At 29.2% G+C, this 72,089-nt stretch overlaps 5 protein-coding genes across 6 annotated transcripts in view; 3 read left to right on the top strand and 2 right to left on the bottom strand.

Annotated features, from left to right (window-relative positions):
- The window catches only part of LOC110634079 (uncharacterized), a 5,115-nt gene extending 2,860 nt beyond the window's left edge, over positions 1–2,255 (top strand). Inside the window, exons 7-10 of the mRNA XM_021782974.2 lie at positions 1–2; positions 940–1,014; positions 1,115–1,207; positions 1,418–2,255. The exon at positions 1–2 is cut by the window's left edge and continues 99 nt beyond it. Of these exons, the coding sequence (XP_021638666.1) occupies positions 1–2; positions 940–1,014; positions 1,115–1,207; positions 1,418–1,732 (485 nt within the window). The 3' untranslated portion in view covers positions 1,733–2,255. The remainder of the gene's footprint in view (positions 3–939; positions 1,015–1,114; positions 1,208–1,417) is intronic.
- Positions 2,256–2,665: 410 nt separating this feature from the next.
- Positions 2,666–6,206, bottom strand: LOC110634077 (alpha-L-fucosidase 1). Its single transcript, XM_021782970.2, has 3 exons — positions 5,485–6,206; positions 4,558–4,794; positions 2,666–3,579 (listed from the first exon to the last, which is right to left on the bottom strand). The coding sequence occupies exons 1-3, from the start codon at positions 6,072–6,074 to the stop codon at positions 2,772–2,774; spliced, it is 1,635 nt and encodes a 544-aa protein (XP_021638662.2). The 5' UTR covers positions 6,075–6,206; the 3' UTR covers positions 2,666–2,771.
- An 11,567-nt stretch (positions 6,207–17,773) lies between these two features.
- Positions 17,774–19,970, top strand: LOC110634085 (transcription factor RAX2). Its single transcript, XM_021782981.2, has 3 exons — positions 17,774–18,353; positions 18,492–18,621; positions 18,983–19,970. The coding sequence occupies exons 1-3, from the start codon at positions 18,218–18,220 to the stop codon at positions 19,761–19,763; spliced, it is 1,047 nt and encodes a 348-aa protein (XP_021638673.2). The 5' UTR covers positions 17,774–18,217; the 3' UTR covers positions 19,764–19,970.
- Positions 19,971–25,328: 5,358 nt separating this feature from the next.
- LOC110634086 (lactoylglutathione lyase) lies at positions 25,329–31,937 on the bottom strand. The gene is made up of 9 exons (XM_021782982.2): positions 31,775–31,937; positions 31,570–31,689; positions 31,424–31,485; positions 29,821–29,881; positions 29,572–29,651; positions 29,393–29,463; positions 28,455–28,544; positions 27,174–27,295; positions 25,329–25,633 (listed from the first exon to the last, which is right to left on the bottom strand). The coding sequence occupies exons 2-8, from the start codon at positions 31,660–31,662 to the stop codon at positions 27,195–27,197; spliced, it is 558 nt and encodes a 185-aa protein (XP_021638674.2). The 5' UTR covers positions 31,663–31,689; positions 31,775–31,937; the 3' UTR covers positions 25,329–25,633; positions 27,174–27,194.
- A 15,102-nt stretch (positions 31,938–47,039) lies between these two features.
- On the top strand, positions 47,040–52,628 carry LOC110641120 (probable CoA ligase CCL7). Of its 2 annotated transcripts, none has more exons than XM_021792722.2 (6): positions 47,040–48,170; positions 48,988–49,177; positions 51,141–51,286; positions 51,429–51,496; positions 51,615–51,717; positions 52,366–52,628. In XM_021792722.2, the coding sequence occupies exons 1-6, from the start codon at positions 47,163–47,165 to the stop codon at positions 52,477–52,479; spliced, it is 1,629 nt and encodes a 542-aa protein (XP_021648414.2). In that variant the 5' UTR covers positions 47,040–47,162; the 3' UTR covers positions 52,480–52,628. The 2 variants fall into 2 exon arrangements, with proteins under 2 accessions (XP_021648414.2, XP_057994147.1); XM_058138164.1 differs by having other exon boundaries at positions 47,071–48,170; positions 51,615–51,774.
- The last annotated feature ends 19,461 nt before the right edge of the window (positions 52,629–72,089 follow it).

The following is a 72,089-nucleotide window of genomic DNA, read 5'->3' on the forward strand; positions in this document are numbered from 1 at the left end:
TTGTAAGTTTGATGATCAGATTTTATTGGATCCACAATGCAAAAAACATTGCATTTCATAGTGTTATTGCTTATAATTTTTGTCTTTGAGTTGATATCTCTTGATAAACTAATGTCACAATTTTTGCTGGATGCTTTTTATGAATAATATATATGCATTATTATATACATATAAATACTTGACCTTGGACATTGACTTGGAACCTCTTATTTTCCAATAGAAATTCTAGCATACTTACTCACTGGATATGTCATGTAGCCCTTTTAGAGTGTCTATGGAATTTGATAGAACATTCATATTGCTCTTCAAAAAAAATAAAATAAAATAAAAATAAAAAAGAAAAGTTCAAATTTGATTCAATTATTTTCACGTAAGATACCCAACTATTTTTATATTTTATACTTGTATACTTTTATATATCTATTTGACATTAGATATTAATATATCCTATTAATATTTAATTTTTTAATATTTTTACATATACCCTAAAACTAAATGTTAAATAACTACATCTACACCTATCTAAATATGTAATGCATCTAACTATGTAGATGATTTTATAAATTTTGTATTATATTATTTGCCAAAAATTGTGATATCAGGATAGGGTGAAAAAGCAAAAGAAACCGCAAATAAGTAAAAGCAAATGGGAAACTCAGAAGAGAAATTTATACAATTGTGATTGCATGTTAATTGGCATTACAGGCATCTTCAAGGATTTTCTGCAAACATCTCTAGGAATTTCAACAAGTTGTAGTAACCGCTAAATATTCATCACAAATGTAGAGCTGTTTATAATTGAGAAAAAAATGCCTAGGCATTTCCACAATAAAATCTTGAATTATTGTCTTTTGTATGGGATATTTTGATCTTGTGGATCTCTAAGGCCATTTTGAACCCACTTAATCAGGCCAGTGATTTTACTTCTTTGTCTTTAAGGTTTACGCAGAGCATCTCTTGGAACCACTGTTGCAGACAGTATTTGCTTTGTCTGGACCCAAAACCACAATTTTGGTGTGTTTTTGCAAATTTTTTTTTTCTCTTTCCTTTTCTCTTTCTGGTCCAAAAACTGGATTCATGATGCACTCGTTTGTTACTGAAAATTTCCATGTAGATGGGGTATGAGATCCGTTCTACAAGTGTTCATGAGCAGATGCTTGATATGTGGAAAAGAAACTTTGAAGTGAAAATCGTTCCAAAGGCTAAGGTACCTGCTTGATGCTAAGTCGTATCTTTTACAAATGCGTCAAATTGCTGACAATCTTAGAGACCAATTTTATGCCTACATTTCTCATTTCAAAAACCACTGCAGTATTGAGGCAAGATAAGAAATGATGCCTCTGTATAGTTTCAAACTTTCAATTAGTATGCAACCCTTTACTCTCTGGAATATTTCTAAGCACTTCATTCTACGCAGATGGACAGTAAGTACCAGCATCCAAGCATCCAACTTTACATCATGGGATTAAAGCCTCCATCTGGGAGTATAGAAAACATGACTCATAAGATTGATCAGCAAGCTGATGAAGTTGAAACTGGAAGTGAAATACCAAAAGATGACAATGGTGGGAATAGTAATAACATGAATAACACGGATTATTGCAATAATGAAAAAGCTCAAGAAGATTGTGAACTAGCGATAAAGTTTCCAAAAGCAAAACTTACTGACTGGGAAGCAAGAAGGCTTGGCTCAATGGCTGCTCGGCTTCTTCGAGATGTCAAGATAACATAAACTTTCAGCTCTGGCATTTGCGATTTATCATTTGTAATTAGCAGTTTGCATGGGATCTAAATGCTTTGCTTTCATTGAATTTATTATCAGTGTCTAAACGCCTGACTTCAAATTTTGTGGATGCATTGGAACAAGACCGGATATGAATGATACAGCATATGCTGCTTCCAATTTGAAGTAAATATTCAGGCCATTGGCACTGAAGAACTCCTTATTCTAGTTCTGTTTGGATCAAAACAAGCAAGGTGGGAGCCTGGAGGGTACCATCTGGTTTATGGAAACTTAGACCGATGAAATGGATCCTTGGGAAATAGATCTGAACAATGGACATTGAAATGGAGGGGGTGCCAGCAACTGAGCATGCTGAAAGTATCGTAGTCATTGCAATTGCATGATAAACACAAGTGAGTCCTGACAAGCGAAGCTGACTTTCAACAGTTGCAGCAGATATTTAAGAACTTTCAATTATGCATGTGAACAGCATATGAAAAGCTTATAATTTGTTTTCTGGCTGTATTGCTCCCTTTCTCTCTCTCTCTCAAGAAGCAATGAAGGCATCCCAAAATCGATGAATTGAAAATTGTTGAGTGGATGGATATACTAAACTAGTCGACACAGGGAGTTTGTTAGTTCTCTTCTCTTTTGGTGAATAAAGCAGGATATGATGAATCCTTGCAATTCAACTTTTGCTCTCAGCATACCAAGGGAACATTTCCAAAATCACGCTCGAAACACAATTTATTAAAGGACTGCTCTTACAGGACTAATGAGACTAAAGGCGTACATGGTCTTATATGCAAGTTTAATTACATTTTATGTGTTTAATGTATCAAGCCAAACTGTTTTAAAATACTAAACTACTTGAATTCTTGAATCAAAACCAAATTTATTTAATTCAGTTTGATCTAAAATAAGACTTGCAAAGCATGCATGTGAACCATCTGAATCAGTTGAATTTATAATATTTCGTGTAAGGAGTGTTTTAACAATGAATTGAAAGATTGAACCTGTGCAAACAGATAACGAAAATATACATGCATTACATTGCAGCAGATTGAGCATGATTCTGCGTGGTTTGCTGAAGGAGTTCACTGCTGTTCAAGAAATGGTTCCATCTAGCTTGCTGAAGAACTACGCTGCTGTTGAAGTGCAATTGTGAGCTATTATCAAATTTGTTATCCACAGAAGAAAATTTATCCATATGGATTCCTAAAAAGGAAATGAATGGGTCTGCCCGAGTCTTGTCTATAACAAACTTCAGATGCTGAGATTCTACAGTGGGAAATTGCAAAAACCTCTGATATCCAACTGTTGTCCCATTGATCACTTTTTTCCAATCTCCATCCTTTTTAATCTCAAGATGGAATTCAATAATCCGTTGTCCCATGTGAATTGGCTCTTGCACTCGCAAAACATTGAAAGATAGTGATTCCTGAAGATCTAAATGCAACTCCCAATCAGATTGATTCTCCTCAGGAGCCCAATAGGTGTAGATTCCTTCTTCAAGGACATTGAAGGGTTTAAACCGTGAATCGTTAGTGCCTTCTCGCGTACTGCTCGCGCTAAAAAGGGCATTCTTGGCTAGATTATTGGAGAATATCAATTTGCGGAGTTCAGCAAATTCTTGAAGGACTTGTGTGTCTTCAGCAGATAAAAGACCTGAAGAGTTGGGGGGCACATTCAATAACAAGAGGCAGTTTCTGCCAACAGAATTGTAATATATATCAAGAAGCCTCATTGCAGATTTTGGGATTTCTGATGCATGCCAAAACCAACCAGGTCTAATGGAGACATCACACTCAGCAGGCACCCAATCATGACCTGATGGGTCTCCTCCCTGTGAGTATCTGTTGGACGGACGAGAAGTGGATAAAAATCTGATATTTGATATGGTAATGACACTTCTGAAGAATGCAAGCAACAAAAGGAGAATTGTCAAGATAAAAATTGCATCCTTCCTATTAAAAGAGAAAAGAAGCCTATTCTTCCACCGTTCCTTTCTGGGAATGAGCAGACATTTGGTATATGTCAGAGGGCACAATGCATCTCATATGTTAAGAAATTATTCAGAAGTGGAGAGACCAGTTTGGTTAAATGAATACGATGATTAGTTGAGGATCACAATCTATGAGTATGGAAACCAAGGAATTTTTCTGAAGACATTAAAACACAAGATAGTCAGACCTTTGAAAAGCTCAGCAAAAGCATAAACAGTTCACTATTAACTGGTCACAGAGACATGGAACCCTGGATCATTTTTGCATTTTAATTGTAAATGCAACAAAACTTCAAAATGGGAAATCAAAAGGTTCACTTTTTAGAATAAGTTTCAAAGATCCCTTACCAAACAATAAATCCAACCATTGATTTACATTACATCATCCTTATTAATAACTGGAGGTTAAATTAGCAAGCTACATATTCAAAACACTAGATGCAGGGTATTGATATCCAAATTGGAGTTAGAGAAAACAGAATGAATTCACTCCACCTGGGAACTTAATCATGGGCAAACCCAATCAATCAAGCACACATTCTCCGCAACAATCTCCCAGCATGCATAACCTGTCTCCTTTCATTGCCTTCAGTTGAATTGTTCTCATTAAGGTAAAATAGGGGATTTGTGGTAGCAATTAGCATGACAATTAAGTAGCACCTTTTATCCAAGTGAACAAGTTACCTTGAACCAGATATAGAATCTTTATCATGGATAACAAGAGAAACTCAAAATGTGTAAAGAACTTGCAGATAATTATCTATCAAATAACCAGGTTTTAAATGCCATAAATCATTAATAGTAGAGAAAGTAAGAAAGTCAAACTCACAGTGGATCAGTGCCTCCAATCTTTGCAGTACTTCGATTGAAAAGAGACCAGCATGTAGACCCGGCAACACCAGCCTCATCCCCAATCCACCTTGTGTCAGGACCAGCATCAGAAAATATTACAGCACCAGGCTGTAGTTGATGGATGAGACTAAACCAAGTATCAAAAAAATACTCCATGTCCTTCTCTCCCTCCCCTTTTGCACCATCCAACCATACCTCCTTGATCTCTCCATACCTGTCATAATTTTTTTAAAATGCATTACAAAGCTCTAGATTTCTTAAACGAAGTCACAGCAAAACAAAAACTTGCTAATCATGCAGCAATTTATTGAACTAGCTATTTCCCAAATAGCATAATTAAGGATGAACTGACCAAAAGAGATCACATCTTATATCTTGAAAAATAAAATCAACTCCCTCAGAGGAACATATGAAATACATAACTACATAGTACATAGAATATTAGTTCTTCAAAATTGTAATTCTTCAGAGGACAATATATAAGCGTATACACTGACCAGAATTAAAGAATATGATCAATAACATATCTACAACCTACTTGAAAAAGATGGAAAAGAAAAATCATACAACAGAACCAGCAAGCAATTCCAAGAAACTTAATGCAGAACAAGAATTTGACAAAAACTTGTTCAATTAGAGGCATTGACATCCCAAAACTGTAACAAATAAAACAAACCATAAAAAGAAAAACTCCAAACGCCAAACAAAAATAGAAACCAATTATCACGGTAAGCCTCGAAACTTCACATTGGACAACAGCTCAGTTAATCAAGTTAAATTGTCAAAATGCTCAACGATAAAACAATGTTAGTAACAAAAATAGCAGACAAATAGAGAGACCCAATGAAGAATAGTAGGGAATAAAGAAAAACCATGATTGATCAGACCAAAAAGAAAAAATCACCTAGTCAACAACTCGGTCATTTGGCCCATATAGAACTCATTATATTCCAGAGTCTTCCCATAAGACACCTCATGCCTATCCCATGGTGAAAGATAAAGCCCTAAATCCACACCAGCCTCTTTGGCAGACAAAGCCAGCTCTTTAACAACATCACCAGTCCCATTTCTCCAAGAACTTGACTTCACAGAATAATCTGTATATTCACTAGGCCATAAACAGAACCCATCATGGTGTTTTGCAGTGAGTATGACACGATTAAAGCCAGCATCTTTGGCCACTTGAACCCACTGGGTGGTGTTGAGTCGGGTCGGGTTGAATACAGAAGGTTCAGCTAGGCCAGTACCCCACTCAGAGTCTGTGAAGGTATTGGGACCAAAGTGAAAGAAGAGTGCCATGGATGTGAGTTGCCAGTGGAGCTGATTGGCAGAGGGGAGTGGTAAAATTGGAAGTGGGGGTGGCTTGTGGAGGGCAGAGTAGGAAAAGGGCAATAGAGAGAGTGAGAGAAAGAGGAGAATTGAATTTAAATGGATGTGAAATGAGATGGGTTTTGCATTAAAGATGCTGTTATGGATCGTCTTCTCCTCCTCCATGGTGGAACTGTGGCGGGGGGAGAGGGAGACACAGGAAAAGGTCTAGCTCGACGGTCACCAATGTGGAGACAACTTTCCAAATTCCAATGAACCAAGAAGAGCAGGAAAGAGCCAGCCTTTGGAGTAATTAACTGATTACAAGCATAACCGCGAGTTAACATAACATTTTTTAATTAATTATATATAGTATTTATATATTTATATCATAAAAATACGGTAATAAAATTGATAAAATATTTATTTTGTTATAATTTGTTTATTATGTATGTCTTAAAAATTCAAAACATATTATTATAATAAAAATATACCTTCCCTTTTAATTTAATAATAATGTATTTTTTATGGGATATTTGGGGTAGTATTATTGATATGGATTAAAGTTAAACACAGCTTTCCAACATAGTTTATGTGATATTATTCATCTCAATTTGTTTTAAAATTTATAGTTAATAATTATTTTTTATAAAAAAAATTAAAAAAAATTCTTTTGAAAATTTTAAAATAATTGTTGAAAGACGTAATGAACAAAATAAAAATAAAAATAAAAAAGTTACTTTCAGATTCTATCTTGCAGCCTATTTATGTGTGACCTTACGCAAATCCGAATATATACTAATATATAAATAACGAAGGAAAACAAGGATAAAATTATATTTTTACTATTATTTAAGAATAATAAAATTATTGTGTATTTTAGTAATATATAATAATAATAATAATAATAATATATCCAAGATGAAAGGAAAATTATTTTCACTTACAAAAAAAAAAATAATAATGTAACTCACTATAAAATTTTAATTAATATATTATTTATTTATTATATATATATATATAAATACAATCGCTCATGAATAAATTTTAAACAATAATATTAAAATTATTTTTATATGAATTTAAGCTTGTATTAAACATGCTCTTAAATTTTTATATAAAATTATGAAATTTCAAATTTTATTTTTAATCAAAGTAAATTATATCAAAGCAAAATGTCAATGAATGGGATATCAGGGGTAGAGATGGAAGAAAACTAGCTTTCATGCTTCAATAATTTTGGTTTGTTGTTTTGATTGGGAAGGGGCTGTCATTTTAGCTTTTGGTAGTATTCTCATTTTTGTTTTTTATTATTAGAATAATTAATATCATTAATATATTTTTGTGCATATGGCAAGTGGGGGAAGATGACTTCTAAGCAACCACCTTCAAACCCCACTTGTAATGCAAGTCAAAAATCAGAAAATTATCCCCTCCATCCAAATCATTTTTAAATAAAATATTTTAATTATTTATATATTTTTTTCTCTTATAAAAAATTATAATATGCTTATATTTTAATCTCATTAATAAATTTTAAAAATTTTAAAACATATATAGAGTTCGAAATCACCAAAACATATCAATAATTATAAGACAAAATACTTATCTACTTTTAAGGATTTGTTTAGTAGAAAATTAAAAAGTCAAAAGTTAAATATTTTTTTTTACAAGTTTTAATTTTTAAAGAGATAATTATTCTAATCTTTCAAATATTAATATTTAACCCTTAAAAATAGAGATGACAATCTGAATCCGTTCCAAAACCGATTAACATTTATTTTCAATTACCTGAAATTATTCCAAACCAGATTATTGTTACAAAAAAAAAACTCAAATTCTTTTTTTTATAATATTTTAATTAATATTTTACATAAAAAATTATTTTGATTAATAATTTATATTTTAAAATTTTAATAATTTCATAAAATATTTAAATTTCATTTTATATAAAATAATATATATAAAAATTTATAAATATTATTATAAAAAATATATATTTTATATTTAATTAAGTATTTATATAAACGGGTTCGAGTAACGAATACTCAATTTATAAAACTTGAACTCATCACGGATATTATTTTTCAAACTCGAATCCGTCCTAAACTCGATTATATAAAATTCAAACTCATCCTATTAGAGTTTGGTCGGATCGAGTATCCACAAAAACTCGATCCATTGCCATCCCTACTCAAAAAGGCATAAATATTAATAAGATATTAAAAATTATAAAAATAATAATTATCCCTTGTTAATTTCGTATCAAACACTTTTTCAACTTTTAAATTCAACAATTTTTAATTTAATAATTAATAAAATTTTTACATTAAAAATTTTAAAATTTAATGTTGTATTTATTTAGTAATTAAATATTTTAATATAATGTAAATCAAATTTATATTTATTCATATTTTAAATGCAGTAGACATTTATATATAAAAATATGTTAAATATATAAAACTATTGATGAGATTCTCACTATTTATAAACTCTTATTACATTGCAAATTTGAGCTTGTGATTTCTTTACAAATAATATGCAAACTGCAATGTAAATAGTACAAAAGCCTCCTCTGGATTACTTAAATCTTAATTTTCCTACTTGCCTCAAACTCTACACCATTTTTTCTTTTTCTTATTGGACTGCTCCAACCTTTCCTTTGCGTAAAAACAAATTTCGATATTATTTATTAAAAAAATCCTTGCCTCAAACTCTACACCATTTTTTCTTTTTCTTATTGGACTGCTCCAACCTTTCCTTTGCGTAAAAACAAATTTCGATATTATTTATTAAAAAAATTTATTAAATATATAAATTAATTCAAGTGCGTTAAAAAATATTTAAAGTATATCATTCTCTTATATTTGTGTAAATTTAGCTTACAAGTCACAAAATAATATATATATAGAAAATATTTTTTATTATTTATTATTTAATTATAATATTAAATTAATAAAAAATATTTATATCATGCACATATAAATATATTCATATTTTAATAAAATTATCAAAATAAAGGTGATCATGATTCGATTTTGAATCGAAACAGAATCAGAATTGACTCAATCAAAACTGGATCGAAACTAGTCAAACTTAGAACTAGCTTCGAATCAGATTAAAATCGCCCTCTGCGATTTAGTTCATGTTCATAATTTTTTAGGAACACTGAACTGACCATTCACCATCAATTTCGAACCGAATCAAACTAGTAATTTAAATAAAAAAGAACTCAATAAATACCATATCATATTCCTAATTCACTATACAAATATCAAATTATATACACAATTATTATTTATACTCTCTTTAATTTCTAATACTCTCTTTATTTTTCTACTTTATTATTTTTATAACTACTAAAACTTTTAATATTATCTTAATTATTTTATTATTATTTTATATTCTCAATAAAATTTATAATATCTTCTATTTTATATTTTTTTCTCTTCTTTTTTCAAATTATTAGATTTTATCATACGATTTTTATAAAAAAGGCAAATGACAGAACTAAGAACTTTAATTCCCCTGAATTCTAAGAGGATGGGTAAGTAAAATTAAGTTCATGCATTTTTTTAAATTTCTTTAAGAAAAAAATTAATTTCATTTCTAATTTTTCAATTAAGTCCAAGTATTTTTCTTATTAAATTTATCCTAAAAATAAATTAATTTCATTATCTTTTTCTTATTTTATTTTAATAAAAAAATTATGTGAAAAATTAAAATATTTTTATAAATACAACTTAATTCCAAATCAATAAATTTTTTTCTTTAATTTTTTTGTCAAAAGCTACCCCTAAATTACCCCCAAATCACTATTCAAATCGTCTTGAACCGTCGTTCTTCAAACCATCATTTTAACTATTTTAAACCGGGCTCAAACAGAAGTCAATGGTTCAGGAATCGTCTCACAAACTGTCTCATGATAGTTTGATTCAAGTTTATAATTTTTATTGAACTTGAACCAGTGATCTAGGAACCATAACTAGCATTTTTTGAATCGTAACTACCTCTATATTTAAGTATAGAAAATATTTCATATTTTGAAAAGAGAAGTCATTTTTTTTTAAATAATTTAATTTTTTCTTCAATTAAAAAATATTTTTATTCACTATTTTTTAACACCTTAAAAATTAAAAAATATAAAATATGTTTTCCAATAAAACATTATCCGCAAAATAATATCAGTAAAAAATATTATTAAAATTCAATAATAGTCATTTTATCAACACAGAATTTGCATTGACGTGCTTTTAAATATATTTTCAACTAATAAAAATAAAATATTAAATTGGCAAATTTTAAGAAATATCATACTTATTTAAAAAAAATAATTAAAAATATATTTAATACTATATCAAATTTATCACGCAAATAACATGGTTGATTAACCAAGGCTTGAATTAAATAATAATAATAATAATAATAATAATAATAATAGTAGATTAACTAAAGCTGGCCCAACCCAAGTGTGTAATCGGGTTGGGCTGGGTTAGATATGGACAGAAATCGACTTGCCAAATGCTGAAGCTTTTTGATTTTATATTTAATACATATCAAATTTAATTTTAAATTATTAATATATTTTAAGAAATTATTATTATTATTATTATTTTTAACAATAGGGTTCGCCATATCTGGTGAAAGAATATGCAAAGATGAAGTCCATACCCTTCGGGAGAAAAAAAAAAAAAAAGTCCGTACCCTACACACAGGCCTGAAGGGGTTACGTGGCCACTGGCTCAATTCATTAATCTTATACAGACTGACCCAAAAAGGATACTGAAAAAATGGAAAGAAAAGCAGACAAGCCTCACCAACCACATCACATTCACATCCATAGAAATGGATGTTTATGAAGGTGGAAGTCTGGAAGATGAAGAAGAAGAAGAAGAAGAAGAAGAAGTAGCAGAACAAGGAAACGTGCAGTTTGCATGAATTGATTTGATTGATTAGTTGGTTTCTTCTCTGACTCCCTTCTCACCTAACAAATCCCCATTTTAGATTTTTTTTTCAAAAAATAAGAATTTATTTAATTGGGATAAATAGGTTAAAAAGCATAATTTCATGAAAAGGGTAGAAAATAATCTTTTTTATTTTGTATTGTCAAATTAATTTCTGAGGAAGTGGGAAGAAAGTTTTAGGACTATTTAGAGAATATTAATAAATAATTTAAAATTAAATTTAATAAATTTTAATTATTAAAAATTAAAATAATAAAATAATTTTTTTAATTATTTTTTTAATAATATCTGAAATGATACTTTTATGCGAAAAAATAATTTTATCTCTTCAAATATAATGCAAAACAAATATTTACAAAGGTGAAACTTAAGTAAATATCTCATTCAATCACCTAATTTTATAAATATTTTTATAAAAGCTGATAGCTTGAAATGTATATAATATTTAAAAAATAATAAATTAAAATTATTATAAACTCAATTTAAATTAAAATAAATTTAATAATTATTAAATTAAATTTTTTTAATTTAAATGGTGTATTTTTATAAACACTTTAATTAATTTTATAAAAATTTTAATTAATTAATTAATTAACTTGGTTCCATATAAAATTTAAATTATGTTAGATGATTAAAAAAAAAATAACACGGGTCTTGAAAATGATCTTGGTTGTGTTTGGTGAGTGTACTGTTACACGTGGGAAGTGTTTTTGTGTGAGAGTGAACACACGTAATATATGACGTCATAGAAAGACAGCCAACCAGGCGATAACGTTTGTGTCTGTGTCGAATCCGAGTTAGGACTTGTTTGACTTTTTCTTTTCCTCCTCTCATTATTTTTCTTTCATTTATCAAATGTGAAAATACGAAAAACGCCTCAACTTTTTTCAAATCCTCAATTGCCGCCCAACTTTGAGAAATTGTATAGTAAACAATTACTGAGGATATCTTGCATGATAATTTAATAATAGATGAATATATAAATATATATAGGTTTCAATAAGTAAATATATATATGTATGAGTGGGTCCTATAATTTTATAATTATCTTATAATTATTTAAAAAAAATTAAATTTATATATTTTATTTAAATACTATTTATTTATCATTTCACATTTCACATCAAATATGATATGAAATTGTTATGATATTGTATAATTTTATCCTAAATTTATACTTATTTAAAAAGATGTCAAATAAATTAGGGATGATGATTGTTTCAAATCTGATCTGATTAACTCATATTCAATCAATTTTCTTTAATTTCATCATGCACTTAATAATTTTATAATATTCTACAATAAAGTCAAATTCTATTAATAAGGGAGGAGGGCTTAACTATATTGAATAATTCTAATATTATATTAATTATACATATTTTTTTAGAAAGAAAAATAAAATATTGCCATTTGATACCACAAACCAATTATAGAATTTCCCAATTATACAATATAAAGTCTTGACAAAGTCATATGATGCTTATTATTATTATTTCTCTCATTTTGACTGAATCACCATTTGGGTTAAAATCTGATTTTCTTTGAACTGTTCTTTTCCTTTTCTCATGTTCATTCTTTAACAAGGTGGATGTAGGGCAGGTAGATACATCAAGTAGTTTTTGGTGGAAAATATACTGTAATGTAGTTGACAATGTTAAAAAGAAAATGGTTGACAATGTATATATTATGATGTGATTGATAGATATCAACTTGTTGAATTTGTGACTCAAAATTTGAATAGGATTTAGACAGAGATTTTTTTTTATATAAAGTAAAACTCTTATTTTAGTATTATTCATAAATAGAGTGAGACTCTTAATTAGATTAGGGTTGAGGAAATTAACATTATAAAAAATAAGAAAATAGTGAAAAACTTATTTGACTTAGCCCATAGAGTGACTTCACCTATTGAGGAGAGTAACTTTCAGCTCATAGAGTGGGACCAATTGCTTTGCTTTATCTATTGATGAGGGGATCTTATCCATTGAAAATGGACTCTTGCCCATTACAGGTTCCATAGAGGAAGCTTCGGCCTAAGATGAAGAAGGATATAGTCCAAAAGGGAGGGGCTATAGTCTATCGTTAAATATATCTTTTGTGGTGTTGGTGTATTAGCTATTAAAATAGTAAATATATTAGATTATATCTATAAGAGATTGAGAATACTAACTAAATATCTGTTTGGCATTAAGTTTGGAAGGCTAAAACTGTTTTTCTCAATAAAAGCATAATTTTAGATGCTGTTAAAAAATAGTTAAAAAAAACTGTTTTTATTATTTTAGTGTTCTTATAACTAAAACTTATCAAATTTTATTTTAAATTATTTTTTAATACTCTCTAAATAGTATATTTAAAAATGTTATTTTCTCAACGGTAATTTCAACAGTAATGCCAAGCAAGTCTTAATATATTTACTAGAAGCAGTTTTTATTAAGATTCTCTTAAATATAATTTAGATGATAGATAATATGACTTGAGCTTGTAATCGATGATTTATTTTTGGCATGCTGTGAATGTAATTCTATATAAAAGGAGTAAACCACATAAATATTTTATGTGTATTTTTTTTTGTAGTTTACAAATTTCTACGATGAACAACAATAGAACCCTATCATGTATCTAGCTAGCTATAGAGCATGTGGAAACATGAAGAAAATTTTGAGGTCCCTCGGCTCTATCTTCTCAGAGGAAAAATATCGAACAGTTGACAAAGTTTTAGGTAGTCGAGGAAACTGAAATGTGAATACCGCAAGAAAGTACATATATCAGCCTTCCCTTTACTGGGTCTAAGTTTTTTTTTTTGTCTCTTATTAATCATTTAATTATATGATCATGATATGAATACAACCTGCAAAATTTTTCTATCTTTGTTTGCCAACCCTTTGAGAAAAGTGAGGAAGAAAGCAAGTGTATGAATCTTTATTGTCTAAGAGTCAATGCAGATGACAACATTTGTCTCTTTCGTTCTTTATTAATGGTTCTGATTAATTTATTATTATTTTGATAGAAAAACAGAGACCCACCTTGCTTTCAAATTTGAAGATTCCATGGAAGTTCAAGAAAAGACACAGGAAAATTATTATTATTATTACAGAAACTTTGATTAAGATGTAATTAAAAGAAAATTAATTAAGATAAAATTAACTAGAAAAGCACTTATATATATATATATATAATATCATAGCATTCTTGCAATGATTATTTGTTTATTATAGCAACTTGATAACGGTATTATCCTCCATAATCATTTTATATTTACCAAAAGCTCAACCTCTTCTTGACTACTGCTACATAAAAAGAACATCAAAAGTCCATATGAGATTAACTGCAATAAATCTGAACAAATGCATATATTTAGATGTCTTGATCGTTGATTAATTACTAGTAATTAATTTGGATAAGACATCTTCTGGATTATTTGATCGCTGATTTAATTACTACTTTTGAAAATTTTTTAAGTTTTTTTTCTCCATTGAAATTATGAAAGGTCACTATCATATTTTCAAAGAGATGATCAAATTTGCTATGACTTTGTCTGTCAACAACTTTAAATTTGTGTTTAATATTTTAATTGTTGTTAAAATATTATTTTTAAAATATTATTTTTATTATTTATATTATTTGATAATATAATATTTATATTAATATTTAGAGATTGAAATAGTATTTCGTAATAAAAGTTATTTTTAGAGGTTAAAGAGCATTTTAATTAAATCAGTAAGATGATATTATTATTTTTACATCTAATAGCTAATATAATAATTATTTTACTAAATAATTCTGTTTTAAATTGCTATATAAACAATTAATTACTAACAGTTAATATTTAACAGTTGACAATTATTAAAATAACTGACAGCTGTTAAAATAACAGTTGAAAACGCAAGTAAAATGACTAATTATTTAATTGCTAAGTACTCTAAGAATCTAATGATGACATAGTAATTTATGAAAATTTGAAAAGTAATTAGAAGTTGAAAAATTTTCAAAATTTCAATTACTCATATAAAATAGATTCTTTCAAGCAAACTTTTAATCAAATATTGAAAGAAAATATGTGAATGGGCTAATAATTTCTTCGTGATTAATTTTCATTTTCTCTATCTCGTTAATGGTTTCAACTCCATTCAATTAATTCCAACATATCATGCTAAAAAGTGTTCAAAGAACTTAAAGAAAATAAAAAAAAATATTGTTGGCTTTGAACAACAATTTAGTATCACGTTTGCAATGACTAATCATATTAATAAACAAAAATAAAAATATGTGTAATTATTATAAATTTAATTTTATATGAAAACGAATTCAACAGTGTTTAGCGCTTCCGCGGAAATCTTCTGCTTGATGTTTTTTTATCAATGATGGGGAAATTGATCAGAATTAATTAGCAGCCGTAATTAATTATTTGGTTAATTAACAGATAAAGAGTACAGCAGAAGCAAAGAGTGGTGGATTTGACCCACTAATTAGCATTGTTTAATATTTGATTATCTGTGATTAATTATATGGTTTTTTTTAATCCCTTTCTGCCCTCCTCGTGGATAGAAATGACAAAGCAAAAGAAAAAACAATGTCCTGTGTTTACATCTGAAACTTCCAAGAAGTTTCAACACAAGTTACTCAATAAAAGAAATGTCTTTTGGTCCTTGTTATTGCTTGTATATAGAGTAGCCATCCGGCTGGTTTTGATTTAAGGCTTAGTTTCATTTACTATTCCTCAATTTATACGATTGTTTCAGTGTCATTCTCAACTTCAACCCCTTATTTGGATGATAGTTTATCATGATTTTATATTATATATTATGATTATACTCTTTGTTTATTTAGATTATTTTAAAAAAATGGTGATTTTAAGTTATAAAATAATGATTTCATAACTATCATTTTATCACAAGTTTTTAAACCACCAAATCGGTGGTTTAAGATAGGTTTAAATTTTTATTTTTTCATTTTATATAATACCTATTTATATATTTAAAATAATAATAAAAGTATTTTAGTAATTTTTACATTTATTTTATCATATCATTTTTTAAAACATTTTAACAATAAAAATAATACCATACAATACGATACGATACAATATATTACTAAATTACGCTGTACTCAATTCAAATGGGATGTAATTTGTTTCATAAAAATTATCCAACTTCAATTTGATATCACTCAAAATCTTTTTAGCCAAATTCCATTGATAGTTCTAGAAAAAAACTATGATCGTCCTTTTTTTTTATTTGTCTCTCAATTGGTCAGATTTTGTTGCCAATTATAAGAGATTTTTTTTTATTATTGTTAAAGTGCCAACATCAAATAATATATTAAAAAATAAATCTAAATTATCATTAGGAGTAATCTTTGTTGTTAAAAGAGCAATCACTATTTGGTTATAATTAGAAAATCATGGGGGCAGAAACAAGGAACACATCTTCTCACATGAATAAGGAAAAATTCATCAATTGGATGAATTGTATATGCTGTGGAAAGCAAGATTAATGCTTGGAATATTCACCAAAAATGTTTGACATTTATAATTCTGTTTTTGGAATGCTCTTTACAATCTTAATTATAAACACTGTCTAGTTACAGTAAAAAATTCCAATGGTTGGTTTTTATTACCTGCAAAATCTAAGTAGGGTCCCTCCCTATGGTCCTTACACAACATTATCATTGTCTCTGTCACTTAGCACCAGAAGAGCCTGAGGCACCACAGTTTGCAAAATTTTACAGTGTACTACAGTAATCACTGTAACAATTTATTGCCTACTTTACAATTTTTTTTATCTTTTTTAAAAAATATCAAAATTTAAATTTATAATATTTTATATTATAATACAAACATTAAATTTAAAATTTATTATCACATCATTTTGAGTTGTGGGTTGATTTAGTTTAATTATAAAACGAATCCCTATAAAAGAAAATCTTGACAGCAGCTTTGACAAAGCAAAGATTTTGTTGTCTAAATTTAATTTATTATGAATTAATAACGCATCATGTATAAGAGAACTCATATAGTAAAACACATATATTTATATCTTAGATTTCTAATGAATAAGTTCAAGTAAATTTTTCCGACAAGCATACATGCAGCTGAATAAAAAAATAAAACATATTTAAGGATAATCTGGTATGCATTTTCATAATTTCTTCCTAATAGCTTACCAAATAGTTCTCTAAATGCCTGACATTCTCCCTAACTTGACTCAATTCTCTTTCCATCTCAGCCTCTCTCACTTGTCATATAGTAATTTCATTCCCAGGCTCTTGATCCTCGTCCTCAAATTTGGAATTACTTCAGCCCCATTGGATGATCCTTACTATCAATCCACTCAAAGAAACTACACCTACCTTTACTTAGGCTTGCACTATTTGATTAAATTCTGATGCTTTGTGACAGGGAAGAACTCGTTCTCATCTCTTTTTTCTCAAATTTTTGGACCAGATATGAGCAAAAAAAATAAGTATCGAGTTGGGATTAAGAGGAAATCTAATTTGGAGCTTAATTTGAATGGTTAAAGTTTATGATTTTACTGTGGACCCTATGAAATTTCATCTGACAGTGTTGGAGATTGTCGACAAGGTTTTATTGAGCTTGGAGTTTCTTATACCAAAATGGCTTAAGCTAATTTTACCTAGCTCCATTTATTACGTATTCATTTTTAATTTTGTCTTTGGCAAATGTAGAAATCCATCAGTTTGACTAAAAGAGACATTAAAAAAAATAATTTTATATGCCTAAATAATAAAAATACGAAACCGTAAAATAAATAAATAAATATTTTATATTTTTCCCCTTTTGAAAATGTGGTGATTGAAATTAATTAATTTAACTACCAATAGTTGAAGCCAGTTAGTTATAATTATCTTAGCTAGATATATTACTTAGTCTAAAGTTTGGAAAATGTCACAATTGGGAGAAGGCTATAGCTGTCAATTTCATTTGCTTGTTGAATTTCTTCTTGAAGGGACTTTGGATGCCTCTAAGAAAGGAAAAGACTGAGCAAGGCTTTATGCAGGGTAAACACCAAAATTGAAACATGTAAAGTTCTATTAATTAGCTTAATTAGCTCTCTAATTAATTAATTAATTAAAGCTTTAGGAGTTAACTGATAGAACATGTCTATCATTTTGACTTGTGCACATCTCTGAATATATATAAAATAAAGTACAATTATTATTTTTTATTTTAAAACTTTGGAAATCCCACTAGTCTTTTTTATATTAAAAGGCACCAAGCAAACCCCCACCATAAGTTTATGCAGAAAGTGAGACCTTTTGGGTTCTTTGTGTAAACTTTTTGGAAGATATTCAAGACAAGCGATCTTGAGAGACTTCTCTTGCCAAGAAAGAGAGGGAGAGAGAGAAATGGGAAGAGCTCCTTGTTGTGACAAGGCAAATGTGAAGAAGGGACCTTGGTCACCAGAAGAAGACTCAAAGCTCAAGGAGTACATAGAAAAATTTGGGACTGGTGGGAATTGGATTGCTCTTCCTCAGAAAGCTGGTAAGATAATAAGTTCAAAGAGTTTCATCTCTCTCTCTCTTTCTCTCTAATGGGTGCTTTAATTTTCTTTCCTGGTTTGTTTTTTCTTTTATTATTTTTTTTCACAAGAGTGGTTTTTGGTTGTTTCTTGATGATCAGGTTTGAAGAGATGTGGAAAGAGCTGCAGATTGAGATGGCTAAACTATCTGAGGCCTAACATTAAACATGGTGAATTCTCTGATGAAGAGGATAGGATTATCTGCACCCTATTTGCTAGCATTGGAAGCAGGTACATTAAATATTTCCATTCTCTTTCTCTTTGATCTATTATCTGATATCTCAACCAAAGAGTAAAAAATTACCCAAATTTATTTTCTTTTTTTTTGCCCATAATTATCAGCTCTTGCTGCTGAAATGGTGTGCAAGCATCTATCAAAATTGGGCAACCGAGAAAAGGAAAGAGAACAGAAAATTTTAGGTTAAAAAAAAAAGAAAAGAAAAAGATATTCTTGAACACATCAAGAATCTCCCATCTTTGGGAAATTGCTGTGCATGCATGACAAGTTTTAGGTCCAAAATCAACACCTACTTACAGCTTTGGATTTTTCTTCTTAGAGTCTATTTTGGTTTCTCTAACATGCAAACTGCAGATGGTCAATTATAGCTGCTCAGTTGCCAGGCAGAACTGATAATGATATCAAGAACTACTGGAACACCAAGCTCAGGAAGAAGCTCATGGCTATGGCTTCTCAATCTCAAAGAAAACCTCTACCATTCCCATCTCCTCATCATCATCAATCTCCACCATTATCTTATCAGTCACTCTTATCTATCTACAATGACTCTTCTGCAGCATCTTACCCTTGTTGCCCTGCCGCTACTGCTAAACCTTTCAGCCCTGGGTTTGAACCCATTTCACCAATCCCATCAAATATTTTAGCCAACAATAGCAGTACTCTAGCTACAAACCCATCTTCACTTTTCCAAACCCAAGAGGGTTTGAGTCCTTTGCAATACCATCATCCAGTGAAAGAAAATAATAATACTAATAATAATAATGGTAGTAATCTGCTGGTGTTTGGAAGTGAAGCAAGTTGCAGTTCTAATTCTGATGGGAGTTGCAGCCAGATCAGCTATGGAGGAGGCAGAGAGATCAAACAAGAAGATATGGGATTTCAAGGCTATATCTCAAATGGGTATGAAAAGAACCACAAATTCATGCTAAGTTATGGCAACAACAGTGTTAATGGAAGTGGGAATTTGAACCAATGGGCAGAGAAGGCAACTGGGTACTTTGGAGAAACCCCACCATTGGAGTATGATCTTGAGGATGTGAAGCAATTGATTAGCAGCAGTAGTAATAATAGCTGTAATAACAACTTCCTCATTGATGAAAACAAGACACAAGAGAAGTTCATGTACTACTACTGAAATATATATTGAATGATTTTTATAGCGACTGACTGTAAGTAAAATCAAGAAAAAAAGATTTGATGGGATAAGGTGGAGAGATTTCAGATAAGACTTTGAGTTCCTGGGGTTTTGTGATGTTTTCTGATAAAAAAATATGAAACATTTCTTCTTTTGACAGTATGTGGATTTTGGAAAAGAAAAAGAAAATCCTTTTTAGTTTGTGCATTTCCTTTTGGGAGAAGTGTTGACAGATGTATTCCTGACTACTCTTCATTCTTTAATTACATGAATGATGTTCATTATGTACGTATACAGACTCTCCTTCACTTCTCTCACCAATCAGAAATGATTATGTTGTCAAGAATATCAAAGAAAATGGTAAATACATAAAATAGCTAGAAATTTTCAGGTTTGATGAAATCTTGCACGACAAGATGAAAAGATATAAGGGATTATGATCTTGTATTAATTAACCAGAGTTCACAATGCAAAAAATTTATCTGTACTCTTATTTTTTTTACTAGGTTATGTTTAGAATTTAATCTCAAAATCTTATTATCGAATAAAGGAAATTTTTATCTAAATTCGATCTATTATAAATTTAAGATATAAATATGTGAGATTCATATGCTTAATAGGTAGGTATCACCATATATTCTGTGCCTTAAATCTATATAGATGCAGTTTAAGTAAGAAAAATTCATTGAATAAACCAATGTTTGTGCACGAAATGGTGTTTTTCAGACCGAGTTTTGATTCTAGATTTATGGAGATTGAAACAAAAATTATAGAGTTTTTCCTCGATTTTTATTCAATTTTAATTTGATTTCAATTTTAATTAAATCCAACAATTGAATTTCCTTTTAATTTTTTTATTTTTTAAAAATTTAATTATGAATCGTTGATTCCATAGATTTTAATAAAATTAATTATGATTTCAATTTTAAATTAAATAGGTTCAATTTTGATTTTAAATCTACTATATGTGGTCGAGTTTATATGTTTTATATTTCTTATCATAGACAAATTATACAATACACACGTCCACTAAAAAATAATACATTGAATATTCATAAAAAAAAAAAGTAATTAAGCCTTGAATTTTTAAAAAATATTATTTATGTCGAATTTTTTTTACCTAAACCTATTAATTATATACTCAAAATATAAGATATACAATGCAATACACTTATTAAATAAATGAATCATATATTTATATTTTAAACTTATAATAAATGAAATCTATAATGGTACACAGATCTAGTGCACCCAACAATTTTCCCTAATTATATATTAATTCAAGAACAAAAACATAGAGCTTGATGTCAAAACTCAAAAACAAAACAAAGGGTATATGTACATTGCCTTCTACCATTTGGCTTCCTATTTTTATATACAAGCTTGAACAAATTAAATATTTGGTCGCTCTCTATGTAGATAGAGGTCTAGGTTTGATATGATTATTTTTGGTGCTTATATACCCCATGAAAAGACCACTCTACCCTTCAAATTTAAATATGTATTGGCATCTCATAAGGGGTAGTAGTGGTCACAAGTAGTGTGAACTGCATCGCCCATGGTTTCTAAACAGCTAGCCTGCTAGAATCTTTTACATGAACTAGGTCTGACTCAAGGGTGAGAACTTTGTCTACTAGAAATTTTAAAATCAAGAAGATGATGATATGAACTTTGGATTTTTGTGGAGGCACAAACTTTAAAATTGACTCAATAATTAATCATAATCTCAGTCTTCTTCCATAAGCCTCTTTTGTTTATTATACAATCTATTTATAACATTATTTAACAAATAATGTACATATATATAATTAATTATATCAATTTGTTAATTATATAATAAGGTGATTAGATCCATTTGTTTGATCATTCACTTCTATTTTATTTCTAGATGCATAGTGTTAAAAAAAAAGGAAATTTATAATTTGATTTTTGAATTTTGTCTTATATTACATTTTAATTCTTAAATTTAAAAAAATTAATTATCTAGTCTTTGAATTTTGTACTATATTACACTTTAACCGCTAAATTTTGAAAAATAAATTATTTAGTCTCTTTATTTTTAATATATAGAATAATTTAGTCCCTCTAATTTTAGTGTTTACAATAATTTCATTCATTGACAGAAAAATTAAATTGTTATATATATTAAAATTATAGAGATTAAATTGTGATGTAGTAAAAATTTAGAGATAAAATAATTAATTTTTAAAAATTTAAAGACTAAAATATAATATAATTTAAAACTTAATGACTGAACAATTAATTTCTTAATATAGAGCAAAATTCAAGATTCAAATTGTAAATTTTTCCTAAACAAATGTGTAGTCGAATATATATTTTATAATAGAAAAATTAAAATTTCTAATTTTATAATTTTAAAAATATCAATGTAAATTATATATATATATTACCTTTCAATTATTAAGTGAGCATCTTAATAGTCTTTCCCACCTAAAAATAAAAAAAAGAAATTAAATTTGATTTTTTTAATGGAGCAGGTAATTACTAGGGGGAATTATATAATATACACAAAAGTGGCAATAAAAAAATAAAGTCTTTGTGCATGGCCCTTGAGGGTTCACTATCTTTTCATATGATTAATAGCTTTTGTACGTAGGTGATAATCCAAAATTTTATAAACAAAAATAAAATAAAATAAAATTATAATAATCCATTGACATTATCCAATAAAATTATTTACTTAAAAAAAAAAAGAATGGGATTATATATATCAAAAGATCCATCAAGTAGATGACAAAAAAAATAATGATTTGAATCCTATGATATTTAAAAGTGACTTATAAATTAGAGCAATAAATGGGTGTAATAAGTTGGGATTATATTAATTTTTTTAATAAATATTAAATTGGATTATTTTAAATTACAAATCAATTTAAATTATCTACTAAATTTTTTATATAATAAAATATTATTTTTTTGGAAAAAAATTATTTATACTCATTTTTTTTTTCTTGAAGAAGGAAGGAAAAAAAATAATGGATTGGGAAATTTTAAGGAAATAGGATAATCTATAATTAAGTCGTGCAGCAAAATCCATATATTAATCTTGGTACTTTTTTAATAATAATTTAGTCTTTAAAATTTAATTATATTAATAAATTAATTTATTAACAGAATTAAATTTTAAAAATTAAATTATTAAAAAAAAAAGAAATCAATACGGGCGTTTTGTTATATTTAAAAATTTAATTGTACATTATTCTTAAAAATTAATTAATTACCATTTAAAAACATTAAAATGGCAGGGGATCCCCATTGGGAAGAACTCCATAAGAGGTCCAAAATAGCATGATCACAGGATCTCTGTCAGACTCCAGCTCCAGCATTGTTGTGTTGTATAGTCAGGATTAACAAAATTTTTAATTTTTTAATAATAATAAAACAAAGTAAATAGCAGTGAAAATGAACTGCTTGCAATCTGCATCTCATATGGATTCTTAATTACACATTCAGCTATTTAATCCAAAATTTTGTTTTCATTTAATTTTTCTAAATTTTTATTAATTAGTTTGAATGAAGCAGTTGGGGAAAAGCATTTTCCAGGAATGTCTTTTCTAGTGAACTGTAAAGGTCAAAAGGTTTGGCACCTACTGACAAGCCTTAAATATTTAATTTTTTTTTAAATTATTATTATTATAATTAATTAAGTTTTTTAATTATTTATTTAATTAATATTATTTGTTGTCAACGTAGATGGGTTTTGGAAGTTTGCATGAAAGCATCTGCTCTCCGATCTTCCAAGTTTGGACTTTTTTACGCTATCTCATGGGGCCTTGATTGATTACTTAGTCAATGATAAGGCTGAGAATTAGAATTAGAATTAGAATTACACATTTATTAGTATTTAATTTAAAATTATTTAAAATAAAAAATAAAAATTTATATAATTAACTTTAAATTTTTAGAATAAAATTTAATTGAGTTGAGTTAAATTGTGTTTATTTTTTTAATATTTTTCAACATTTATGGTAATTTTAATAATACTCTCTCCCACAATAGTTTGATATATTTAATATTATTTTAAAATAATTTTAGAGTTCTTCTTTGCTAAATCAAATTTTAATAGATAAGAAATAAAAGTTTTTATTTTTATCAAATGGGCAAATTTTATTGAGTAATAATTCACAAATTTTAAATCTTTGAAGTATTAAAATCTATTTTGAGCTTACATTTCTAAATTTAAATTTTTAGGTTGAAATCTTTTATTTTTATTTGTTGATAATAAAAAATTAATTTCTAAAAATATAAATTGTCTAAAAAGATAAATTTATGAAGATGCATGTAAAGTCAACTAGCTAGATTTTTATATTATTTTTATTTTTATTTTTAACTTGATCCATGGTGAAAGAGGTAAATAAAACAAGAATCCACAAAGTGTCAAAAATCATTTGTCCATGATTGGCTTTTGGCATTTCAAAACTCCCATAAAGGGGTAAGCCTTTGAATTTATTGACAGACCCCATAGCATTAAAAAATAATAAAATAAACTCTACATATTGCTCAAAGAGTCAACATTCATATTAATAAAAGCTTATCCTTCCCTTTCTCCCTATACCAAACCTTGAAGTTTTAGCTTTGAGGGTGGCCACACCCATAATCATTAAGGGAATACAGATAAACCAATTGGGTGAGATTCTTGATAAGCTATGTCAGTTCCTCTCAATTGCCTATTCTTTCTTGTTTTTGTAGTGTACAATCCTCATCAAATCAAATCAATAATGCATTTTATTATCTCTATCTCACCGCAAACTTGTTTTGATATTACTGTTAAACAGCGGTTGAAAAAATAACTTTTTTAAATATACTAATTAGAAAGTATTAAAAAATAATTAAAAATTAAATTTGATCAATTTTAATCATAAAAATACTTAAATAACAAAATAGTTTTTTCCAAACTGTTTTTTTTACTGCATCTAAAATGATATTTTTATTTAGAAAAACAATTTCAGTCTTTAAAACTCAATGTCAAACAGGCTGTAGTGTACAAAACTACTAAAATTGGAAGTTCATGCTTGTATTTTAATAACTCTTGTTGGCTAAATTGTACACCGTCATGCAATTTCCATAAGTGAGTAAATCATAGGTTCAAAGTTTGTCCACCTAAGTCTTACAATTGTCTTCTGGACTGAAATTTCGAGTTCAAATCTTATCGATACCCAGTAAACAAAAAAAAAAAAAAAAAAAATGTTCCAAGAACTTAATCCACCACATGTATCGTATACTAAATATCACCAGCTAAATCCCATGTTAATTATCTGATTGATTTCAGGTGAAGTTATTTGGGTGGTATCTTCTTGATGATTAGTTGATATAAGACGTGGTGAACTAAATTCACGCAACAACTTCTACTAGGCAATAGCTGCTATTTCTAAACTCCTACCAAACACTACAGTTCAATCATGGGAGACTTCGAGTACCTCAGTTTTTCAATGGATAACCAAAATTTACCTCCAAAATCTCGTCTATGCTGTATATTGGAACCTGACCTAGCAGAGCTTTGCGTTGAAAACTTCATTCAAGCTAACTCTGGCTAATCCAGCAGCATGAGCAAGCAAGAAAATTTTATTGGCTATTGGTGGTTCCTAACATATTTTTGGACCCAGGTCCATCCACCTCAGAAACAATTAATGAGGACCTTAAATTTCCAAAAACAAGAAAATAGGTCATCTACCACAACCACACTTGCCACGGTATTATTCTTCTGTTTATATATATGATTTTCCATTGACAAGCATATGAGAAAATTCACCCAACAGGAAGAAAATAAATATAATCCATATTTGGTTACTGGAGCAAGATTTCCATGGAATATAACTGAAGAAAATACGTCTTCAAATGCTCCCCTTTTCCTGCAATTAGACAAATTGTAGTTTTAATACAAAAATATATATCCATCAACCTCATAGAATGACAAAAGGATCCTTTGGGAGCAAGTTTTTGAAGTTAAGGGAAGGTTTTTAAATGTAATGAAGAAATATGGCCTTATTTGGAAAGGAGGTTTTTATGGAGAAGATAAGCTTTTTGAGGGTTTTTGGAGTTTTTAAAGCCTCCAAAACCCTTAGTTTCTCAACTCACTAAACTGGAGTGTTGGGAAGATTTTTATAAATTAAATATTAGTTATTACCAATTCTTACCTTCCCATACCTTTGATCTAAAAAACATACAACTCAACTCAACTCAACTCAACTCAACTTTTATCCTAAAAATTTGGAGTCGGCTATATGGATTCGCTTTCTCCACTCTAAACGATTTTGAGTTAAATCCTCAGAAATGTGTTATGCTTGTAGGTCATGTTGTACTACTCTCCTCCAAGTCAATTTAGGTCTACCTCTTTTTTTCTTTCTATCCTCTAACCTAATATGCTCTACTTGTCTAACTAGAGTCTCCGTATGTCTACGTTTCACATGACCAAACCACCTCAATCTCCCTTCTCTCAACTTATCTTCAATTGGCACCATTCCTACCTTTTCTCTAATACTCTCATTACGGACTTTATCTAGTATAGTATGGCCACTCATCCACCTTAACATTCTCATCTCTGCAACTCTTATCTTAGACGCATACAACTCCTTCAGTGCCCAACACTCACTACCATATAGCATAGCCGGTCGTATGGTTGTACGGTAAAATTTTCCTTTCAACTTATTGGGAATCTTGCGATCACATAAAACTCCCATGGCACGTCTCCACTTCAACCATCCGGCTTTAATCCTATGACTAACATCCTCCTCACATCCCCCATCTACTTGAAGGACTGAGCCGAGATATTTAAAGTGATTACTTTGGGATAATACCACTCCATCTAAACTAACTCCTTCTCTATCACCAGTTTGGCTTTCACTGAACTTGTAATGCATGTATTCTGTCTTCGTTCTACTTGACTTAAAACCCTTTGACTCTAGAGTACTTCTCCAAAACTCTAGCTTTCTATTGACTCCTTGTCCCATCAAGTCAGTCATCCACTTTGTTTTCTGAACCTTGAGAGACAGAGAGAGAGAGAGTATATAGAGCAAGATGTTGTCAATAACACCAGAAAGTCTAGCTAACTTATTCATTGCGTTTTAGCTACCCTGTAAAAATGTATGAAAAACACGGTTGTAAAAGGAACAATATAAACATACTTCATACAAGAGGGGCTAATTATGGGGTAGGGCGTAGCCTAAGGAAAATGTTTGGAACCCTTAAGTTTTAGGAGACTTGATCCTAAAAATTCCATGTAGTAGTGATAATAAAAAGAAATTTCTAAACATATAAAAAGGAAATGCATCTCATATACTGTACAAAATATCTTATACTCAATGATAAGCTGCAAAGAAATCTATAATCAATGGAAAGCAGGAAGATGAAGAAGACACCTATGCAGGATGAGAATGAGGAAGAACAAGCTACCTTAAGTTTGTGCCCATTATCTCAAGCAGCGCTGCTAGTTGTTTTCCCAATAGTCTTGAGGTCAAAGATTTCAATCCAATAGCCATCAGGATCCTTAATGAAAGCTATATCTTTCATTTTTCCTGCAACCAAATTAACATATTTAAGGCAAGTAACTACAGAACATACTTATTTGAAGGATCAAGAAAATAGCTTCGCCCCTTTGACCCAAAGAAGACCGTTTTACACAAGCAACCATGCCACTAATGTCATGTTTAGCCACTGATAATGACAAATTTGGCCTTACTGTAAGTGGAAGGAAAAAAGGGAGGAATTCTTTTAACAAAAAAAAAAAAGGATATGGCAACAAGTCACTGTTTAATGGCTCAAGTAAAAATCATGTTTTATAATTGAAGTCCCTAAATTCTTAAATAGGATCATTCCCCTTCTAGATCCTAAATAAAAACAGACCTGACTCTGGATCCAGTTAGTCCATAGTGCTGAATTTTCCAAATCACACTGATACAGGTGTTTTGGCTTTTCATTTTCCTTCTCTTTCCATTACACGCACATGCTGACCTTGGCATTACCATACTTTTCACTATTTATTTCAAAACAACAACAACTAAGCATTAATCCAAATTACTTGGAGTCAGCTATATGGATCTTTTTCTGCCATTCAGCTCTGTTAGACCATTTATTTCAAAAATAATGAGAAATTAATTTTTGAGCAGACAAACAACTTGAAATTTAAACCTTGATGGATGACCTATGTTTCCAAACTATCAACACCCAGAAATAGGTGTCATGATTTTTCGACCAATACCAATTACAGACCATTTGGACTAAACACTACATTGTACAGAAACTAACATGTGCAGTTTAAAAATGGCATTATGCTCATCAAATTATACTGGGCTTAATATATAAATTAGCCCATGAACTATTTAAGAAAAGTCTATTGCACCCTTGACCTTTTATTTTGACCTATAAGACCCTCAATCTTCTATTTTTGACCTATTGCAACCTTCAATTTTATTTTTGTAACCAATAGACATAATTTTCCAAATTGAAATATATCACTTAATAATCTTTTTTTTTTTTTACTTTATAATGGATTATATTGGATAATTTATTCAATCAGTTATTATTAATTTGAGCAAATTTGTAATAGCTAAACAATAAAAATTCAGGGGCACAATAGGTCAAAATAAAAGATCAGGAATGCAATAGACTTTTTCCAAATAGTTTAGGGGCTAATTTATGCATTAGACCAATTATATTGGCCAAGAGGTTTCTCACCATCATTAGGTTTTTTTGCAAACTCCACCCCCAGACGTTCAAATCTCTCACATGCCTTATACACATCATCCACAGCAATACCAATATGTCCTGAAAAACAAAATATAACAAACTTCAAATCAGCCACCACAGTACTTGCTTGGGAAAATAAATATCCACAGCAAAATAAAATACACTAATATCATATGTTGCCAACAAACATCTCTAAGAGAAAGTCATAAATTCCAAGGATTAATGCATTTTGATAATTGGCATGCAGCTTTACTTCTTGTCAGGGTTTTATAAAAATAAAACAAAATAAAATAACTCAATTCTAAATTGTAACAGGTGAAAATTCAGTCACACTTTTCGAAGTTATAAAAAATGCTATGACAACTTTGGATTATAAGCATTCAAACATTCAATAACATCCATTCCTTTTTAGGCTTCTTTATGGTGCTTCAGTGACTAGGCAATAATAGTTATAAAAGATAACAACTCTCCCATAGAGACTAAATCTAAAGCAATGGAAGTCAATGAAGTCCGCTACTTCAGATAAGCCCCTAATATGCCCTTGTCACTTTGAATCCAAATCATGCAAATATATCTAATGGCATAAGCATCAAACAAATAACTATGGTAAGACAAGCCTTGTTAAGCAATATCTACCCTCCTGACTCCACTGTAAAATTTAGTATTCTCTTAAATTGAATCCAGACCATATTCTCAGGGTGGTCAACTTAAAAGCCTTTCAGAAAGTTTCATCAGCCAGTGATCATTTGTGGCACCAAATCCAACAAAACAATAAATCAAAACCATTGGTCCCAACTATTTGATACCCTTCATACATGCCATAATAGAAGGAGAAAAGAATGCATGCATTTACATGTATCATAAATACAAAACTATCACTTGGTGTATACATGGACACATTCCAACTAATCATAAGATTCGCGTACCAAAGCCACGGGGTTCTGAATTTCCATTGTGATATCCTTTGAAGTCAGGATCACTTTCAGTACCCCAATTACTGTAAGAAGCATTTGATTGTTAGATATATAGAAAAACACAAGGCATCAAAACGAGGGCTATCTTGCAAGAAAAAAAGAAAATGATCATGTATATCAGGCATTCTTACTGAGTTAATTCAATTATAGCCTTATGACCAAAGGACCAAACAGTTCTTTCGACTGGGTCACTTGGAGCTGATGCTGGATCCTGCATCAAACAGATATATATATATATAAAACATAAATGCCAAGCAAGCATCACGAACATTTTTCAAGTACACATTGGAAACAACATGTGGCAAGAAAGATACAAAGGGCAAGGGGAAACTGTCATCAATTTCAATAAAAGCTCTTACAGATATGATGAAATGTACTACCTCATAGCCCATCAAGTACAAGCTAAACTTCATGTCAGGAAAATCCAACCTCTTAAGCAACCTGAAAAATTGTTTGAAAAGGTAAAATAACATTAGCCTGTACAATTCTCAAGTATTAAAGTTGAAACAGCATTATAATATTCTAGCATGATCCCAATTCTATATTTATTCTAGGTTACCTGAGATGATATGAATCATGACTGCATTGGCAAATTAACTAGTAAACTATAGTGGCATATGCATATCCCAAATCAGGTGGCTTCTAAATGGAGAGCATCTCAGACTCAGAGTGAAAGGCCCATAATGGAGAGGGCCTGGCTTAATAATGGATGGGAATTGGGAAATAATACAGCAAAGAAATATACTGGAAATACAATACATCTTGAAAATAACATTTAAATTAAAAATGCAATATGTGCAAATTCATGTAAAGCATCAAACAGAGAAAAAAAAAATAACAAACATTAACTTCCTTGAGTGGTAACAGGACAGGGATGGCGCCCCATCAGGATCCATCAATTTTAGTCTATTTTAAGAATTTCAATGAAGCCACATAAATCCCTCCAATTATATGAATGGGCCGCACCTTTCAGCTGGCACAAGGTCAACTTATTCACTCATTCTTGAGTAACAGCATAAAAATGCCATTAATATTTCAGATTCAGGGCAGATCTACCATGGGCACAAAGAGGTTTTTGCCCCCACCGCCCCTTGGCAATACTTTATATAATTAGGTTATTTCTAACATTGCCCCTACTAAATTTATCAATTTTGCCCCCATAGTTCACTTAATCTTATAAGTTGCTTATTTATTGTACTTAGACTAAACACAAAACATTATTTTAATTTTAGTTAGAATGTTACTAAAAATTAGAAAATAAATAGAATTACCACTAAATTAGCTTAATTAGATGCCAGATGTACTGTAGACATGTCAAGTGAATAGACCATACGCTAAAGACATAAGAATTCAATGAAGAAGTTTCAATTTTGAATATAAAATTCAATTTAGAATGCAAGCTATTTCAATATTCAAAAGAGAACCATATATGAAAAATAAATATGAGAAAAAGCATCAACTTAGAGTCACATATATGGCTTCAACTCCCAATTGGAAATAATGGTTAGGACGTTAGGTTCTAAATCCTACAAAAGTCAGGTGAGTCATAGTGGAACAAAGCCTAACTTCAAAACATGAAAAAACCTTCTTTTTTTTTTGGGTTCATTTGGCTTCAACCAGCTGGATCTCACACCCGGATTCCAGTAACAGTGAGCTAGAGCTCATTGGCAAGGAAAAACCTTTTAAACAATGCTAAAACATCCAAAACATATAGTATTGGCAAAGGGATTTGAAAAACTAAAGGCTAGCATTACAAAAAACCAAATTCCACTCATCTCTTACAATTTTCTATATCATCCAAATCCTCTACTAGTGCATAACCACAACCCTTGAACGTAATTCAAACAGCATATTCACCTCACAAAAAATAGATGAAACCTTGGGAAGAAAAAAACGAAATAAATGGAAAAACTAACGATATGCCAATGCATTTACCAAATGAAGTAAAAAGAAAAATACCCAAATCAAAAGAACAAGACTTACGACATGCCCAATACGCGAGAATAGAAATCGAGACTTATTTTTGGATCCTTAATTCGATACATCTGCATATGAAACAATTGTATCAACACCCATAAACAAAACGCGCGCGGTCATTTATATGGATATAGAAACACATGCGGGCTTACAGTTTGTTGCATGAAGTATCCCTTGGTGGCTTCATCGAGGGTAGTTTGGAGACCAGGATTATTGGCCGGCGATTCCTTCGGTTCCGACGCCATTGAAAACAGCCTTAATCGATTTGGATTCTGCAAATAGACACAAAAATGAGTGAAAATTGCTAGAGAAAAGGGAAAGGAAATGGGCATTGATTCTTGATCTTTTTTCTTTAACCTTTAAGCTGAAATGTTGAAGCTATAATGGGATTGAAGATGGTTTCTTAATGGCGACCCGACAGAGAGCGAGGCGAGATAAGGAAGTTGCTAGAGACGAAGTAGCCATTGAAGTGAAGCTGACACTGTGTTATGTATAATACCCTTTGGATTTTAATTTTACCTTGTGAATTTATTAAAATTGTATTATGATATTAATTTTAATATCATTCAATACTTAAAATTAAAATTAACAATTACTGGAAATATGTAATTGGAATTGTATGATAATGTTGTCATTGAAGTTATCTTAATTAAAACCATTAAAATTAAAATATTGATTTTTTACTATTTAAATTGAAGTTATCAAAATGATAATATCACATTTACTTATTTCATTATTTCAAAATTAATTTTTAAAAAAATTATTAAATATTTCATCAATATTATTTTAATTTTACATATCCTTAAGTTTCCATTTTAATTTATTAAAATTCTAATATTTATTATATTATAAAAATTCATAAATAATATATTATAAAATTGTTTAAAAATTTAAAATTGTATTATAAGATTATAAATAAATTACACAATATATAAAGTAAACATATTTTCTTATGATAATATTACATAGGATTATAAAATTATGACAAGTGTTAATTTATTTAAAAAATATAATTTATTTGTGCCACATGTTTACAATGTATTTAACAGTTGTGTTTTCTTTTTATAATTATGAAAAACAATTATAAATAATTATTATATTATAAAAATTTTTATAATTTTTTATTATTATTTACAATTTTGTATAAAAATAATGATATAGGAGCTAAATATAATTAATTAATTTAATATAAATAATTAATAAATTATTTGAAATTAAAAAAAAAATTATTTATTTTATTATTTGGTAAAAATATATAAATCCCCATTATTGTGATAAAAATAATTATAAATATAATGGGGCCAATTAACTTAACTTTTTAAGATACATTGCCCAAAACTTTATATACTACAAACATATTTTTTTTCATTTTTTCCTTTTTCTATTATCACTATACTTTTCATTTAATTAGCAATTTTAAATAATATTAATAAAATATAATATTTAAATATTTTTAACATATTAATAAGATATAGAAATTTTTTGATATTTTAAAATAATGAAAATTATCATATGATTTAACAACTCTTAAATTATTCTATATTTTAATATGCATTTTTACTAAAAATATTTTTTATAATATTATGAAATCTTTATTAAAAAATTATAAAATAAAAAACATAATTTACATAAAATTAATAAAAATAAAATATGAAATAATTAATAATAAATTTAAATATTATTTTATTTTTATATAGTAAAATTAAAATTACTTATATATTGATAACTATGTGCAAATTGCAATTCTCTAATTTTTATTGTTACTTGGTGAGGTAATGGATCCAACAATGCGCTTGTAAGTTGAGAGTATCACGTCTCCCATAAAAATGCCAAACTCTTCGTGGATTTGTCAGTGTCTCAACCACCAAAATTTAATGATTTTTCAAATTTTGTATGTTTAGGTTTTGGAATTTAGTTTCATATTTGGTATGAAGGGTGAAAAATTGGAAGGAAATAAATTTAGTCAATAATATGAGATAAATAGTATTTTAATTTATGTAGAGTTTTAAAATTTTATAATTAAAATATATTAAAATTAATATAAAAATAATTCTTAATTAATACATTTAAATTACTATTTTTAACAATAACAATTCAAAAAATAATATCAAATAACCACTAAATTATTTTTCACTAGAGTAAAACTTCAATAAAAGAAAGAGTGAAACACCTATGGCCGTCGGATTAGACATTCCTGTAGTCGACTCAAGGCCAAGAAAGATTGAAATGCCATGAATCTCTATATAATTTGCCTTTTTGTCCTCTTTGAACATTTATGGATAGCTGGTTGCATTTGCTTGGGTTCCAGTGGTTGATTGAATGCGTGACTTACGTGTCCTAATTCTTCTCAACTTTCTATTTTAGCTCAAACACTAGGAGGATGGTAGCGCTGTAAAGTTTCCATGGTTTTATTGTTTTTTGTGTGCTGATTTGACTAGAGCGTTTTATGGCATTGAGGTGTCTGTACGGGGCTGAATTTGTGGCCTTTGCCTTTTCTCTGATTGATTGTTACTGTATAAAGCCAGTGAACTTTGGATAGGAATGGCAATGGGAGGATTAAAGGCAGGGATCGCTCTTTTCGTCTCTAAATTATAAGAGTTCAGAGTCGGAATTGCGCATTTTTCACAGGAGAGCAAGGCGAAGCAAGTTTCCTCGTAGGAATTGTTATTTTATTTTTTATTTTTTTATTTTAATTTATTAGTATATGATATAAATTAATTTATTAAAAATTAAATATAATTAAAAATATAAATTTTACATATTATTTTAATAATATATTTACATATTTTATTAAAATTATAATATTTAGATATATAAATATATATATATATAAATAAATTATTTTTTAATAAAGAATAATAATATATTACTGTATGGGTTTGCCATCCTTAACCTTGGAATGCATATGCTTGAAGTTTTTTTTTTAACTCGTTATTTTCATATGATTTTAATTACAAAAATTTCAATTATTTTATATATTATTGTAATTTTATACATATTAATTATCTTAGAGTCTGTTTAGATGAGATGAATAAATGGTAAGTAATAAAAAAAAAAAAGCTAAAGAGGAAAGGGTAAAAAGAATTTAAAAAAAAAATATTGTTTGGAAATAGTTGAATTAATGGAAAATAAAAATAGGTGATATATATTTTCTATATTTAGAAAGATGTGAAAGAAATGTGAATTAAAAGAATGTAAAAATAAAAATAGTCATAATTCTCACATTCTATTCTTGTATCATAATTTGAAATATAAAAAAAATTAAAATTTAAGGAATAAGGGAGGTTAAGGATCACCACTAATTACTTAACCATATTTACTTTTATTTACGGTGAATTATGTTATTATTTTATTTAAAACAAAGTAAATATTATTTTGTTATGAAAAATAACATGATTTAATGAAATTTTATAATTTATTTTATTAAATCTTTATAAAATTATTTTTTTATAAAATAATTAATTACAAAAAAATTTATTTACTTTAAAAATAAAATTTTCCACATAATTAAAAAATATTATGAATAAAAATAAATAAGATATAGCACTTCACATTTAATATTTATTATTTTAAATAAAATTTAAAATATTATAAAAAATATAATAATTTAAGATATTAAAAAATTTTTATTTTTTTGTTAAATAATAAATTTTTTCATAATTAATTATTTTTAAAAAATTATTTTATAAAATTTAATTATATAAAGTATAAAATTTTATTAAATTACTTTATTTTTTATAATAAAATAATTTTATTTTATTTTAAACTAAATTATGGAATACACTTTTACTTCCCCATATTCACCCCTATCCAGACAAACCCTTAAATTTACAGTAAATTAAATCTAAGCCTAGAATTTTCCCTGTTTGTAGAAAACGACCTTTACGAAAACCATAATTACTTCCGTACAATTATTGGTCCTTTCGAATTTCCATGCTTCTCCTCTACTCTCACTCACAGAGCCATAAAAAAAATTTTTGTTTTTCCTTTTTAACGAAGGATCATTACAATAAATCATTTTCTATCCTTGCCTTGTGAACTCTATTAAATTTTTTTTTTATTCCTTCTTTGGAATGGTGCCCACTACTTGTTTAGATGAACAAATCCTTTGAAAAATCTCTAACAGAGCATAACCCACAAGTTTTTTTCCTCTGAATTTTAGATGGAGAGATCTGGATATGTCAGGGATGGAATATACAGGTCGCTAAGACCTACTCTTATCGTCCCTAAAGATCCTAATCTCTAAATGGTTTCATTTCTTTTTAGAAATTCCAATTCTTATCCTCACAAACCATCTCCTATTGATGCAGATTTATGAATAACCTTATCTTTTGCACAGCTCAAATCCATTGTTATCAAGGTCTCACATGGCTTACGCCATCTGGGTATCTCTAAAAATGATGTTGTTCTCATCTTTGCTTCAAACTCTTACCAGTACCCTATTTGTTTCTTGGCTATCACTGCAGTTGGTGTTTTAGATGCCATGTTTCATCCGGGTCGATAATTTCTAATTAATTCTGCAAATTTAATAAATAAAATTCAATTAATATGTTATTTTATTAATTAGGTTATTTTTTAATATGATCATTTAAGTTACAATTAAATTTTAAAGTTTTAGTTACGTTTTAATTTTCTATGTTCATTTAAGTTTTAATCAAATTTTAATTTTATTTCTTATAATCATGCAAGTGTTAATTAAATTTTAAGTTATAATTTCATTTTTCATTTAAGTTTTAATTAAAGTTTAATTTTATAATATCTAAGTTTTAATTGAAATGGAAAATCAATTAAAACTTCAACTAAATAAAGACTGAAACACCTATGACTATCAGATTAGACATGGCTACAGTCGAAGGCCAATAAAGACTGAATTACTGAAATGCCATGAATCTTTATGTAATACGCCTTTTTATCCTCTTTGAACAATTAGCTGGTTATATTCACTTGGGTTCCAGTGGCTGATTGAATGCTTGACTCGCGTGTTCTAATTATTCTCAATTTTCTATTTTAGCGCCAGCGGATAATGCTTTGACTTGCGTGTTCTAAATTCTATTTTAGCTCCAACACTAGGCGGATGGTAGCGCTTCAAAGTTTCCGTAGTTTGTTTTGTTTTTTGTGTGTTGATTTGGCTAGAGCGTTTTACGGGATTGGGCAATTTGTACGGGGCTGAATTTGTGGCCTTTGCCTTTTCTCTTATTGATTTCTAGTGTATAAAGCCCGTAAACTTTGGATAGGAATTGCAACGGTACAGGTTAGGGGCGATGATCGCTCTTCTTGTCTCTGTCCCATAGGAGTTCGGAATCGAGGTGTGACTTTTTCTGCTGGGGTGCGAGGTGGGGCAGGTTTCCTCAAGGGAAATTTTATTTTTTATTTTTTATTTTTTTTATTTTAATTTATTTATATATAATATAAATTTATTTATTAAAAAATAAAATATAATTAGAAATATAAATTTTACAAATTATTTTAACAATATATTTATATATTTTGTTAAAATTATAATATTTAGATATATAAATATATAAAAATAAATTATTTTTTAATAAAGAATAATAATATATTACTGTACGGGGTGGGTCATATTAAAAAATATTTGTCATCCTTAACCTTGGGATGCATATGCTTGAAGTTTTTTTTTTTTTTGACATTCATTATTTCCATGTAATTCTAATTATACAAATTTTAATTATTTTATATATAATTTTAATTATATATATATATATATTAATTATCTTAGAGTCTGTTTAGATGAGATGAAGAATGGATAATTAATGAAAGAATAAAAAAAAAATGCTAAAGAGGAAAAGAGTAAGACGGATTACAATAAAAAAATAAAATGCTTATTTGGAATGAGTTAAATTAATGGAAAGTAAAAAAAGGTATGTATATTTTCTATGTTTATTAAGAGGTGAAAGAAAGGTAAACTTAAGGAATGTAAAAATAATTATAATATAATGGGGCCGATTAACTTAACTTTTAAAGATATATTACCCAAAACTTTATATACTACAAACACATTTTTTTCATTTTTTTCTTTTTCTATTATCACTATACTTTTCATTTTATTAACTCAACTCAACTCAACTAAGCCTTTATCCAAAAAATTTGAGGTCGGCTATATGGATTCGCTTTCTCCATTCTAAACGATTTTAGGTTAAATCCTCAGAAATTTGTAATACTTCTAGGTCATGTTGTACTACTCTCCTCCAAGTCAATTTAGGTCTATCCATTTTTTTGTTTCTATCCTCTAACCTAATGTGCTCTACTTGTCTAACTGGAGCCTCTGTATGTCTATGCTTCACATGACCAAACCACCTCAATCTCCATTCTCTCAACTTATCCTCAATTGGTACTACTCCTACTGTCACACCCCGGCTTAGGGGGCCCCAGCTCAAGCCCCTCTAGTGAGCCTTCTTGCCGGCGCTCAAGCTCAAATCGCTTTGGTGGAGTTAATCCCTTGGCCTGAGCTAGGATTCGAACCCATATCACCTCACGGTTTTGCTTTGAGTCTTACCAATTGGCTCAATTTGGTGTGACACCTACCTTTTCTCTAATACTCTCATTACGGACTTTATCTAGTCTAGTATGGCCACTCATCCACCTCAACATTCTCATATCTGCAACATTTATCTTAGACGCATACCACTCCTTCAATGCCCAACACTCACTACCATATAACATAGCCGGTCGTATGGCTGGGCAGTAAAATTTTTCTTTCAACTTATTGGGAATCTTGCGATCACATAAAACTCCCGTGGCACGTCTCCACTTCAACCATCCAGCTTTAATCCTATGACTAACATCCTCCTTACATCCCCTATCTACTTGAAGGACTAAGCCGAGATATTTAAAGTGATTACTTTGGGACAGTACCATTCCATCCAAACTAACTCCTTCCCTATCACCAGTTTGGCCTTCACTGAACTTGCAATGCATGTATTCTGTCTTCGTTCTACTTAACTTAAAGCCCTTTGACTCTAGAGTACTTCTCCAAAACTCTAGCTTTCTATTTACTCCTCGCGTCTCATCTATCAGAACAATATCATCCGCAAACATCATGCACCAAGGAATACTCTCTTGTATATGTTTCGTCAATTCATCTAAAATTAATGTAAAAAGGTAAGGGCTTATAGCTGATCCTTGGTGTAATCCAATTGAGATCGAAAAATCTATTGTGTCCCCTTCCACTGTGCGCACAATAGTGGTTGCTCCTTCATACATATATTTCAATACTTGTATGTACCTAATAGATACCCTCTTTTGTTCTAACACACTCCATAGGACATCTCTTGGAACACTATCATAAGCCTTCTCCAAATCAATAAAAACCATGGGTAGATCTTTATTCACATCTCTATATTTCTCTATCAAGCTTCTAATGAGAAAGATCGCTTCCATAGTTGAACGACCAGGCATGAAGCCAAATTGATTAAGAGAGATAGAAGTATCATGACGTAGTCGATGCTCCACAACTTCATAGTATGGCTCATCAGTTTAATTTCCCTATAGTTCGAGCAACTCTGTATGTCTCCCTTATTTTTAAAAATAGGTACTAAAATACTCTTCCTCCATTCATCAGGCATTTTCTTTGAGTTTAGAATCTTATTAAATAATTTAGTTAATCATGCCACTCCCATATCTCCCAAATACTTCCACACTTCAATTGGTATTCCATCAGGTCCACAAGCTTTACCCACTTTCATTCTCTTAAATACTTTCTTTACTTCTAAATATCTAATCCTTCTAGTATAATTCACATTCTTTTTTATCGTTCTATAGTCTACATTCACGCTATTACCATTTTGACTATTATTAAAGAGATCATTAAAATAATTTCTCCATCTTTCTTTAATGTCCTCATCTTTCACCAACACTTTTCCTTCTTTATCCTTAACGCACCTAACTTGATTGAGATCTTGATATTTCCTTTCTCTCCTCCTTGCTAATCTATAAATATCTTTCTTCCCTTCTTTAGTTCCAAGTTTCTCATATAACTTTTCAAAGGCCTGCGCTCTTGCTTGACTAACCGCCTTTTTTGCCTCTTTCTTTGCTATCTTGTACTGTTCATACGTCTCATTATTATCATATGTGGATAATTTCTTATACCATTCCCATTTTCTCTTCACTACATTTTGTACTTTCTCATTCCACCACCATCTCTCTTTTAAGAGTGGTCCATGTCCTTTAGACTCTTCAAGTACTTTTTTAGCTACTTCTTCAATCTTTGATGCCATTTGTATCCATATATCATTGGCCTCCATATTCAGCTTCCATGCTTCGGACTCGATAAGCTCATTTTTGAACTTCACTTACTTTACTCCTTTGAACTCTCACCACTTTGTTCGAGCTACACTATTTCTTTTGACCTTACTTGAATTGTTCCTAAACTTGACATCCAAGACCACTAACCGATGTTGACTTGTTAAAGCCTCTATTGGAATGACCTTGCAATCCTTGCATAAAGCTCTATTTGTCTTCCTGGTTAAGAGGAAGTCGATTTGGCTTCTATGTTGCTCGCTTTTGAAAGTCACTAAATGTGACTCTCTTTTTATAAAATAGGTATTTACTAGTATTAGGTCGTATGCCATAGCAAAATCCAGGATGTTTTTTCCCTCCTCATTTCGACTGCCAAAACTAAAACCTCTATGAACATTCTCATACCCTTGCCTATCACTTCCTACATGTCCATTCAAATCTCCACCAATGAAAATATTCTATTCATTCGGTATGCTTTACATTAAATTATCCATATATTTCCAAAACCTTTATTTACTCTCACTATCTAGTCCTATTTGTGGGGCATAAGCACTAACTACATTTATTGTTTTTCCTTCTAGTACTAGCTTTACTAGTATAATTTTATCTCCTACTCTTTTCATAGCTATTGCAGCGTCTTTCAATGTCCTGTCTATGATTATGCCCACTCCGTTCTTATTTCTCTTATTTCTGGTAAACCACAGTTATACCCTGAATTACCCACTTCCTTGCTTTTCTCTCCTACCCATTTAGTCTATTGAATGTAAGCAATATTCACCCTTCTCCTTTCCAAGGTATCCACAAGCTCTATTAATTTTCCTGTAAGTGATTCAACATTTCAAGTACCAACCTTAATCCTCCTCCTATGTTTCTTCCTATTTGGTCTCCTTTTATGATATCTTCTATTGTTTTCTATGTCTATCTTGTGTTCTGTTCCACTATATGTTCTACTATCTATCATATGGACTAACTTCTTTACCCACACCCGTCCATGATGTGGGAACCCTTGCTCACTTAACACCACACCCGGGCGCTGACATGGAGCGTCGCTTTTGGTGAACGCCCTACACCCTTGTATATTTCTCACTACATCCGGGCTCCGATGTACCGCGTCGTTAGTAGAGGATGCCCCAACGTTTATATCATTTGAATCTATATCATAAGGTGTGACGAAATTTTTACACTGATTGTCACCTACCACAACTCTCATCCTTTATCCGGGCTTGGGACCGGCTAAGCGCAAACTACTTAGGCGGAGTTACTTTTCATTTTATTAACATTTTTAAATAATATCATGATAAAAATAATTATAAATATAATGGAGCCGGTTAACTTAACTTTTAAAGATATATTACCCCAAACTTTATATACTACAAATATATTTTTTTCATTTTTTTCTTTATCACTATACTTTTCATTTTATTAACATTTTTAAATAATATTATTAAAAATAATATTTAAATATTTTTAACATATTAATAAGATATAGAAATTTTTTGATATTTTAAAATAATGAAAATTATCATGTGATTTAACAACACTTAAATTATTCTATATTTTAATATGTATTTTTATTAAAAATATTTTTTTATAATATTATGAAATTTTTATTAAAAATTATAAGATAAAAAATATAGTTTACATAAAATTAATAAAAATAAATTATGAAATAATTAATAATAAATTTAAATATTATTTTATTTTTATATAGTAAAATTAAAATTATTTATATATTAAAATTATTGATAACTATGTGCAAATTTAAATATATTATCGTTACTTGGTGAGGTAATGGATCCAACAATGTGCTTGTAAGTTGAGAGTGTCACGTCTCCCATAAAAATGCCAAACTCCTCTTGGATTTGTCAATGTCTCAACCACCAAAAGTTAATGCTTTTTCAAATTTTGTATGTTTAGGTTTTGGAATTTAGTTTCATATTTGGTATGAAGGGTGAAAAATTAGAAGAAAATAAATTTAGTCAATAATATGAAATAAATAGTATCTTAATTTATGTAGAGTTTTAAATTTTTATAATTAAAATATATTAAAATTAATATAAAATAATTTTTAATTAATATATTTAAATTACTATTTTTAATAATAATAATTCAAAAAATAATATCAAATAAACACTAAATTATTTTTCACTTCAATAAAGCTTCAATAAAAGAAAGACTGAAACACTTATAGTCGTTGGATTAGACATGCCTGTAGTCGACTCAAGGCCAATAAAGACTGAAATGCCATGAATCTCTATGTAATTTGCCTTTTTGTCATCTTTGAACATTTATAGTTAGCTGGTTTCATTGGCTTGGGTTCCAGTGGTTGATTGAATGCTTGACTTACGTGTCCTAATTCTTCTCAACTTTCTATTTTAGCTCAAACACTAGGCGGATGGAAGCACCGCAAAGTTTTCATGGTTTTATTGTTTTTTGTGTGCTAATTTGGCTAAAGCATTTTATGGGAATGAGTTGTCTGTACTAGATTGAATTTGTGGCATTTGCCTTTTCTCTCATTGATTGTTAGTGTATAAAGCCTGTAAACTTTGAATAGAAATGGCAACCGGGAGATTAAGGGTGCGATCGCTCTTCTTGTCTCTGTCTCATAGGAGTTCAGAGTCGGGGTGGGACATTTTTCACTGGGGAGTGAGGCAGGGCAGGTTTTCTCATATAAATTTTTTTTATTTTTTATTTTAATTTATTAATTATAATATAAATTTATTTATTAAAAAATAAAATATAATTAGAAATATAAATTTTACATATTATTTTAATAATATATTTATATATTTTATTAAAATTATAATATTTAGATATATAAATATAAAAAAATAAATTATTTTTTAATAAAAAAATAATATATTATTGTGCGGGGCATATTGAATTTGAAAACATTTTCCATCCTTAACCTTGGAATGCATATGATTGAAGTTTTTTTTTTTTATTTCGTTATTTTCATATAATTTTAATTTTATGTACATTAATTATCTTAGAGTCTGTTTAGATGAGATGAAGAAAGTGTAAGTAATGAAAGATTAAAATAATTGCTAAAGAGGAAAAGGATAAAAGGGATTACAATAAAAAAAAATTGTTTGAAAAGGGTTAAATTAATGAAAAGTAAAAATAGGTGATATATATTTCTATGTTTAAGAAGAGGTAAAAGAAAGGTAAACTTAAAGTGTATAAAAATAAAAGTAGTCATAACTCTCACATCCCATTCTTATATCCTAATTTGAGATATAAGAAAAATTATAATTTGAGATATAAGGGAGATTAAGGGTTACCACTACCCACTTAACCATTTTTATTTTTATTTATCGTAAATTCTGTTCTTATTTTATTTAAAATAAAATAAATATTATTTTATTATGAAAAATAACATGATTTAATGAAATTTTATAATTCAACTTATTAAATTTTTATAAAATTATTTTTTTTATGTAAAATAGTTAATTATGAAAATTTTACTTACTTTAAAAATAAATTTTTTCACATAAAAGAATATATATAATATTTTTTAATAATATTAAAAAATATTATAAATAAAATTAAATAAGATATAGCGCTTTACATTTAATATTTATTATTTTAATTAAAATTTAAAATATTATAAAAATATAATAATTTAAGATATTAAAAAAAATTAATTTTTCATTAAATAATAAAATTTTTCATAATTAATTATTTTTAAAAAATTATTTTATAAATTTAATGAAATAAATTATAAAATTTTATTAAATTATATAATTTTTTATAATAAAATAATTTTATTTTATTTTAAACTAAATTATGGAATACACCTTTGCTTCCCCATATTCACTCCCATGCACATAAACCCTTAAATTTACAGTAAATTAAATCTAGCCTAGAATTTTCCCCCGTTCGTAGAAAACGACCTTCACGAAAACCATAATTACTTTCATATAATTATTGGTCCTTTCTAATTTCCATGCTTCTCCTCAACTCTCACTCACAGAGCCATAAAAAAATCTTTTTGCTTTTCCTTTTTAACGAAAGATCATTGCAATAAATCATTTTCTATCTTTGTCTTGTGAGCTCTCGATTAAATTTTTTTTTCCCCTTCTTTGGAATGGTGCCCACTACTTGTTTAGATGAACAAATCCTTTGAAAAATCTCTAACAGGGCATAACCCACAAGTTTTTTCTTCTGAATTTTAGATGGATAGATCTAGATATGGCAGGGATGGAACATACAGGACGCTAAGACCTACTCTTATCGTCCCTAAAGATCCTAATCTCTCAATGGTTTCATTTCTTTTTAGAAATTCCAATTCTTATCCTCACAAACCAGCTCTTATTGATGCAGATTTATCAGTAACTTATCTTTTGCACAGCTCAAATCCATTGTTATCAAGGTCTCACATGGCTTGCGCCATCTGGGTATCTCTAAAAATGATGTTTTTCTCATCTTTGCACCAAACTCTTACCAGTGGCCATCACTGCAGTTGGTGCTTTAGATGCCATATTTCGTCCGGCTCAATAATTTCTGATTAATTCTGCAAAAATAATAAATAAAATTCAATTAATATGTAATTTTATTAATTAGGTTATTTTTTAATATGATCATTTAAGTTGCGATTAAATTTTAAAGTTTTAGTTACGTTCTAATTTTCTATGTTCATTTAAGTTTTAATCAAATTTTAATTTTATTTCTTATAATCATGCAAATCTTAATTAAATTTTAAGTTCTAATTTCATTTTTCATTTAAATTTTAATTAAAGTTTAATTTTATAATATCTAAATTTTAATGGAAATTTAATTAAAACTTCAATTAAAGAAAGATCGAGACACTTATGGCTGTCAGATTAGATATGTCTGCAGTCGAAGGCCGATAAAAACGGAAATACCATGAATCTTTATGTAATACGCCTTTTTATCCCCTTTGAACAATTAGTTGGTTGTATTCACTTGGGTTCCAACACTAGGCAGATGGTAGCACTTCAAAGTTTTCATAGTTTGTATTGTTTTTTTGTGTGTTGATTTGGCTAGAGCGTTTTACGGGATTGAGGCATCTGTAAGGGGCTGAATTTGTGGCCTTTGCCTTTTCTCTTATTGATTATTAGTGTATAAAGCCCGTAAACTTTGCATAGGAATGGCAACTCGTGGGTTAGAGTTGGTGATCGCTCCTCTCGTCTCCGTTCCATAGGAGTTCGGAATCGGGGCGAGGTATTTTTCACCGGGATGCCAGGCGGGCGGGTTTTATCAAGGGGAATTTTTTTATTTTTATTTTTTTTTATTTTAATTTATTAGTATATAATATAAATATATTTATTAAAAAATAAAAAATATTAGAAATACAAAATTTACATATTATTTTAACAATATATTTATATATTTTATTAAAATTATAATATTTAGATATATAAATATATAAAAATAAATTTTCTTTTAATAAAAAATAATAATATATTATTATGCCAGATGGGTCGAATTCGAAAACTTTTGTCATTCTTAATCTTGGAATGCATATGTTTGAAGTTTTTTTCTTAATTCGTTATTTTCATATAATTTTAATTATACAAATTTTAATTATTTTATATATAATTTTAATTATATATATATTAATTATCTTAGAGTGTTTAGATAAGATAAAGAAAGGGTAAGTAATAAAAGAATAAAAAAAAATGCTAAAAAGGAAAAGGATAAGAAGATTGCAATTAAAAAAAATTATTGTTTGGAAAATTTTTTTTAATTCGTTATTTCCATATAATTTTAATTATACAAATTTCAATTATTTTATATATAATTTTAATTATATATATATATATATTAATTATCTTATGGTCCGTTTAGATGAGATTTAGAAAGGGTAAGTAATGAAAGAATAAAAAAAAATGATAAAGAGGAAAAGGATAAGAAGGATTACAATAAAAAAAAATCTTATTTGGAAAGAGTTAAATTAATGAAAAATAAAAGGAAGTGATATATATTTTCTATGTTTAGGAAGAGGCGAAAAAAAAAAAAAAATTAAATAGCATAAAAATAAAAATAGTCATAAATTTCACATCTCATTCTTATATCCCAATTTGAGATGTAAGAGAAATTGAGTTTTGAGGCATGAGAAGTGTTAAGGGTTATAACTGCTCACTTAATCATATTTATTTTTTTTTATTGTGAATTCTCTTATTATTTCGTTTAGAACAAAGTAAATATTATTTTGTTATGAAAAATAATAAGATTTAACTAAATTTTACAATTCATCTTATGAAATTTTTTTAAATTATTTTTTTTCTATAAAATAATTAATTGTAAAAAATTTATTTACTTAAAAAATAATTTTTTTTCACATAAAAAATATATATAATATTTTTTAATAATATTAAAAAACATTATAAATAAAATTAAATAAGATACAACACGTCACATTTAATATTTATTTTTTTAGTTAAAATTTAAAATATTATAAAAATATAATAATTTATGATATTAAAAAATTTTATTTTTTCATTAAATAATAAAATTTTTCATAATTAATTATTTTAAAATTTTATTTTATAAAATTTAATGAAATAAATTATAAAATTTTATTAAATTACTTTATTTTTTAAAATAAAATTATTTTATTTTATTTTAAACTAAATAATAATTATAAAATACACCTTTACTTGCAGAGCCATAAAAAATCTTTATGTTTTTCCTTTTTAACAAAGGATAAATCATTTTCTATCTTTGTCTTGTGAGGTCCCCATCGTTTGTTTTTCCTTTTTTATTTGGAATGGTATCCACCCGTGTGTTCGGTTTTGGTTCAATTTAAAATTTATTTAAAAATTAAAATTAAATTTAAATTTTAATATGACTCTAATTTAATTATTTATTTTTTAATTTTAATTAGATATAATTATTGATTATTCAGTTTTGATTTAATTTGATATGTTTTTATTTAATTTTTAATTTTTAAAATAATTTTATATAATTATTTTTTAAAAAAATTACACTTAAATTAACATTTAAATTAATATATTATATAATTATATTATAAATATATAATATAATATAGATTTTAACTATTTATTAATTATAAAATATATATATATAATTAAAAATGTATATATATATCTACAAAATAATAATATATTTATAATTAAAAATAAAAATTAATTTAATATATTTATAATTAAAATTATTAAAAAAATAAAATATAATATCATATTTAATTTATAATTATATATAAATATAAATAATTATATTAAAAATATATAATATATTTAATATATATATAAATTTGATCCTTAAATTAATTTTAATACGGTTTTAATTTTATTTTTAATAAAATATTAAAATTAAATTAAAATATTAAAATAAATTTAATATGATATGATTACGTTAGATTCCATGCGATTTCATACGATTTTTCAATTTGGCTCGATTCGGTTTCCAAGAACCGTGCACCTACTTGTTTAGACGAACAAATCCTTTGAAAAGTCTCTAACAGAGCATAACCCCCAAGTTTTTGTCCTCTGAATTTTCAATGGAGAGATCGGGATATGGCAGGGATGGAATATACAGGTCGCTAAGACCTACTCTTATCGTCCCTAAAGATCCTAATCTCTCAATGGTTTCATTTCTTTTTAGAAATTCCAATTCTTATCCTCACAAACCAGCTCTTATTGATGCAGATTTATCAATAACCTTATCTTTTGCACAGCTCAAATCCATTGTTGTCAAGGTCTCACATGGCTTACGCCATTTGGTTATCTCTAAAAATGATGTTGTTCTCATCTTTGCTCCAAATTCTTACCAGTACCTTATTTGTTTCTTGGCCATCACTGCAATTGGTGCTATAGCTACAACTGCAAATCCTCTTTACACAACCACAGAACTCTCAAAACAGATAAAAGATTCTAAGCCCAAGTTGGTCATAACTGTGCCTGAGTTGTGGAACAAAGTTAAAGATTTCAATTTACCAGCTGTGTTTTTAGGTTCTAAGGAGTCTTTATCTATAGAGCCCAATTCAAGAATAAAAAGTTTTCATCATCTGGTTGAGCTTGGAGGGTCTAATTCTGAATTCCCTGAGAATAAAGTGAAGCAAACTGATACAGCTGCGTTGTTATATTCTTCAGGCACAACAGGGACTAGTAAAGGAGTGATTTTGACGCATGGAAATTTCATTGCGGCTTCTCTAATGGTCACTATGGATCAAGAAATGGCAGGTGAAATGCATCATGTTTTCTTGTGTGTCTTGCCTATGTTTCATGTGTTTGGATTGTCTGTGATCACATATTCGCAGCTGCAAAAGGGCAACGCGATAGTGTCAATGGCGAAGTTCGATTTCGAGATGGTTTTGAAGAATGTGGAGAAGTACAGAGTGACCCATTTGTGGATTGTTCCTCCAGTAATACTTGCTTTGGCTAAACAGAGCTCCGTTAAGAAGTACGATCTCTCATCCCTGCAGCATGTTGGTTCTGGTGCGGCTCCTTTGGGGAAAGAATTGATGGAGGAATGTGCCAAGAGGATTCCTCATGCTGCAGTTGCTCAGGTAGTTGAATGAACCTCTTTAAATTCTTAGGAGAATCATAATTCAAACACGAAAGTGTGAAAATATCTATATTCTAATGATCTGATCCGTCACTTAAACTCATATTGACTATTAAATTACTGGTAATTTGGGATTACAAAACATGGGGCTTTTTATTTTGAGGTTTGCTTTGGATTTTAACAAAACTTAGGACATATTGATCTAAATTGTTTATATTGAGGTGAGATGGTTCTATGGAGTTCCTAACATCATACAAAGCAATGCTTTGTGTTGTGAGTTGGCAATCTAACTGAAGTTTGTGGCCATTTTATATTTTCTTATCGGGCTTCTCTGAAGTTGGCCCCTACATTGTGACTCTTCAAGAAAGTTGAATGTGTTTTTTGTTTCTTAAAAGACTCTATTCATACATAGTGTCATTAAATCGATTCATACCTAACCAGTCCATACTTTAATTGGGAAGCAAAAGATCGATAATCCATAATTTTTTATGTCTTCAATGTCCAAAGAAGTTGTACAGTTCTCAAATTCTTAAAATTATGCAAATTTTTAAGTTACTGTTTACACTTGCTGGTGATTGTTAAATTGTCAACAGCCTCTTCAATAATGCTGACGAAATATTCATGATCTAGGGGTGTGACTAAGCGGTAAAATTATATGTTAATGATACAGGCACTCAGGCAGCATTCATCAATGAGCATGTTTTTTTTTTCAAAAGATTTCAAAAAAAAAAAAAGCATCTGCACATACTTGCTAAATTTTGATGAGTTGCTAGAAGTAAGGCTTTCCTTCTGATTCAGGATGCTTTCTTTGGTTTCAGGGTTATGGCATGACAGAGACCACTGGTATTGTTTCAGTGGAAAATCCAAGAATAGGTATTCGACATTCTGGTTCAGCTGGAATACTTGCTCCGGGAGTTGAAGCCCAAATAATCAGTGTAGATACGTTAAAACCTCTCCCTCCAAATCAATTGGGAGAAATATGGGTTCGGGGACCCAATATGACGCAAGGTAAGAGTGCTTAATTTACTGCAATTTGGCTCGATTTCTTCACAAACAGGTCTTAAACGTGTAGTTGATGAGCATTTACTTTCACCTGTGACAAAAAGAGAATGTAGCACTAGTTGTACTGAACTCCAACTCTCTGGTGTAGCTTAAATTACAGAGCATTTATGTTCGCCTCTTTCCTATCCATTTCTTTTTGAAAGTAATACCAAACTCCTGCTGCTTTCTGCTGTGGCACTGTAGCTTATCACTGACTAAATCAGATGTTCATGGTGGTCTGTAATGATTTTGAAATTTATGTGGTCAATGGTCAGACCTTAACCTCGTTTGATCTGCAGCAATAAGTTTTACGTAGATAGGCTGCTTGGTTGCCATTGATGGTCAATATACTGCAAGTAACATACAGTTAACTCTTTCTACTATTAGCTTTGATATGCTAGTCAATTGGACCTTTAAATCTCCTCCATATGGTTCAAATTCCTCCATCAAGTCTTAACTACTACCAATTAATAACTTGTGATACCGGGGGTATTTGGATTAACGACACATGGATAGGGTGTTAATTGAGGAAATAAGGTAATACAGAAGCTGGGGTTACCTATACAACTACTTTGGGATACTTTGATGAAGTATGAGAAAGGCTACAACTGCTTTCGAGTGTTTTAGACAATGCTGGAGAGGGATCCGACTGCCTCTTTTGCAAGACAAGAAGGGCCAAAGGATACTTTCACTTGGCACTCCGATGCTTAAGTTAGTATAGGATAGAAAGGTAAAGGACAATGAGACTAAATGAGTAAAGGGTTTCAAGAATGTTTTAACTAGGGTAATAAATGCCTATATATATTATGAGAAATCCAATAACAAATTAACGCATTGAGGTCTATTGCCAAGTGAGACTATTTTATTTAGCTAGATCTCTGCCAAAGGACCCAAAATGTCATATCGCAGGGTAATGATGGCTCTGACAAACCTGAAATGGCGGTTATAGGTAGTTTATGGGTATAGGTATGTTAGGATAGGTGAAAAGATGAAGTCAACCTGCAAATAAGGGGTAAATAGTCCAAGTGGTGAGTGATACAAGTGGTTGAATTGTCTAAGCTGCTCATGCTTTTGGCATAGATGTTATCATATGTTGAGTATGTATTTCAAATACTCGGAATTAGATTCACTTAGTAGGTAGGCTGAGTCAGTCATGAGTCAACAGGTAATAGTGGTCGGCTTTGTGATTGGAAGAGTCTGTAGGACGGCTGGTTACAGTATGGGGGTTATCTAACTGGTTGTACTGGGGTTCTTCTCGATGTGTTATGAGCTCCGATGTGCTTAATATTAAATAAATACATATAGCCCGTACTGAGTTTAATATATTATATCTCTTCAGGGTATCCGAGTGATAATGTATAATATGGCTTCTTAAGGAACACGTGGTACCAATCTAAGTAGTCGGATAATTTATATTGTATCACCAACATTGGCATTTGTCAGGTGTTCTTTTGGCAGAATTTATAGTCTAAATTTGCCTTTTTCTTAGTAATCACATTCTTTTGATGAGAATGTCGAAATGCTGATTGTTCATCTTTCTTTGGGATTTCTACTGAATTCCCTCTTTTTTTTTAGCTTGATTTCAAGAATTTTTAAACAATGCAACAGACATGATGCCAATTAGAAGTACACAAATGGGGCGTATGATTCTATACTCTCCAAAATCCAGTTCTTTGAAACTTACATTGCTAGGTATTCATTCTCAAAGGAAACAAGTTCGATTATCCATGTCATGCGCATGCCAGGAAAATTCTCAAAGATAACCTTTTTCTGGTACTTTAGTGAATGATTTTTATGTGAAGCTTGCTATGCATGATATCAATCAGCTTGATGCAACTGTAGTTTAAAACTTTAAATTGGCTGTTCTTTTTATGGAGTTATCTATCAGGCCTTCAACTTAACATTTCCATTTCTTTAAATTAATTGTCAGGATATCTCAACAATCCCCAGGCAACTAAGCAGACCATAGATAAAAAGGGTTGGGTACATACTGGAGATCTAGGATACTTTAACGAGGATGGACAGCTATATGTTGTTGACCGTATTAAAGAGCTAATCAAGTACAAAGGATTCCAGGTAACTTCTAAGAAAAAGAAATTTAAGATTGCATGCAAAATTGTTTACAACCGGTAAATTCCATGATAACATCTTTCACAAATTTTGTTAATTTGGCACCAAGTCACTACTAAATTATGATTGAATTTGTTTATTGTCCAAGGTTGCACCAGCTGAACTTGAAGGGCTGCTTGTTTCTCACCCTGAAATATTAGATGCTGTTGTTATCCCGTAAGTCATACACAATTGTGCTACTTGCGTCAGCTAGAACATAAGAACATAAGAAATGATTACCTTTTAACCCCTCACACATTACACACCATTGATAATAGTCTCTTGCACCTTGTAGCTTTCCCGATGCTGAAGCTGGTGAGGTCCCAGTTGCTTACATTGTGCGCTCACCCAACAGTTCACTGACCGAAGAAGATGTTTTGAAATTTATTGCTGATCAGGTATTTGACATGTGGGAACCATCATGGTTTCACAAGGGCCTGACTTCACTTGAGTTAGTTGAGTTCATTCACGTTTGGATCCTTCCCCTCTTCTTTTTTCTTTTCAACTGCCTTTTCTGTCTGCGCTCTCATTTTCCAGAAGAGCCTTTTGCATTTGCAATAGCTTCTAGGTGTTTGCAGAAAAATTTAAGGCTTGATTGATCTTTTTCTGGAGAGGACTGGCCATGGTATTGGATAACTTAAAATTCGGTAGTGTGATAACATGAGGGAAAGAGGGAGGCCTAAGCTAACGTGGATGGAAGTAGTATCACAGGATTTACAAGTTTTGAGTATTGAGCTGAACTCGGTGTCTAGCAGAGCTGAATGGTGAAAAGGATCCGTATAGCTGACTCCAACTAGTTTGGGATTAAGATTTAGTTGTTATTGTTTGTTGTATTCCGTTAGAAAAAGAACTGAAAAAGCTGGCAGTTTTGCAATTTGCTTATGCTGTTATCCTCCAGAGGTTGAAATGCCTGTGAATGCACTTACTGAATATGGAAGAAAAGCACCTCTGCATTTTCATTAGCTCCTGTGCAACAATAGGGGCAGCTTCTTAGTGCCAAAACTTTCTGCTATGCATATTTTAACTTATTTCTCTTTCTGTTGCAGGTTGCACCTTTCAAAAGATTACGAAGGGTGAATTTCATCAACAGTGTTCCTAAATCAGCTTCAGGAAAAATCCTCAGACGAGAGCTCATTGAGAAAGCAAAATCTAAGATATGATCTCATATAATTGCTTTTCAGTTGGATACTTTGTGAATCAAAGGCATAATCTACAGGACAATATTGCAGCTTGCTTAAAGTTGCAGATATCTCTACATTTTCTTTGCGTCCATCTTCATGTTGTGCAATAAAAAGGAATGATTCTAACATTTTTCTCTACCCTGTGTTTGGGAGGAGATTCTATAAGATAATGGAAGGTTTTTTAAGATTTATAAACCATGCATTCGTACTTAGGAGATTTTTTTTTTTAATTTGAGACTTTATAGTTTTGGAGGCGATTCTGAGATAAAACTCGTTCGTAGATTTTATTTTTAAATAAGATTTTTGGAGTTTTTGAAAACTTTTAAAATCTCTATTCAGAAAATTTTCTCTTTAAAAAGTAATAAATTTAAAATATTATTTTCCTTAAATAATACAAAAATAAGATTTAAAAACAATGAAAAAAAATTATTTTAATAAAATTTACCTTAAACTACTTCCTTCTATAGATTGTTATAAATTAAAAAGGAAAAAAAATATAATGTGTAGCCAATTGATTGACAGTAAAGAAAAACTACTTAAAAAAAATTTGTACATAATAAAAACTCAATCAAATAAAATTAAAATTTATTATTTCAAATCATGAAATTCAAATATATCACAGTGAGGTTGAACTATAATCTAATTATAATGTTTTCCTAACATATAATTATGACAAATCTTAAGGATTTTGATATAATAAAAAAAAAATTGAGACCTGATTGCAAGTATATATAAGAAAAATAGAAAAATATTCAATTTAGTTTTGAAATGTTTAATTTAACTTATTTTTAACTTTTTATCTAAATTAACTTATAAATTTCAATTTAGCTTATATTTTTATGAGTTAAATTTATTGATTTCTTGATTTAAATAAAAATTGAAAAATTTAATATCTCTTGATTTAAACTCAAAAATTAAGAAATTCAATTTATTTAACTTTCTTGATTTTTGAGTTAAATTAATTTTAAATTAAAAATTTTAAATTGAATTAAATAAAAAATTAAAAATAAATTAAATTAAATCTTCTCAGTAAATACAAAACTGTAATTAAGCTTTTAAGCTTAAGAAAAATCATAATGCCAGTTGGATCTTGAGCTTGTCCACACTCTGCTCTAGTGCTAAGCAATTACTTTCTTAGAAGAAAAAGAGTCTCTTGGAACAAGTGCTGGAAGGTTTGGTAGCAAATAGAGATGGCAATGGCCTACTGAATTTGAATTTAATTAATATTTATAATATTTAAATTTATTTTAAATTTTAATTAAAATTTATTATAAATTATTTAAATTTATCTCAAATTTAATTATTATTATTATTAACTAAATTTATTTAAATTTAAATATTTTATAATTCTATAAAATATTTAAATTTTATTTATTTAAAATATATTATATAAAAATTTATCAATATTATTATAAAAATATATTTTATATTTAATTAATTATGTATATTCATTATTTATATGAATAGATACCGGTAACGAGCACCCATTATATAAAATTTAAATTCGATCCAAATCTGATACATATATTATTCATTATTCTTAAATTTAACTCAAACTTGATTATATACTATTTAAATCATCTTAATAGAGTCTGATTGAATCGAGTATATGAAAAAATTCAATTCATTGCTATTCTTAATAGCAAACTCCTGAAATCAAAAGGTTTCAAGTTTTATTATCACTATTATTGGTTTGAATTACATTTTATTTTTTTTATAAATATAATTAATTTAATTATAATTAAAATGTAAAAATCATCTAAAAAATTTTAAAAAATGAAAGATTATAGTATATTTCTAGTGTATATATAAAAATAGTATTTCATTTTTTATAAAAATATAAACAGAGAGTAAATTTAAATAATTATGAGAGATAATATATGAGACGAATAGGGAGAAACGGTTCTTCTTGCAAGAGAGAGGCTTCAAGAAGGTTGCTGCCTGGGGGAAATTCACAAGTCATCATTCGGGCCCTCAGTGAAGGTTAACCTCCTCTGCACATCCAGGGCAGCATCTCCGACATCAAATTTTATCACTTCTTTGAAGTTGTTTCCTTCACCAATGTCAGTAGGAGTGGCAACAATGCCGCTCGCACTCTAGCTTCCCGAGCACTTCATAGTTCATCTTTCAGTAGCAATCCTTTTAAGTAAATCCTCTTCGTTTCGGCACAGTTGCTGACTGTTTTTTCTCCTTGTTATTATCTTTGACAAATAAAAAAAAAAAAAAAGAAATCTATCGAAAAGGACAATGGAGAAAATCATCAAACTCATCAACAAAGAGAGAAGGGTCCCTCCTCCTTTTATTTGGACTTTGGATCATCAAAAGACAAAAACGATAAGCAGAAGATCAAATCATGGCAAGTCTCACCAATGAAATCAAATTAATAGAGTTTGGTGACACACGTTATCCAATTCAAATATACAACAAAAGGTAGGTGGGAAAAGGTTTTTTCTTTTCTTTTATTCCCCAATTAATATGGAAAAAAAAATCAGATTTTATATGTAATTTTGTGTTTCCTATATTATGATTCAATTATGGAATGGTTCAAATTGTAATTCATTAATTTATTAAAGTGATTATTATATGCTCCACTTTATATGAGGGTAAATTTAATAATAATTGAATTAAATATTTACATTTAAATTTATATATTTATTATAAATATTTTAATTAAAAAAAAGTCAATTTTGAGTTCAATTTCATTGGAAAAAAAAAATACAATTAAAAATATTTAATTATAAAAATAATAATAATAAATTGTAACAACAAAACAAAATACTTGTGTAGTGCCCAAATTTTCTTTGCCCATCCACATATCAAGAGAAAGAGACATATTAAGAAACCATTCATATCACTACCCCTTTACATTCCTTGACGAATAACGTTCTACTCTACATTGAAAATTCTATAGAATCGATGATAGAAGAAGTTTTAATTAGACCAAATTTCTAAGTCTTTAACACACAAATTGTTTTAATTAATTAGTCAAGCAAGGTCACTGATATTAGTCTTTCACACAATTCATTTACTAAAATTATTACTTTATGATAGATTTTTTACATATTTCAAACATTAAAATTGATCAAATAAAACCCATCAATGAAAAGTCTAATTGCTATTCTTTCACCTTTAAATTGTAGAGAGTAATGAGATTTTTATTCGAGTTTTTTCATTTATATATTTTGAAATTATTCACTTTCATGATAAAAAGAAAAATGACTGACACTTATTGTGACATTGTATCTCCATTGAATAAAATAAAAAATTAATCATATAAAATTCAGTATAATTGAATTCTTGCTTTCTTTGAGAGCACCTTATAAGCTAGGCTTATTAATTACAAAATGATTAAGTGCATTCCTTGCTTGTTTGATATTTATAACTTTTGAATTTGATTATAGCAATGTTGTAAATTGTAATTAATGGATTGGTTGGAAATCATCTGTTCTTATTTTTGAGAATCTGTATAAAGTCTAAAGCCTTCTAATTTTCTATAAGACTTCAATTCCTTAAAGAAGTAACATAGCTTCAGGAGGGTAACATTTTAATTGCTTCATAAAATTATTAATTTGAGCCCATATGTGTAATGTTCCACCGGCAATCATTTTTAGCAACTATACTTAATTTGAATTGTATGCATATTTGGCAATGTAAAGGTAATTTCTAATTATTCTGCCAGTTCTTAAGCAGATTTTTCCTATAATTAATGAGCTCTAAATTCTTCATCCAAACCCTAGAAACCTAGCTTCCACTAAACCCTCAGTTTTTTATTTTTTAGAAATCAATTTTTTTGATAAAATATGCAAGAAAAGCTTAATATGATGAAAGAAAAGATGGGCAAAGTTTCTATCCACTATTATCTAAAAATAATTAAGTTATTAATAACTAGATGAAACCAGGAAATAACCCTAGATATATTCTTATTTTCAACTCCTCGAAGCATTTCATCGCTTATTACTCCCCAATAAAAGCTTTTTCCATTCTCTTATTAACCGATTTATGTATAGGATTCGATTAAGACTGGTAGTTAAACCTCCCAAAACACATATAAAACATTCTAATTAAGAACAATGAGCCCCAATTCATGTTTAAGTATGCCAAAACTGCATTCAAACAAGTTCTAAAACCCTCTCTTTTCTTGTTTAATTTTGCTTCTTAATACTACTTACCCTTTAAATCTTTCTAACTTCTTCAAAATCAACACAAAAAAATATTCCAAATAATCCAAGTTGCAAGTTAGCTGTTGCTTCAAAATTTCATCTATGGTTTTTGTGCATCTCTGCTAGCCTCTTGTTAGCAAATATTGGGTTAGAGTGTGACTTAAAATTCTAATAGAATTTTTAGAGAATTTATTTTTTTTTTTGTATGGGAGAAATACCTTCAATTGAATGGAGAATTATTTTTTATATGGATTAAAACATTTATTTTAAAGTTATTCCTAATTAAGTGATATTCTCAATAATCAATTACAGTGTAAAAAACAAAAAGAGGGGGAGGGATAGGGATGGCAGTGGGTCGGGCTTTTACAAGTACCTAATCAGATCAAATTCTAATAGAATAAGTTTGTATAGTATATAATTGAGTTTTGGATTGATTTAAATTTGAAAAATAATATCCGTGGCGAATTTAAGTTTCACATGTTGGGTATCTGTTGTTTAAATTTATTTATGAAAATATTTAATTAAATATATAATATATATTTTTATAATAATATTTATAAATTTTTATGTTTTTATTTTATATAAAATGAAATTTAAATATTTTATAAAATTATTAAATTTTCAAAATATAAATTATTAATAAAATAATTTTTTTATGAAAATTATTGAATAAAATATATAAAATTAAAACGGTTTGATTTTTTTTTGAATTATAATGATTGAGCTTAGGATTAATTTAGGCAAATGAGAATAAATTTTAATTAAGTTTGAGATTATTTTGAGTTTTAAGAATATTAATATGTTTTAATTTAGGTATGGTAATTTCACATGTATGTACATGTTACCACTCATAAATTTAATATAGTAATTTGATGCCTTAATTTGCAAATATGTTTTTACTTGCCTATTATATATATATATATATGTGTGTGTGTGCGCGCGCGTGTGTCAACATGTGACTAATTCAACTAGGTTACCTCCAACCATATCTAAGGTTGAAATTTATTCTTATGCTAAAGAACAAAGGGAATAGGAACTATTTCCCCAATCTAATTAAGGAGTTTAATTAATCACTTAATTATGCTTTCCCAAGTGTTTCTTGTCATTAACACATTATACTTGGATATAATATGATTTCTCACATATGTAATTCCGACTTCAATTTATTAATATAATAAAAAAAATATGATTTTAGAAGAAGAGTCAATTAAGAAGGCAAAGTTAACTAGAGAATAATTCATACATTTATAGCCTGAAATTAGTTGGTTAGCTAGCTCACCCAATATGTTTATTAATTATTTTATTAATTTAATATCTTCTACATTGATATATATATATAGATATTAGCTATCAACCATGATGGTCAATACATAAATAGTTAGAATGATCAAATGAGTCCAGAGAAAGATTATATACTTTTACAACCATTTTCTTCATTTTAAGATAGAATAACGAGGACCCATTAGCAAGCAACTATTACCAACTGTTGTCTCTGTGTGCGTGTGTGTGTGTGTGTGTGAGAGAGAGAGAGAGAGAGAGATTAGAAAGGAGGTTAATTATCAGTTACCTTGAGAAAACCCTAGCTGTGTGGTGGAGATCTGCATAAACTATAAAGAGCCAAAGAAGTGCGTTGCAGATATAGTATACTCATGGATCTCTGCTTAAAAGAAACTAATAAAGAAAAAACATCGATTGATAGATAAAAAGCTCAAAGATTACTCCCAATCGGCTAATCCCATAGGCATAATTAGCCTCTCCCTTGAAGTAGCACATAAAGGGCATATAGTCTTGGAAAACCCATCTCATCTATAAATCAAAATCAGCATCTAAGCTCAGCAAGAAGCAAGAAAAGGGCCGTACATAAGCAGAAAATTTTGTGGATTGTGAAATATATATATATATATATATATTATCCTGATCATATACATCACCACCACCACCACCACCACCACCATCATCATCATCAAAGTAGCCAAAATGGCATTCACCTGCACTCACACCTGCACCTTTATTCCCTTTGTTTCCAACTTCTCTAGAATCAAAATTTAAAAAAAAAAAAAAATCTCTGGTGGGTATGCAGATAAGAGAGAAATTAAAATCTTGATTCTTGAACTTTTTCAAGAAAACAAAAGTAAGGTGCAGGTGCAAATGCAGATAAAGGCAACATATTGGCCGCATTTGCTCAGAGCTAGCTGCAAGATTAAGAAGCCATTGATCAATCTGAACAACAGAAGGAAAGATTTATAGGAGAAAGAAAAAGAGAAAGAGAAAGAGAAAGAGAAAGGAGAGTAGAAAAATGGAGAGAGAGAGAGAGAGAAGAAAAGGGGCCAACATTATACGGAGATTATGAATGGATAAGGATATGAGAGGCACCATCATAATGTCCACAGTATAGAAGAAAAGAGAGAGAGAGAGAGAGAAACCTTAGCTAAAATTTTAATTACTTTTATTTTATTTTAAAAATAATCTGTGATCTGCAATAAGTTAGGCACGTGATGCAAAGCCCCCAAGCACGTGGGATTTGATGTCCCTACAAATGAAAAGAAGACATGTGTCGTTTGAATCTGACACTCCGCTTCGCTCGACTGGCCAACCTCGTGGCCTCCCTCCACTCCTTGTAGTGGAGTTCTAGTTTTTAAGTTTGCACTTGCACAATCTGTGATATCTAAATTAAATAATTAAAAAAAAAAAATCTTAAATGCTTCGAATTGAAATGAGATTTGTTCTCGAATCTTCCATCATTAGGAAATCATTCACGTCAAATTAATTTAATTTAATTATTAAAACTAAAAATTATATTAAAAATACTTATTAAGATTGAAGATTCGATTTAAATCGAATTATTTTAAAAAATTAAATTAAATTATTTTAATTTTATTTAATTTAAATTAGTCAATTTTTAAATTTTGATAAATTTTTTATTTATATTTGATATTTATATTATTTAATTTGATTATAATTTTGATTTGAATTTAATAATTATTAATTAATAAAATTAATAAAATTAAATAATTTATATATATAAATACATATAATACATAAATTTTTTATAAAAATAAAATAATTTAAAAATTAATAAAATAGCTCAGTTAAATTTAGTTTAATTAATTTTTTTCTTTAAAATCAAATTAAATTTAAATAATTGAAATTTTTAAAATTTAAAATTAAGTTGAACCTAAATACTAAATTAATGTAATTTGATGTGATTTATTCGATTCAAATTGAATAGTACTTACTCCTTATACTTATTAACCTTAAAAGTTAAATACTAATTAAAAAAATAAAAATAAATAACTTTTATAATTTGATTCTATTTTATGCATATAAGTTTCCCTTTATTTAAAGCAAAATAAAAGAATGGTTTAAAATATAAAAATTCAAATTTAATTATGATAAAACATATAAATAAATAAATTATCTAATCTATACTTAAAATTAAAAAAAAAAGTGTATTAATTATTGGAGTATATATATATATATATATATATATATATATATAAAAGGGCAGCTAGGGCTAGGCTGTCGATAGGGGAGAGCAGTTTTCGATTTAAACTAAAAAATTGAATCGAATCGATTCAATTTGATTTAATCGATTCGATTTTAAAATTTAATATATTCGGTTAGATTTATAATTTTAATAATTTTGGTTAATCGGTTCGGTTTGATTAATTTCATAAAAAATAAAAAAATATAATCGAACCGAAATTATTAATAGGAAATCAAAGAAAATAGAATCAAATTGAATCGAACCGAATCGAATTGGACTGAAATCAAAGAAAACCGAACCTTAAGATTTTTGAGTTTTGATTTCTAATTTTTTTTTTGTTTTTATGTTTTATTATTTAGATTTAATGTTAAAAATATGAAATTTTATAAATTTTGATTTGATCGGTTTAAAACCGAACTGAACCGATATTTATCGGTTCAATTTTCTTTTATTAATCAATTTAGTTCGATTTTTAAAATTTTTAATTTTTAATTTTCAATTTTATCGGTTCGGTTCAATTCAAAACCGAACCGACCATTTGCACAGCCCTAGCTGTCGATGTCCCTTCTGGTGAACGGTGATGAGCATAGAAAAAGACATATTTCTCTCCTGAACGTAAACAAGGGCAGGTAGCCGCACCCTCTGGAGTGTGGAGATGGGGGCATGGTCCAGATTTTTATCAACAGAGAAAATTCCCGTTGAAAGGATTTTACCATTGTAATAGACCACTCAATGCAAGTGGGTGTAACCTAATGAATTTGAAAATATTTGTAATTTATTAAAAAAAATAAATATTGCATTATAATTTATAATTTTAAAATAATTTAAATAAATTAATTTTATAAAAAATGAATTTTCTAAATGAATTTTAAAATGAAGTAATTCGTTTTAATTGCATTATTTTAAATATTGAACATTAAAATAAATATACTTATATTTTTATTTTATTCTTATTTAGAAAGAAGCAAATATAATTTGAGTAAAAGTATTTTGAGATTTTAATAGAAAAGTTTACTAAATTAATTAAATTAAAAATTTTACAATTTTTTTTAACTTTAAAGCATGATAATTGAATAATTGATTAAATTAATTCAAATAAATTTTCTTTTTTTTAATTTTCTAAACATACTAGCGAGTTGATCCCCGCTCCCTATACATGAAACACAAAGGATGACCAATCAGATTTTAGATAGTTATTAAATATATCAAAAGTATTAAAAAATAATATTTTTATAAATATAATAAAATATTTTTTACTTAATTATAGAAATTGAGACTCATATTTTTAAAGAAATAATATATATACATAAGATACACTTAATAATCTCTCATTAATCCTGAAAGTAGAACAAGTCAATGATAATTTGATATATATCACATATCACATAAGATAATGTTTATATCTGAAAAATAAAATAACGTGCTAAATTGATGTCGGTAAGTGATTTAATATTTATATCGATAAAATACATCAAGCCTAATTATATATAAATTAAAAATATCTTATTAAAAAAAATTATCCAAATTACACATAAAATAATTTTTAAATGCCTGAAAGATGTTTGATTTAACAATTTCACTGAAGATTTGTAAATAATTAAGCTGAAATAGGATTTTTTTTTTTAAATAAATAGAACTATGATTTGATATTATTTTCACAGAATATATGATGTGAAACTTTTAGAAAAATAGGGCAAGCCCAATTGGCTACAGTGCTGTGGAAAGTGATGACATTCCCAGACGAATTGCAGTCATGTCTACAATTTGTTGGTAGCTTCATATTTCAAAGGTTTTGACAGCCCCATCATCTAACAAAGCTTTTGTGGGTTCTTCTACTTGCTATAGTTGGATATTAAAGCATACACAAGCACCTATGATTTTTTTTTTTAATTTAAACTCAAAATTTATTTATTTTTCAGAATTTACTTTTTTAATTAATCTTTTTATTTTCAATTTTTATAAATTGTATAAAAATTTTATTAATTGTATAGTGTAGCCTTTAAAATTTTTATGAATATAATTTATTATACATGTGATATTTTTTTTTTTTAATTTTGTTTTGGTCCTATAAATAATTGTTTGATAAAAATATTATCTTAAATATATTAATTAAAAATGCTATTAACTTTGATTAAATTAAATTTAATGTCTTATAATTTAAAAAATTCTAAAATGGTTAAATAATTTTTTCCAAATTATTTTGTTCGATAGCACTTTAAAATATGCTTTAAAAAACAAGATTAGAATCATAATCTTAAATAGAATCTTAATTTTTTTTAATAGAAATGGAAAAAAATTTCTTAAATAGAAATATAGTACAGAAGAAAAGTATAAATCAATATATTATATTTTTACATAAATGAAAATAAAAGGATGTTTGGTTTAACTTTTGACTTAAATTTTATTTTTTAATTTATAATTTAATTTAAAAATAAATAGTTAATTATTTGCTAAAATTACATAAAATTAACTTTTAAAAAATTTAAATGTTTAGCTAAAAGGCATTTAAAATAATTTTAATATGTCAAAACGACAAAAAATGATATGTAATTGAATATTGTAGTTATTAAAATAAGGATAGTATTGATACTTTTAAAAATTATTTAAGAAATATCACAGGTGAATTCATTAGTAATTACTTTAAGAGAAAATCAAAGAAAAAAGAATTTAAAGAAAAAGGCAAAACCTCTTCGACCGAATTAGATAAATCTTGATTTTATTCCATCCCTCCATATGTAATAGTTTCAATGAAGAAAAAAAATTGCAACAATTTTCAACGAGATGAATAGTGAAGTACAAAAATATGTTAAGAGGTCATCTCATCCATGACATCAATATGCTTCCTTTTTTTAAAAAGTAGATTAGAATCACAATCTTAAAGAGAATCTTAATTTTAATATGTCCCTTCATATAAAATAGTTTCTTGAAAAACATTTTTCAAAAATAATCTAATTGATAAGATTCAATCAGCCTTTCTATTAGGTTGAAAGTCGACTCCTATCAACTTTATTTTTAGTAGATAATCTGTAAATCCTACACTAATTTCTTAATAGGGTTAGCGATAATCATAGCTCTTGACTGAGCTTCTCCATTGCTTTAACTTTTTCTTTAAAAGAAAAATTGTATGAATTTTTTAAGTATACATAATATTGATTTTAATCTGTCCCTTCATACGAATAGTTTAAATAATTAAAAAAGAAAGCTTCATTTTTCAATGAGATATATCTTATATAGTGAAGTGAAAAATTATTTATCACCAGGCATGATAGTTTGGTTGTCAATTTAATGATGACCTTATACCACTCTAATTTGACTCTTTACATATTATCTCTATTTAGGAGTATAATGAGACTCGGCAACTAGTTGTCTAATATTTCTCTCATTGAGTGCTATATTGAGTAGATCTCTTCTTATAAAGTTAGATTAAATTAAGGATATCAACTGGTGACCTCAAGTTTTGATCAAAGAGAGTTACGACCGTTATACTAAAAAACTTATTTTTTATTTTAAAAAATTTACTTTAAGAGGTCATCTCATTCATCTTATTTGGATTGTGATTTTTAGTAGTGGAAGTGTGTGGCGACCCTGCAACATCCCATGCAGAAAGGGAAGGTCTCAGCTGGAGCAGTCCTCTGGGAGGGCAAGGCTTGCTGGGCCCTTGTCCAAATGGAGGGCAGAAATGAACCGAACTATACATTGAAATAGGGAAAACTAATCACTAGAGGCATCTTTTAGTGGAATGGCCTGGAGAGTTGGAAGAACTTCGGAGTTAAGCGTGCTCGCTTGAGAGAAATCCCAAGATGGGTGACCTCTTGAGAAGTTCTCCATTCTACTTATGGGACAAAACCGTGAGGTTTAGAATGGGATGGGCTAAAGTTGATAATTCCTCTAGTGGTTAGTGCAGGGGTGTTACGGATGGTATCAGAGCCAGACCCCCTCTTGTAGATGTGTGGTTTGGGGACAAACTAGGCAGAAGCTGGTGGGCCTGTAACATCTCGTGCGGAAAGGGAAGGTCTAGATTGGAGCAGTCCTCTGGGAGAGCAAGACTCGGTGGTACCCTTGTCCAAATGGGGGGGAGGAATGAACTAAATCATACATTAAAATGAGGAAAACTAATCACTAGAGGCTCCCTTTGGTGGAATGGCCTGGAGAGTTGGAAGAACTCTAGGGTTAAGCGTGCTCTCTTGAGAGAAATCCTAGGATGGGTGATCGCCTTGGAAGTTTTCCATTCCACCTATGGGACAAAACCGTGAGGCTCAGGATGGGGTGGGCCAAAGCGAACAATTCCTCTAGTGGTTAGTGCAGGGATGTTACAGACCCAACTCGAGAAAGCTGTTCGATGAGGGCGAGGAGTGGCTTAAGAGAGTAAACTCCCGACAGGCTTCTAGGATGGCGAGGCTACCTAGGGTAGTGGAATGCGAGGCACAGGAATTGTCACAACCCAACCTATGGGCCGAACCGACACTAGGACTTGGGCTAGCCTAAAGCCCCCGAGGCCCGTAGTAAGCCTAACTATTCCTTAACCCAATCCTAAGGCCCATTTTAAGCTCAATTTCAAGAATTCAACCGGACAGAGTCTGGCCATAACATGAACTATACAACGGAGAGTTTTTTACTCGCCCGACCTGTAAGCACAATATATAATCATTTGGGGAGCTCAGCTCACTCTCCACATACTCATAATGTTATAAAATCTAATGGGAGCTTAGCTCCCTCATCCAACCCAATCATACATGCATTTAATAGGTTTACAAAGCAACGTGGCAATTATAATATAGACCCAAATTAAATAAAGTACTTCTAACACATGCAAAATTCTAGAAGTTAGTAAAATTATACAAAACATCATAGACATTAATAGATGACCTGCAAGGGAGAGAGGTAAGTTAGAACTTAACAAGAAATCTCCTACATCCTGGAAAAACAAAGTGAACAGGAGTGGGCGTTCGACTCAGAAAGTAAAATACTGATTTTAACTACAATTTCTATAGCTTTCTAAAGCTAATGCATCCTAAAGAGTGGAATGCAACACCATCATAATTTTCATACAAATCACATCATAATAGTAAAAAGGTAATTTTGAGCACTCACACACCCAATAGTGTTCAAATAATATATATATAGGAGCTGATCCCCTATACAGCTCTCTTAATCCAACCTCTACCAATGAATATCTCTCAAGCCGGACTTTCGCTTAATAAACCAAATGTGGGGGCCAGCGAGATCATCTCAAGCCGTGCCTACCCCGACTTATTCATAAAGGATCGGGTCCTAGCGAGTCAAGCTCCAGCCGTGTCTACCCATCTTGTCTATAACCAATACCACACACCACACGCACGCCAACACATGCACACTGCTTCAAATTACCATAAAACAACATCCATAAACATTTCATCAACCAAAGATGTAACATAAAACGTACCTAGTATTTAGCTACATAAATATATTTATAAGTGATGCATGGGCATGCCTTGAATATAAAATAATATTGAAATTATAATTAAAATCAATATTCTACTCCAATTCTGACGCATGGGATGCGTCCGGGGTATCAAAAAATGGTGGGGTAGCTTATAACCTCGACCCGGTTCTGAAACTTTTTCGACAGCCTGTCTGTCCAGCCCAAAATTTACAAACCCGAGCAACTATCAAATTTTCGCGAAACGAGGGTACCAAAATTTTATTGTCAGAAAAATTTCAAATTAGTGTGGTTGCGAAGCCCTCGACGAGTGGAGCATGCTAGTGTTCTCAGATTTATGATAGGATTTACGGTTTGAAAGAGATCTAGCCCATAAGTTAAAATGAGCTAAAATTTCTAAAGCTTGATTTGCACAAACCAAGAAACGATACTGCGCAAACTTAGTATCTATACGATGCCCATGAAGAGATGAACATTTTGATATCAAGAACGCTAAAAACGGTGATTGGAGAAAGAAGTTATGACTATAAAACAAAAAAAAAGAAAAGAAAATAAAAAGGGAAGAGAGAGAGAGAGAGAGTGTGTGTGTGTGTGTGTGTGTTTTGGGGGGGGGGGGGGGGGGGACGCATGACAGCTTTTAAGCTGTCCCCTTTTTATTATTATTATTATTAAACTTTCAAAATATTTAAATATTATAATCCACAATATAATATAATTATCTTTATATATATATAAATATATTATTTTTATTTATTTATTTATTTTAATTGTCTTCCTTTATTTTTTAAAATCAATTCAAATAAATTCCATAATATTAATAACATAACATTTTCTTTTTATTTAATTTATAATTTAAAAATTTAGGTTGTTACATTCTTCCTTCCCTTAAGAAAAATTCGTCCTCGAATTTTCGAATGAATAAGGGATAAGGAAAGAGGGCTGTTGGAATAGGTGTGAGTATTTACTTCTCCAGCTAAGCAAAGATAGTTAAAACGCTTTATTCTCCAAACTCTTCGTGTACTATAGATTGCATTCCTCTGCTCTTTGATTTTACTATAGTGTTCTAACTGTCATCATCTCTTACTAGAGATGCTCTTATCTCTTAACTATTCATTGACCATTTTTCTGACATCTCAAATATTCACTATACCTCTCTGTACTTGACTTGATGCCTCATAACTTCAATCAACCTTGGTGCTTACCCCTCAACCTTCTGCTTCCCAAGGACATGACTTATGTTCCTTATCCTATAATATTTTATAAGATGTTTCCTATATCACCTATCATAAGCATCTTATTCCTTAAGGAGTGGAAGCATGGATTTAGGGCATTTTAAGCATTGAAATTTCAAAAACCATTCTAGGGTTTCATGCATCATACAAGTGTGTTATGATTCTAATCAATTTTCAATGCTCAATTGCATACTAAAACACATTTTAACATGCTTTAAAATTTCATTTGCCATTTAAGATTGTGAATTAACATTTAATTCATAATAATCCCTAATTAAAAGGGGGATTTTGAGTTCTAACCTCTTGATGCACAATTGATGAGATTCCCACTCTTTGGATGCTCTTAGGACCCCAAATGATGTCCCTCTAGCTTGTCCACCATAAGCTCATCAATGGCAGCCCCTATTTGACTTCCCAAGCCTTTGCCAACCACTTGTAATTAGGAGTTTATGTTTTAGTGAGGTTTAATGGATGTATATAGCACTAGAAACCATTTCTAGCAATTTTGATTCAAAGAAAATCAAAGTTTTTCTTCTTGAATTGCATGAGAAAATGAAGAGAAGGGGAGGAGCTCTTGTTGCCATCCAAGATGGGAAGAAGAAGAGAAAACAATTTTCTCTTTCTTCATTTTCCTTTATATACACAAGTCAAAGTTTACAAACTCCTTGCCACATGTCACTACAAGATCCTATCTTATTCTTAGTTGACTTACTAGAGATGCTCTTATCTCTTAACTATTCATTGACCATTTTTCTGACATCTCAAATATTCACTATACCTCTCTGTACTTGACTTGATGCCTCATAACTTCAATCAACCTTGGTGCTTACCCCTCAACCTTCTGCTTCCCAAGGACATGACTTATGTTCCTTATCCTATAATATTTTATAAGATGTTTCCTATATCACCTATCATAAGCATCTTATTCCTTAAGGAGTGGAAGCATGGATTTAGGGCATTTTAAGCATTGAAATTTCAAAAACCATTCTAGGGTTTCATGCATCATACAAGTGTGTTATGGTTCTAATCAATTTTCAATGCTCAATTGCATACTAAAACACATTTTAACATGCTTTAAAATTTCATTTGCCATTTAAGATTGTGAATTAACATTTAATTCATAATAATCCCTAATTAAAAGGGGGATTTTGAGTTCTAACCTCTTGATGCACAATTGATGAGATTCTCACTCTTTGGATGCTCTTAGGACCCCAAATGATGTCCCTCTAGCTTGTCCACCATAAGCTCATCAATGGCAGCCCCTATTTGACTTCCCAAGCCTTTGCCAACCACTTGTAATTAGGAGTTTATGTTTTAGTGAGGTTTAATGGATGTATATAGCACTAGAAACCATTTCTAGCAATTTTGATTCAAAGAAAATCAAAGTTTTTCTTCTTGAATTGCATGAGAAAATGAAGGGAAGGGGAGGAGCTCTTGTTGCCATCCAAGATGGGAAGAAGAAGAGAAAACAATTTTCTCTTTCTTCATTTTCCTTTATATACACAAGTCAAAGTTTACAAACTCCTTGCCACATGTCACTACAAGATCCTATCTTATTCTTAGTTGACTTAATCCCATGGAGCCATGTGTCAAGCTCCATTTAAATCTTAAAAAAAAGTGGTCTTCCATCATAGGAAGACAAGTGGCGAGCTTGTGAGGTGACATGTGTCACCATCTCATGGTGCCACATGTCACCATATAATTTTTCAAAAATTATAATTTCTTCTCTTCAAATTAATTAATATCAAATATTAATTATTTGATTAATTAATCTTCATTAATTAATCTCTCACATTTAAATTCATATTTAAACAATTTAAATATAAATTTAATCTATACTATACATCCAATAATCTAGATTTGGTTTCAAGTCATACTAGGGACTTTTCAATCTTATTGTAAACTAAACCTATTTAATTAATTAATTAAACTCTTTAATTAATTAATTAAATCACATTTTAATTGGTGATTAACTTGTGTAGATGTGTGACTTACTAGGCTCATTACTTATTGGCAATGATAAATGATATTATTCCATAATATCATTAAAACTATTTCTTACCTTAAATGATTTCTCCAAAACATTTTAGGTACATCATAGACTATGGTTGACACCTAACATAGCATGCGATGGCCACCCAATTAGTAATAAGGAATACCTTAAATGAACTTTTAATCATATGTTACCATGCACTAGAATCTCTCCGTTACAAAATCTCAATTCCATCTAGAGTTATGGTTAATGTCAAACTCCATTTGCTATTAACATTATGTTCTCTTTTAATTCCAATTCTTGATTAATTAGATTTTCTTGTCAGAAACTTTTTTCTGACTAAATTAATCTGTCCTGGCTAGGAACTTAAATCATTAAGAATAATTAAATGAACATAGGATCTCATCCCTATTTACTTAGGGTAACGGATTCCATCTTGATCAACACCTATCTTCATATATAACTAGTAGGAGCCAACACATGCCCATAGACCCATACATAGTACAAGTATGAAAGCAGTATCAAACTCAAACCACCTATATACAAGATAACTATGTTACCTCAGGTCTAAAGATTATATGTACTGATATGATATATGACAATACATTGACAAGAGTAAACTCCATGTGTTTATCATAAGCGTCACTGGTTCGGCCTACTTATCATGTATAAGTGCCTATCATGTTTATTATGTGGCATGAGACTCACCACTTTATTTTATTTATATATCATATAAATACCTTGGGAATGAACATGATTACAATTTTTCTGGATAAGTTATGTCCTTTATGAAGTATCCTCGATTTTGAATCAATTTATGATACTTTGTTCTATAAATACTGTCACTCATATTCTTAACAACTTAAAAATAGAATTTCTAACAAAATATCAATAGACCTTTTTAATTACACATAAATAGATTATGTAAATGGAAAAGTAAAATTGCTTTTTATTAATAAAATATATACAAGATACATACAAAATAGTATGCTCTAGGGCATACTACTAACAATTCTAAATCTTTACCTGTCCTTTGACCTCAACGGTTAGCACCCGTGCATCTTCTCACTTTCATGATACTTCAAATTTCCAATCTAATTATGTCCATTACTAAGATACTTAGACCAACCTCTGTCCATTTTATGTAACTAGTCAGGTAGAGTTCCCTCCAAGGGCCAAGTTTACCATTTATCAACATTAGAAAGTGAACTGGGTCTCTTCTCTTATATGACAAAAGTGTTTATATTCCCTGACAACCTAGTCCATGTGACTTTATCATTTCCCACTCCTCCTCCGGAATTGAAATATCCTGACTTCTTTTGAAATCTTCTTATTATGTGACGTACTTCCTAACACATTGACACTTAGATTGAGGTTCCACTACTCCTTAAATCTATTACCTCACCATAACTTATTTTAAATATCCCTTGGTGTGTCCGTAGCAGATTTATTCCTTCTTATTCTCATCATTGTAACTAAATCTATTGAGCTCTTCTCCGGTCTTTTGGATCTTGTTCACTTCCTTTTCTTGTTTCTACTATTGTTGATATCTTTTCAACCTACCGTACTTATTCTTTAACATTTGTCCTTTCTCATTCTTATACTTTTTCCTTCAAAGATGTCCATTCCATCATCAATTTTAACCTTCCTTTTATTTATTTATTTTTTCAGTCCTATATTGATTATCAGTTCTATTACTTCTGGAATTCTAACCTTACGAATGGCTCCTACTAGCACTTTTTTCACATTATGTAATACTTGTAATTGACCATAGAAAATTCTTCTTGTACCTTCTTCCTAGCTTGACCATTAAAACTTTACCATTCCCTACTACCCTTAGTAGGAAATTATTCATCCTAGTTAGATAGGAGCCCCAGAAACTATAAGTTTCATATGAACTAACATAACTATAGGAAATGTGTGCTATGCCTTAATTCCAAATAAGATACTTCACGTGTTCATTCTCTTTAATATAACTACATGTACTGCCCACAGCTTTCCAAATTTTAGCCTTAAATTTATCCATCAACAATAATTTCATCCACTAAAACTTATCCACAGCTAGCACTTCCTCCAGCTTATAGTTTAGAAGGGTTGTAAGCCCTAGTAACTAACTCGTTTTAACTCCTGTCACTACTCCGATCGCCTTTTAATACATAACATTAGGTAAACACTTACCATCGTTTTCTTTTAAGAAGAATGTGTACTAACTGGTGCCTATCAGGTTCTTAAATACTAGTTCATCTCAACTTTATTTCCCTTGCTTATGTAAACTTTCAGCGCCAAAAGTACGATCTAAACTTGAAGAGAAAAAGAAATCTTCTCCTACTGACATGAACACACTATTCATATCTCATGGTCTTCTCCTTGAATTTCATCATCTCTTTCTATAAGATATCAATTACAACAATCCTTCTATTGCACCACCGATTTGTCTGACATATCATCTTAAAATTTTCTATCTCCACTTGTACTCCATTTCTATCTTTCATGCCTACCCTAACTCTTTTGCATCCCTATATTTTGCTGTATTCAAGAAGATACCTCTCATTAATAGACTCTTTCAAAATGGATTCCAATCATGCTTACTGCCATAACTCTCATCCTTGTGCTTCTCAGTGACTTGTGACTGTCACTCATACATACTCTTCCTGCTCTATCTTTACTTATGACCTAAGCCTATGTGCCATTTTCCACCATCCCTTTTACTTGATATGCCTGTTTGAATCATTAGGTTTACTTTTATTTAACTTACTAGTTATTAATTCACTCATTCACCTGATAAGATAGTTCAAGACACTATTGCACATTCTATAACTTTTACTTGCTTTGGTTGCATTCCTCAACTAACTTTCCTCATACTATTAGAAATTTAAATAAATTTTATCCCATTGCTACCTACTCTATTTTGGGAATAGGAATAGACAGTGTTTGATCCCTATCTTGTAACTCAAAACTCCACATCTTAGCTCCTAACATTGCCTGAACTATGTTATGCCCTAAGTCATACACTTCTAGATTCTATATTTTGACAACCATCCTCACTCATGTAATCTCATTCTGGACTTCTAAATATTGCTTCTCAGTTCATCTTATTTTCCCTACCCAGGATGGCACTTTATGTGCTTTATATCTCACTTTGGTCTTTCTAATCTTGTCCTATTCTTGGTTATTCGGTTTGCTATTTAATTCACCTATTTTATCTTACCCAAAATAGAACTTAACTACTTTATTCTTTAGCTCTACTCTCTTTCTTGACCTGAATTTCATGTCAGAAACTTATACCTTTTTCAATGTC

Source organism: Hevea brasiliensis, chromosome 1 (genome assembly GCF_030052815.1).
Source record: "Hevea brasiliensis isolate MT/VB/25A 57/8 chromosome 1, ASM3005281v1, whole genome shotgun sequence".
Lineage (NCBI taxonomy): Eukaryota > Viridiplantae > Streptophyta > Magnoliopsida > Malpighiales > Euphorbiaceae > Hevea > Hevea brasiliensis.

Coding starts and splice junctions, on each gene's coding strand:
- LOC110634077 (XM_021782970.2), bottom strand. CDS start 6,074: ATGGAGGAGGAGAAGACGATCCATAACAGCATCTTTAATGCAAAACCC. Junction 4,795..5,484: donor ATGACCGAGTTGTTGACTAG/GTGATTTTTTCT, acceptor AAATTATGACAG/GTATGGAGAGATCAAGGAGG. Junction 3,580..4,557: donor ATTGGAGGCACTGATCCACT/GTGAGTTTGACT, acceptor TCCGTCCAACAG/ATACTCACAGGGAGGAGACC.
- LOC110634085 (XM_021782981.2), top strand. CDS start 18,218: ATGGGAAGAGCTCCTTGTTGTGACAAGGCAAATGTGAAGAAGGGACCT. Junction 18,354..18,491: donor TGCTCTTCCTCAGAAAGCTG/GTAAGATAATAA, acceptor CTTGATGATCAG/GTTTGAAGAGATGTGGAAAG. Junction 18,622..18,982: donor TTTGCTAGCATTGGAAGCAG/GTACATTAAATA, acceptor TGCAAACTGCAG/ATGGTCAATTATAGCTGCTC.
- LOC110641120 (XM_058138164.1), top strand. CDS start 47,163: ATGGAGAGATCGGGATATGGCAGGGATGGAATATACAGGTCGCTAAGA. Junction 49,178..51,140: donor GGGACCCAATATGACGCAAG/GTAAGAGTGCTT, acceptor ATTAATTGTCAG/GATATCTCAACAATCCCCAG. Junction 51,775..52,365: donor GCCTGACTTCACTTGAGTTA/GTTGAGTTCATT, acceptor TTTCTGTTGCAG/GTTGCACCTTTCAAAAGATT.
- LOC110634086 (XM_021782982.2), bottom strand. CDS start 31,662: ATGGCGTCGGAACCGAAGGAATCGCCGGCCAATAATCCTGGTCTCCAA. Junction 29,464..29,571: donor GCTATAATTGAATTAACTCA/GTAAGAATGCCT, acceptor TGCTTCTTACAG/TAATTGGGGTACTGAAAGTG. Junction 27,296..28,454: donor TGCAAAAAAACCTAATGATG/GTGAGAAACCTC, acceptor ATTTGGTTGCAG/GAAAAATGAAAGATATAGCT.